This window comes from Castor canadensis, chromosome 16, assembly GCF_047511655.1.
Source record: "Castor canadensis chromosome 16, mCasCan1.hap1v2, whole genome shotgun sequence".
Classification (NCBI taxonomy): domain Eukaryota; kingdom Metazoa; phylum Chordata; class Mammalia; order Rodentia; family Castoridae; genus Castor; species Castor canadensis.
Window position 1 is genome coordinate 61,148,506 of NC_133401.1, and position 72,089 is coordinate 61,220,594.

General features: G+C 39.7%; 1 long non-coding RNA gene and 1 other non-coding gene across 3 annotated transcripts; both read right to left on the minus strand.

Moving 5' to 3' along the window:
• Positions 1-21,337: 21,337 nt before the first annotated feature.
• LOC109674251 (uncharacterized) lies at positions 21,338-58,111 on the minus strand. 2 transcript variants are annotated; one of them, XR_012442510.1, is made up of 14 exons: positions 57,871-58,111; positions 57,290-57,420; positions 56,872-56,961; positions 54,266-54,391; positions 53,671-53,750; positions 51,570-51,682; positions 49,822-49,937; positions 43,223-43,337; positions 42,168-42,326; positions 39,127-39,305; positions 32,899-33,035; positions 32,244-32,338; positions 24,953-25,083; positions 21,338-23,490 (listed from the first exon to the last, which is right to left on the minus strand). It is a non-coding gene; the product is annotated as an uncharacterized lncRNA (long non-coding RNA). The 2 variants fall into 2 exon arrangements; XR_012442511.1 differs by lacking the exon at positions 57,871-58,111 and adding an exon at positions 57,521-57,826.
• Positions 27,513-27,638, minus strand: LOC141418398 (U6atac minor spliceosomal RNA). Its single transcript, XR_012443037.1, has one exon. It is a non-coding gene; the product is annotated as a U6atac minor spliceosomal RNA (small nuclear RNA).
• Positions 58,112-72,089: the final 13,978 nt, after the last annotated feature.

A 72,089-nucleotide genomic window follows, 5' to 3' on the forward strand; every position in this document is an offset into this window, starting at 1 on the left:
TCTGCTCTTAGAGGTAGTTTTGGTCCCTTGTCATGAAGATATTGTGGGCCAGTGTCAAGGGTCCTTGCCTTCACTGGCCAATGAATTGGCTCGTGAGGCAGAAAATTGACTCATGGGATGACAAGGTCAGCACACAAGTAGGATTTATTAGAAAGGAAAGCTGCCCTTAGAGATGGACAGGGAGCCCAGAAAATTGGTAGCTCTGTTGTTTACAAAATGGGGGAGGTTATTTGCTCCTTTTTGTTTGGGAGGGGAGTTAGGAGTCAGGGGTGGAGTGGCCTTTTGACATGTCCCTGTAAGAACACTGTGTTGGGGAAGGGAGTCAGGAGTCAGGGATGGAGGGATCTCTTAACATATCTCTGCAGGAACACATACACAGTTTTGCGAAAGCCTCCTGTTTATCGGCCTTGTGGCATTTTGAGGCATCCCCAGGGCACCATGACTTGTGAAGTCACCTGTCCCTTTACAGGATATGGGTCCCACAGTGCTCTCATGGGGGACAGGGGCACTGGCTTACTTTTTCTTCTGATCCCCCAGGCCCAACAATGTTATCAATCATTCCTGTCCTTCCTTGATTCCAAAGTGGTTGCAGGGTGACTGTAGACAGAATGGCTCAGAGCAAAGAGATACAAAATGAAGGACAGATGCTCTGCTTTTCTCCTGCTTTTAGTTAATTCGTGGGCCCAAGTAAGGAGTCAGTGCTTTTCAGCAAAACCTGTTCGAGGGCTTCTTACACCACAACCATTGAGGCAGGCTGGAAGTTGGAAAAGTTGGGGGCTCGTGTAGGTTGCCCAGGAATAGCCCAGACCACCTTCACCTGGCTGTGAAATGCCCTTGCCCACTCATTCATATTGGGTAGGAATCTCCTGGGTCTGCCCTCCCCATGGGTTAGTTCAGGTTTTAAAAGCACCTGAAAAAGAAAAGCAGACTCCACCTGCGCTCACCATGCTCCCTTTTTATTTCCTTTCCTAACTTTTAAAAAACCCCATTTACACTCAAGTGCTCTACTTGGATTCTTCCACACTGGAACACAAGGACCAAGGTCTTCTGAAAATAACGTTTACCATTAACACCATGACTGGCTTATTATTTCAGGTCTTGCTTTTTCCCACAGGCTGCCCTCAAGCCTTCACTATCCTGATATCTGCCTCCCATGTGTCTGAGATATGACTCACCACACCCAGCTCAGAGTATTAATTTCTAATGACACTTTTCTATGTGTATTTAGTAAGCTACTTATGTTACTCTCTCTTATAATCACTTCATATTGATATACTCTTGTGTGTTGCATTACAATTACTTAGTATTGTTAGGAGCTGGCATGATTTTAGGCAGATAGGGCTGGGGGCCTTAAAGGAGTGATTAAAGTCAGCAAATGTGTGACTGGAAAAGTAGCATGGGTAAACACCTCAGTTCTTGCATCCAGCAGGAGACATATTCAAGTAGGATGCAAAGATTATAATAATAATAAGGTTCATTAGGAAAGTAATATACTTTTTACAGGCTGGGGCAGGTTGCTTGAAGGGAGAGAAGGACAGAATTAGGCTTTAAAGTTGGAAGTTTGTTGAAGAAGTTTTAGCTTTGGGTTTATTCAGCCCCTGAGATGATTTCCTGGGTTTGAGTCATTGTCTTGTTAAATGAGAAAGACATAGTCTGTGTAAACTACCAGTTCCTGCTCTAATTGATAGAGCCTTTCTGTTTGAAACTCCTAATCTCTGCTCTATGTCTGGATCTTTGTTTTGTTAAGTAACCCTGTGTAAACTTTCAGTGACAGGCCTAGCTGGTGTTTAAAATGTAGATTACTCTTAAGAGTGGTTTAAATTTTAGGTGAGTAGCTGATTTCAAAATAGGTCCAGGACAGGAAGAAAGATGAGGACAGTTAAAATTTAAAGACCAGTGGCAATTAGGGCTAAGGGGAGAAAAAGTGCACCAAAACCCTGTAAGGAGAAGGGGCCCACCCGTCAGAAAGCTGTATCCAGGAACTTGCAAAGTCTGTTTGAAAAGCACACCAAAAACCAGATTAAAAACTTTCATTCACACAGCTGCCCTGGCTCATTGTTACTGAGTCCCACTTGTGGGTATTCTTTCTTTATTTCAATAAACTTCTTTTCTGCTTACCACTCACTCATTGTCTGGGCTTACTATTCTTCACTTAGCCCTGGACAAGGACACAAAGAGCTCAAAGATATCAGTATCTTTTTTATAGTAACCTTTCCATTTTGTTTTCTTTGTTTCTTTACTGGCTTCTTTGTGTGTGTGCATGCGTGTGTATGTGTGTGTGCGTGCGTGCGTGCGTGAGAGAAAGAGAGATGTTCTTGCTATGCATCCAGATGGTCCTCAAACTTGCAAATATCTGCCACCAATGTGCTTTGATTATAGACATGTGCCACCACACTAGGCTTTATCTAACAGTTTTTCAGAAATTATTGGAATTGCTTCTTGTTTTATAGAACATGTGAGATTAGAACCATATTTTCTTTTCATACATGTAGACATCTGTCCTTCAAAGTATATGTCTTCGTGGTCACTGAATGGAAAGGGCAATTTTGTCATATATGCCTGGGGACAGATCTCTCATTATTATGCTAAAGTTATGTGGTTTTAATTCCTTTTGATTTAAATTAGGGAACATCTGAGAAACTGGGACCTATGAGCCTCAGGCTTCAATCAGATAACTTGTGCTCATGTCTGCTTCACAAACTTTGTGACCTTGTGAGGCAGACTAAATTAGGGACTCATAGAAAAATATTACATCTTTTCCCATTTCTGTCTAACTACTTTTTCTAATTTTAACTGACACAAAAACAACCTGAAATTTTCAATGATGTTTTGAAACCAAAAGAGATTACTAACTTGTTCTCATGTTTAAAAACTTGTATGAAAAAATAATTTCCAGTTTGCTTCACACCAGTTTTTTTGTATCTCAGTGAAGAATAAGCATTGGAAAAAACTTTGTTAGCCTGCATGTTTATTTTTAAAAACTCATTTTGAATAGGTAATTTATGGTTCAGAATTCAAAGGCTATAAAAAGTCCGAAAATCTCTTATTATTCTCTATTTCTTTTTTTATTTATTTTTATTTTTTATTGCTTTTTCTTTATTCATATATTCAAATGTGCGAACATTGTTTGGGTCATTTCTCCTCCCTGTCCCCCACCTCCTTCGTCTTCTCCCCACCCCTCTCGCTTCCAGGCAGAACCTGTTCAGCCCTTTTCTCCAATTTTGTTGAAGAGAAGACATAAGTGATAAGAAAGACAAAGCATTTTTGCTAGCTGAGATAAGAAAAGCTATACAGAGAGATTCCTAGCATTGCTTCCATGCACAAGTGTATAACAACCCGAATTGATTCATCTCTACCCAACCTCTTCGCTACTTTCCGGTCACCTTCCCATATTGACCTCTGTCACTTTAAGGTTACTGTATTAGCTCCTCTGCAGTGGGGACATCAAACGCTTTCAAGTTTTGGGTTTCCTACCTATCCCAATTCCTCCTGTATGTGCTCTCCCCTTAGCGTGTGACCCAAGTCCAACTTCATTACTGTCTTTGCCAGAGATCTAAAGTCCACATATGAGGGAGAACATATGATTTTTGGGCTTCTGAACCTGGCTAACCTCGCTCAGGATGATGTTCTCCAGTTCCATCCATTTACTTGTGAATGATAAGATTTCATTCTTCATGGCTGAGTAAAATTCCATTGTGTATAAATACATATTTTTTAATCCATTTGTCAGTAGTGGGGCATCTTGGCTGTTTCCATAACTTTGTTATTGTGAATAGCACTGCAATAAACATGGGTGTGCAGATGCCTCTGGAGTAACCTGAGTCGCATTCCTTTGGGTATATCCCTAGGAGTAGGATTGCTGGATCATATGGCAGATCTATGTTTAGTTTTTTAAGAAGCCTCCATATTGTTTCCCAGAGTGGTTGTACAAGCTTACATTACCACCAGCAGTGTACAAGCGTTCCTTTTTCCCTACATCCTCGCCAACACCTGTTGTTGGTGATGGTGTTTTTGATGATAGCTATTCTAACACGGGTGAGGTGGAATCTTAGCATGGTTTTGATTTACATTTCCTTTATGGCCAGAGATGGTGAGCATTTTTTCATGTTTTTTGACCATTTGAATTTCTTCTTTTGACAAAGTTCTATTTAGTTCATTTGCCCATTTCTTTATTGGTTCATTGATTTGGGTGGTGTTTAGTTTTTTGAGCTCCCTGTATATTCTGGTTACAGTCCATGTCTGATGTGTACCTGGAAAATGTTTTCTCCTACTCTGTGGGTGGTCTCTTCAGTTTAGAGACCATTTCTTTTGTTTATGCAGAAGCTTTTTAATTTTATGTAGTCCCATTTTTCCATCCTTTCTCTTAGTTGCTGAGCTGTTGGGATTCTGTTGAGGAAGTCCTTGCCTATATTTATTGCTTCAAGAGTATTCCATGCTCTTTTCTGTATAACTTCAGAGTTTTGGATCTGATATTAAGGTCCTTGATTCATTTTGAGTTGATACAAGTACAGGGTGATAAACATGGATCTAGTTTCAGTTTTTTACAAGCAGATAACCACTTTTCCCAGCAACATTTGTTGAAGAGGTGTCCTTTCTCCATCGTATGTCTTTGGTGCCTTTGTCAACATTAAGGTGGACATAGCTGTGTGGATTCACATCTGGGTCCTCTATTCTGTTCCACTGGTCTTCTTATCTGTTTTTGCACCGGTACCATGCTGTTTTTAATTGCTATTGCTTTGTAATACAGTTTGAAGTCAGGTATTGTGATATCTCAAGCATTGCTCTTTTTGCTGAGTATTGCCTTGGCTATTTGTGGTCTCTTGTGTTTCCAAATGAACTTTAGGGTGGATTTTTCAATCTCTGTGATAAGTGTCATTGGGATTTTGATGGGAATTGTATTAAACATGTAGATTGCTTTTGGTGGTATAACCATTTTTATTATGTTGATTCTACCAATCCATGAGCACAGGAGATCTCTCCACCTTCTGTAGTCTTCCTCAATCTCTTTCTTCAGGGGTTTGTAGTTCTCCCTGTAGAGGTCATTCACATTCTTTGTTAAGTTTACTCCTAGGTATTTTTTTTTTTGAGGATATTGTAAATGAAATTGTTTCCATATATTCTTTCTCAATTTGTTTGTTGTTGGTGTATAGAAAAGCTAATGATTTTTGTAAGTTGATTTTGTATCCTGCCATCTTGCTGTAGCTATTTATGGTGTCTAGGAGTTTTTGGGTAAAGTTTTTTGGGTCTTTAAATATACCATCATGTCATCTGCAAATAGGGATATTTTGATCTTTTCTTTACCTATTAGTATTCCTTTTATTTCTTCTTCTTGCCTAATTGCTCTGGCTAGGAATTCCAGGACTATGTTGAATAGGAGTGGGGAGAGTGGGCACCCTTGTCTCATTACTGATTTTAAGGGAAATGGTTTCAGTTTTTTACCATTAAGTATGATGTTGGCGATAGGTTTGTCATGTATAGCCTTTACAATGTTGAGGTACATTCCTTCTATTCCTAATTTTCTTAGCGCTTTTATCATGAAGTGGTATTGGATCTTATCAAAGGCTTTTTCTGTATCTATTGAGATGATCAAGTGGTTTTTGTCTTTCCTTCTATTAATGTGCTGTATTACATTTATAGATTTGCATATGTTGAACCACCCCTGCATCCCTGGTATGAAGCCAACTTGGACATGGTGAATGATCTTTCTGATATGTTGTTGGATTTAGTTTGCCATTATTTTATTGATGATTTTTGCATCAATGTTCATTAAGGAGATTAGTCTCTAGTTCTCCTTTTTGGAGGTGTCTTTGTCTGGTTTTGGAATGAGTGTAATACTAGCTTCATAAAATGAGTTAGGCAGTGTTCCTTCCCTTTTGTATTTTGTGGAAAAGTTTAAGGAGACCTGGTATTAGTTCTTCTTTAAAGGTCTGATAGAATTCAACTGAGAATCCATCAGGTTTTGGACTTTTCTCTTTTGGGAGACTTTATTGCTGCTTCAACTTCATTTTGCGTTATAGATCTATTCAGGTGATTAATTCCTCATGGTTCAATAATGGGTGGTTATAAGTTTCTAGAAATCTGTCTATTTCTTCAAAATTTTCAAATGTATTAGAGTATAGGCTCTCAAAGTAGTCTCTGATGAGTTCCTGGACTTCCATGGTGTTTGTTGTTATCTCCCCTTTTGCATCTCTGATTTTACTGATTTGGATTTTTCTTCTCCTCATTTTAGTCAGGTTTGCCAGGGGTCTATCAATCTTGTTTATTTTTTCAAAGAACCAGCTTTTTGTTTCATTGATTCTATGTTTTTTTTGTATGTTTCTATTTTAATAACATCAGCCCTTATTTTTCTTCTCTCCTTCTGCTTGATTTTGGGATTTTCTTGTTCTTGTTTCTCTAGGAGTTTAAGATGTAGCATTAAGTCATTGATTTGAGATCTTTCTGTCCTTTTACTATATACACCCATGGCTATAAACTTTCCTCTTAGGACTGCTTTTGCTGTTTCCCATAGGTTCTGGTAGATTTTGTTTTCATTTTCATTAACTTCCAGGAAACTTTTAATTTCCTCTTTTATTTCATCAATGACCCATTGATCATTAAGCAATGTGTTGTTCAGCTTCCAATTGTTTGCATGTTTTCTACTGTTGTTTTTGTTGTTGAGTTCTAGTTTTAATGGATTGTGATCAGATAGAATGATAGAATGCAGGGGATTCTTTCTATTTTCTTATATTTGCTGATGCTTCCCTTGTGCCCTAAGATATTATCAATTTTGGAGAAAGTTGCATGGACAGCTGAGAAGAATATATATTGTGCAGAGGTTGGATGAAATATTCTATTCTGTAGACATCAGCTAGGTCCATTTGATCTATGGTGTGATACAGTTCTAGAATTTCTTTATTGATTTTTTCTTTGGATGACCTATCTATTGGTGACAGGAGAGTAATAAAGTCTCCAACTACCACTGTGTTGTAGTCTATATATGCTTTTAGGTTCTTCAGAGTATGTTTGATAAAATAGGATGCACTGCATGATAAAAGCGAGAGCACACAAGGAAGGGGTGAGGATAGGTGAGACACCTAAAAAACTAGCTAGCATTTGTTGCCCTTAACGCAGAGAAACTAAAGCAGATACCTTAAAGCAACTGAGGCCAATAGGAAAAGGGGAACAGGTACTAGAGAAAAGGTTAGATCAAAAAGAATTAACCTAGAAGGTAACACCCACACACAGGAAATCAATGTGAGTCAATGCCCTGTATAGCTATCCTTATCTCAACCAGCAAAAACCCTTGTTCCTTCCTATTATTGCTTATACTCTCTCTACAACAAAATTAGAAATAAGGGCAAAATAGTTTCTGCTGGGTATTGAGGGTGGGGGGAGAGGGAGGAGGCGGAGTGGGTGGTAAGGGAGGGGGTGGGGGTAGGGGGGAGAAATGAACCAAGCCTTGTATGCACATATGAATAATAAAAGAAAAATTAAAAAAAAATAGGATGCACTGACTTTGGGTGCATATAGGTTGATAACTGTTATTTCCTTTTGGTGTATTTCACCTTTTATTAGTATGGAGTATCTTTCTTTATCTTGTTTGATCAATGTAAGTTTGAAGTCTACTTTGTCCAACATAAGTATTGCTACTCCTGCCTGTTTTGGGGGGCCATTGGCTTGGTAAATCTTCTTCCAGCCTATCACCCTAAGCCACTGCTTGTTTCTGTCAATGAGATGGATCTCCTGTAAACAACAGATTGTTGGAGCTTCCTTTTTAATCCAGTTTGCCAAATGGTGTCTTTGATGGGTGAGTTAAGTCCATTAACATTCAGTGTTAATATTGGTAGGTATGGGGTGATTCCTGTCATTTATTTGTTTTTGTTGTTTATGGTTTCATTGTGTGTAGCTGAATTAATGTTACTCTCTACTTGTGTGGTTTGGTGCTGCCTGTCCTCTCGTGGTTTTGTTTGCTGTCATTTTCTGTGTGTAGAATTCCTTGAAGAATCTTTTGTAGTGGTGGCTTGGTGGTCATATATTGTTTTAGTTTCTGTTTATCGTGGAAGACTTTTATTACTCTATCCATTTTAAATGATAGTTTTGCTGGGTAGAGTGTCCTAGGGTTGAAGTTGTTTTCATTCAGTGCTGAGAATACCTCATTCCATGCCCTTCTTGCTTTTAAGGTTTCTGTTGAGAAATCTGCCATGATTTTGATGGGTTTACCTTTGTATGTTATTTGTTTTTTCTCTCTTACAGCCTTCAATATTCTTTCTCTATTCTCTGTGCTTTTGTTTTAATGATAATATGTTGTGGGTAGTTCTTTTTTGGTCAAGTATGTTTGGTGTCCTGGAGGCTTCCTGTACCTGAATGGCCATAATTTTCTCTAGATTTGGGAAATTTTCAATTGTTATTTTGTGGAATATTTTACAAATCCCTTTTGCTTGCACCTCTTCTCCTTCTTCAATGCCCAGGATTCTCAGGTTTGGTCATTTGGTAGAGTCAGTGAGTTCTTGCATATTCCTTTCACAGGTCTTGAGTTGTTTGACTAATAGCTCTTCAGTTTTTCCTTTAATTTCCATTTTATCTTCAAGTTCTGAGATTCTGTCTTCTGCTTGTTCTAGTCTGGAGTGGCCTTCCATTGTGTTTTGTGTTTCTGTTTCATTCTTTTTTCTGAGGTTTTCCATATCATGGGTCACTTCCTCTTTAATATTGTGTATTTTCATCTTTAACTCATTTATCTATTTATAGTGTTCTCTGTTTCACTTTGATGTTTATTTAGGGCTCCTATGAGTTCATTTATTTGTTTCTGTGTCTTTTCATATTCTTTATTTTTTTGTCTTCAAACTTCTTGAGTGCCTCTTATATGTTTTGGTTAACCATGTCTAGTAACATCTCCATGAAATTCTCAGTGATTACTTGCAGAATTTCTTCTTTGAGGATGTTCTTGTGAGCATCATTAGGTTCCTTGGCATCATTTATCTTTGTTTTATTGGAGTTCAGAACTGGGTGTCCATTTTCTTCATTTCCCTCTGAATCCTGTATTAAATTATTTTGGGGGAAGACAGTTTCCCTTTTTTGTCTTCCCATTGCTCCACTTTGTACTGTGCAACTATGTTCTTGATAGGCTAGTTGGTGGTTTCAGTCACCTGTTTTCTTTCCCTTGGCTTAATTTTGTTTTGTGGCTGTATTGGGTTTGTAGCTAAGTGTGTGTGTGCTATTTCTGTCCCTGGTCTGGATATAATTTAGTATTAGCTAATTCACAATAGTAAAACTAACCCAAAAAAGAAAAAAAAAAAAAGAAATCAGTGTGGAGAGATGAACAAACAGACAAAGAAAGAAAGAAAAAAAAATTCCGGGTTCAGGAACAATAGAATTTCAGTCTTAGTTTGAGTTCTGGTGTTACTCATCCAGCATCCAATCCTGGCATTGGTATTTAAGCAGAAGCTCTGTCGTAGTCTTGCCAGGTGGTTGGGTAGTGTTTGGTTTTTTTGTTTTTTTGTTTTTCTTCTGTCAAGCAGCTGCTTGGTCAGCTCCTCCTTCAATGGGGTATGGCAGTTTAAGTTTGTATGTTGTCCTCAGGTTCCAGAGATCAGCTCTGTAGCCCACCAGCTGTCCTGCTTTGGAGTTGGGTTTTTGCTGTGTTGGATTACTGGGGTTTTGTTTCTTTGACTCACCCCCTTTCTGTGGGGCAAGGTCAGTGATCCATCAGCCAGCCCCATGTTGTCAGCATGTTGTGATGGTTTGCTGATTATTTTTCAATTTTGCAGTGTCCTTTGACTTTGGGTGTTGCTCACTGGCTCAGGAGATGAGCTTTGTTGACTGCTTCCTGGCTTATTTCAGGCAGCAGCTTATCACCCGCCCACTGTTGGCCCTTTGCCTTTCCAGCCTTTGTTTACTGAAAGTTCATGTGGAGATCAGCTCCTTGCCCCTAACCCCTTCTCAAGTGTGCTTTCGGCAACTCCACCCCTTTGTTGTGTGTTAGTTTTCAGTTCCTTGTTTGTTTTCAGTTGTTGTGTGTGTGTGTGTGTGTGTGTGTGGTAGTGGGGTCAGTCTGCCTAGGGTCTATGCTGGTTTATCCCAGGAGTGGCTGGGGGAGTACTGCATGACACTTGGTGCTCACCCATTTGGTCTGCCAAATGTCTTCCAAACAGGTTTGGAGCTGGCATCTGGGGGCGGCAGGAGCCCTCCTGTTTTCTCAGTGTAACATTGCATGGAGAAGCTTTCCATTGGCTAGGGGTTCAGGATGTCAAAGTTCTGATTCTCCTCAGTGCTTTATTTCCACCAAGCATGGCTCCAGTGTCTCAGCAAGGCTGCAGAGTCACGGAGCTCACGCTGCCTGCTTCCGCACCCTAGTCGCCATCTTGGATCTCCTTCTCTATTTCTTGACACCAAGTTACCTGCTCTAAAGGCATCCACTATTACCAGTTTCTTATGTCTTAGAGGTCTGCTATGCAAGGTTTCATGCACAGTCCTGTGCAAGTGTACGTGTGCTTTAAATACACACATGTAAATAGCAGTACTTAGTCTCTTTGACCATCTTTGTAGTTTGCAATCTTGCAAAATTCTGCCAAATTGTTCTTCTGTGGCCCTTCATCAAGATTATCCCATTTTCTGTTCCCACCCACTGGTAATGTTTAACATCTTTTTGCCCACAATCTTCCCAATATTGTGGTTATCAAACTACTTTGATTTTTGTAAAAGGAAAAAAATAATACTTCATAGTTTATAAAATTTGTATTTCTGTTAATTTTGCAATAACATAAAGTTGACATTGGGTATCTTCTTGAGAGGAATTTAAAATATTCTTTTCAGTTTAGCTTTTGATTTTGTTTCTATTTAGTGCCATGAAAACAATTTTAAAATGTGTATCAATTCAGCAGTCAATTCTCCTATGAGTTTCATATTTCTATCACTTAAAAAAGTCTTCCCCAAGAGGAAATATAAAACAAAACTTCTTTTAAACACTTAAGGTCTGATCTATATGGAATTGTAGGATAAATTTAGGAAGTATGCTGGTATTTTCTGACACATAAATGATGACATGTACCATATACATTGTCATTTGGGAAAATTGTCTTGTGACGTGCGAGCGAGCTCACCCTAGAAACCTAACTGGGAGTGATGGGAGATTAAGAAAGGACAAAAACCAGAAGACAAATTTGCAAAGAGCTGGGGTCAGGTGGGCTGGACACTCGGATGGAGACACACAACACATCCACCTCCAGTGGGTTTATTATATACAGTGGCAAACAAGGAAGTGGAACAATAGTTCTCAGTTGGGACGGGGCATGACATTGTAGTTATTGGGAACAGGAGGAACCTGCGATTGCTACTCTCTGAACATAAACATCTTAGGAAAAGCTGCTGTGCTGCATTTTGCCCTCACTCCCTTCTGGCTGGGGCTGTGCCAACTCAGCATGCAGATTATTGGGCATAGCTGTGCTTATGTCAAATTCTCATAGGCTTTTCATACTCCGCTCTCCACATCTCCCCCTTTTTTATTTCGTAAATGCTCCTAGTGAAGCCTGTCCCCCAATCCAAGAGTTGTCTTTGCACCATACAGCATTTAACTGAAAGAACAAGAAAACAGGTGAACAATCCTGCTAAATACCAGAAGGAGTGCTTTAGCAAGTTAAACCCTTGAATTCATCCAAGACAATTTTTGCAATATTAGCTACTGAAACATTATTAACATAGCATTTTGTATAGTCTGAGTTAAATGGAATATTTTCATGAAATCTCTGTTGCATGTGAGGGTTGTTAGGGTCCAATTTCTCAAGCACAGGGTAAAACCTCTTTTACTCTCTGCTGCCTGCAAGGCAGCCTGTAGGGAAATCTTCGTAAGAGCAGGAAGTCTCTTAGTCCATGGAGGTAACCCCAAATGCACAGTTCCCAGTACTTGATGGACCAAAGCATCCTTGCAAACCTCATCTGACACTGAATCAAAATCAGAATCTTTGGTCTGCATTTTAATTTTATGTGAAAACTTATCTTCATAAGTGGGGCAGAAGCTCCACTGCCCACAGCATCTTGTTACTGCCTCTTACACTCAGACTGGTTGTAAGGTGTGAGTACTACATCCCAGCTCGGCTACCAAGATGGAAAATCTTTGTTTATGTGAGGGAGTAGGCTCCCAACAATCTCTAATCATAGACCACAACCCAAAGGAAACATAGATCTATTACCTTACTTTGTTTTTCTATTACCTTACTTGTTCTCTCTGTTACCTTACTTCTTTTCTCTATTACCTTCTCTATTACCTTATGTCTACTTCTGTTACCTTACTTCTTATATTACCTTACTTTTTCTCTATCACCTTTGTTCTCTATTACCTTACTTCTTTTATCTATTACCTTCTCTGTTACCTTACTTCTACTTCTATTACCTTACTTCTTTTCTATTTACATGCCTGCTTCTAGGAGAATGTGTCCTCATCTCAGGCTTTAAGTTCCTGTACAAAATCTAAAAACTGCTTAAAGTCTCAGTACTAAGACTTGCACTGTCCCATGTTTTCTTTAGCATAGCTTTATTAAAGCCTATATAGAGTTCTCAGTCCATAGACCCATACTGTCCCACGTTTTTACACCTGACTCTATTTAATTAACTCTCCCCCTCACCTTATTTTTCTATTCCTTGCTTATTTTTCTATTCCTTACTCATTTTTCTGCTATGAGCATGCTTCTCAGAGAGTGTCTCCTGTCTCAGGCTTCAAGTTCCCCTGTAGTTAGGTCCCTGTTCAGGTGCCACCTCTTGTGACCTGTGTGAGCTCATCCTAGAAACCTAACTGGGAGTGATGGGAGATTAAGAAAGGACAAGAGACAGAAGACAAACATGCAGAAAGCTGGGATCAGGTGGGCTGTGTGCTTGGAATGAGACACACAACAGCCTCATCCACCTCCAGCAAGTTTATTATATACAGAGACAAACATGGAAGTGGAGCAACAGTTTGGGGGTGGCAAGCCATGACACTGTAGTTATTGGGAACAGGAGAAACCTGTGATTGCCACTCTTTGAACATAAACATCTTAGGAAAAGCAGCTGTGCTGCATTTTGCCCTTGCCCTCTTCTGCAGTTGAGTTGTGCCAACTCAGCCTGCAGATTATTGGGCATAGCTGTGCTCACTCCTTTCTGCCACTGGGGCTATGTCAACTCAGCCTACAGGTTATATGACATAGCTGTATTTATGTCAAGTTCTCATAGGCTTCTCATACTCCACTCTCCACAAATTGCTATTGCTTTATTTCTCTTTTTAGGAAGGTCACTGACAAACTTCACAGAATATTTACTTGCTTTTCTGTAGAAAACTTAGAAATGTATGGTTGCAAATGAAAACGATCCACAACTCCAGCAACTTTTTATGTATGACAAAACTGTGACCACACTCATACTGTATATTTTTTCACTTTACTAAAAAGTAAACATATGTTTAAAAAATATGTCGAATGGTTGCTGGGATGGAAATTCAAAATTTCAATTTTGAACTACCCTAATACCTTTAAAGGAACTCACCATGAATGTTTAGGCTTCCCTTAGACCTTGCATAATTCTGAAGATCCCTTTCAGTTAGAGAACAACACCCAAACAAGCACCTGCATGTTCTGTGGGTCTTAGCTGCATGTTGCCAAAAGGGCACAGGCAGCCTGTCTTCTGGCAGAGTGGATTAGGGTTCTGGTAGGTCCAGCCACTAGTGCCTCACCCTTCTTCTGCATATACTCCTTTTAATCATGAACACTTTGCCATGAAACCCCTTCAGCAGGGTGTCAGGCCTCTAATCCCTGGTGGCATCCCAACTCTGAGGGAAGAATTGGACTCAGAGCACTGAGGCAAATGGTCTTGAGACCTGACCTTCAAAATAACCACAGTAAAATGATCTGGAGGGGTGGCTCAGTCAGTAGAGTACCAGCTTTGCAAAAGCAGAGTCCTGAGTTCAAACCACAGACCTACAGGGGGTGGGAGGGAGAGGGAGGAAGAAAAGGAGGGAGGGAGAGTTACAGTAAACACATGTATGGGGCTATTGCCAGTCTAACATGGCCTATTGTTCTATATTAAATTTTTATAAATAGAAGAAAACTCTGAAATAATAAGAACAATATAGTAAACACATAAACCAGTAGCATAGTCATTGTCACGTTATGTGCTATACTATACATAACTGTATTGCTATACTTTCACATGACTGGCAGCATAGTCTGCTTACATCACTGGCACATCACTAGTGAATAGGAAACTTTCAGCTCTATATGATCCATGGGTCCACTGTGAGATAAGTGGTCCATGTTAACAGAAAAATTGTTATGAGGGCCTTACATTCATAATTAAATAATTAAATGGGAAGGTAGCTATGACCATGTAGTATGGGGGACACCCAGGCCATTATGGTTGTGGCAGAGGAAGAGTTTGGTGGCACAGAATGCAAAAGTACCACACACATCTGTCAGAATCTGACATTAATGCCAAGGTCACTCATCTTGATGTATCCTTGGGCATCCAACAGGATGTTATATTTCGTGTGTGTGTGTGTGTGTGTGTGTGTGTGTGTGTGATGCCTTTTTGTGGCAGTATTTGATGGCACACACAATCTGCTTGTGTACTCCATGGGCCTCATTCTCATGCAGGCAGTTGGTCTGTTGGATATACTACAGGAGCTCTGCCCTACGGTTGTGTTCCTTTATGATGTAGATGTGGTCCACTGTTTCCATCACCTGGAAATGCTTGTTCACATTTGGGTGGTACAGTGTCTGCTGCTGATCACATTTGGGTGATGCAGAGACTGCTGAGAGTAAGAGAATCTTCCTTTGCTGATGCTGAAACAAGGGTATAAACTGCCCACCCAGCTCTCTTGGGCACTGATGAAAAAGCATTTTCATGGCCTGGGAGCATGACTCAGTGGCACAGTGCTTGCCAGCAAGGATCAAGACCCTGGGTTGAATCCCTAGCACTGCAAGAAAGAAAAGAGCACTTTCATTTCTCATAACTTCTTCAGATGTTGGCAGTTTCTCCACGGATTCAGCCTGACATGTTGCAGCCATCTTGAGTGGTAACTGCCATGATGGCCTCAGAGAAAAGCCTGTCAGATTTTCCTCCACAGTTTTCCCAGCAGAGTGCAATTAGATAAAAACCATTAGAGCAGTGTACGGAGCTTTTCAACTAGACCCTGACTGGAATGTGCCTGACTCTTTGATATAGCTTAGGATACTGTAGATACATTCTGGTTTGGATAAAGTCACTTTGTCCTAACACTTCTACTGACCCAAACTGTGGGGATCTTCTTGGTCTTGCAGCTGCCCAGAATCACAATTCCATCACTAAGTCCCCCAATAAATTGTACACTGTGTCATTGTTGATCTGTTTCTCTTTCTTCAGTCTCATGGTGCCTTTGGGCTAGATTCTCATGTACTGAGGATAAACCCAGTTCAGTTTCAGTTAAAATTTTTTATAATGATTTTTTATTTTATAAACATGAAACATACGTGTATGGATGTATATGTAAAGTATAAGACATGCTCTTTTATACACCTACACACAGCTTAAGAAGTAGAGGGCAAGCCAGGAACCAGTGGCTCATGCCTATAATCCTACCTACTCAGGAGACAAAAATCAGGAGGATCATGGTTCGAAGCTAGCCCAGGCAAATAGTTAATGAGACCTTAACTTGAAAAAACCCATCACAAAAAAAGGATTGGTGGAGTTTCTCAAGTTGTAGGTCCTGAGTTCAAACCCCAGTTATTGAAAAAAAAAAAGAAGTAGAGGACAGGACTGGGGATATAGCTCAGTGGTAGAGCACTTGACTAGCATACATGAAGTCCTGGGTTCAGTCCCCATTGTAAGGGGTCCCTAGGAGGTGGATCCCTGTAGGAAATTCCATGTTGGGAGTGAAAACAGCTGCTACAAGAGCTCTGGCACCAGAAGAATGACCATCTCCCAGTTCTGGCAACAGGACCTACAGCTAAATCTAAACATGTGTACTTCCTGGCTTTTGTTTCAGCTTTTTGTAAGTTGTGACCTTTTCTGTAAGTTTGTGATCTTATTCTGGGCAAGGCAGAGGCAGACTGAGAAGTTCTCTGTCTCCAGTTTTGACCTAATCTGTAAATAAATTCATTTTCTGCTCTTATACTTATTATATGTTCTCTCTTAATGTAGGTGGATGTTCCAACCTAGAACCAGGTCTAATAGATGGGTGAACTGGGAAACTCTGGTTACAGAATTTACAAAACCACACAGGGATGGAATTGAGGCAGGAAATTTAGAGAAAGCACCCAAACCAGGTCATGGGGAACATGTGACCTCCTCAAAGCTAGACTTATGGTGGAACAGGTGATCTATTTCTACCCAGAACCACCCCCAAAATGCCCCTTTTGAAGCAGCATTTTCATCTGGACCCAACCTGAGGCACATGCACAAGGGCCCCTAGTTATAGCTCATTTAATTCACATGCATGGTCAATCATCAAAAGTCACTCCTAAGTACCACTCAAATCTCCTCCCCTTGCTCACCCCCTGCAGTGTATAAATACCCATCCAAACCAAGGCAGTGGTGCTCTTGAGCTACAAATGCTGTTCTTAAGTGAAGTCATTCAGACCCTGATTCTCCCTGCTTCCTGGGGGAGAGTATACTCTCCCTTGCTCTCAATAAAACTGTATTACTATTTGAAATTTGTGTGTCACCATCCAATTCTGTGCTTGGGTGCCAAGCAAAGATTATCTCGACCAGGGTCTTCTGACACCAGCCACCAGTAACATTTTGGAGAAATCAGCCAGGAAGTAAGCCCTCAGTCAAAATCCCATCCCCACACCCCATTTTCACTGAGCCAGATTTCTTTCTTTCCACTTTCACTTTCCTTATTTTTCCTGGTCCTCCATCACATATCTCTGGCCTTGGACCACCAAGGATACCTGATCCAGGCTGGATTACTACAGCAGAGGCATCCAGGGATCAGGCTAGTGGACATCGGACACTGCCATTGGAGGCAGCCAAAAAAATTATCCTGCTGATGCCCATCCTGAGTCAAAGATATCTGGCCATAGTTTGGTGGGAAAATTGGGGTCACTCCCCATCCTCCTCCACCAAGACTTGCAGGACCAATGGGGGATGCCCCCAAAGGTTCGTGGAGTCCCCATCTCCTCACCTCCTAAGAGTTGTGTTTCTTCTGACTTTTCTTTATTCTTTTTGTAGATCAAAATGAGGCAAAGTATATCTATTCCAACATTTCTCCACTTGGCTGTATCCTTAACCATCAGGATCATTTTGACCCTGATAATCTGAAAAAGTAACACCTTGTTTCCTACTGTAATGTATCCTGGCCCAACACCAACTGGGGAGTCAAGAAAAGTGGCCCAAGAATGGGAGCTTAAATTATAATCCCATTTTACAGTTAAACTTTTTTTTGGCAGTACTAGAGCTTGAACTCAGGGTCTTCACCTTGAGCCACTCCACCAGCCCAATTTTTTGTGATAGGGTTTTTCAAGATAGGATCTCATGAACTATTTGCCCAAGCTGGCTTCGAACCATGATCCTCCATATCTCTGCCTCCTGAGTAGCTAGGATTACAGCCATGAGCCACCTGCGCCTGGCCAGTTAAACTTCTTTTGCAAGAGAAAAGGCATATGGTGAAAACTGCCTTATGGACTTATATCAAGACCCTTCCCTTTGTAGGGAGACCTCCAGGCCCCAAGTGAGGAAACCAAATGATGAGGGTGTGGATGTCCTTGATCATCCTCTGCTACAGGGAGTGACATCTGTCTCTCAGGGAAAACACCCCCCTCCTTAACTGCAATCCTCCCTCTGCACCCCAGCCTCTCATGAGCCCCCTATATACTCAAAGTGAAACACTTTCCTTGGAGGCTTCCCAAGCCTCGTTCCTGCTGCAAGAGGTGGAGGGACTAGAGTGGCCAGTTTGGGTAAAAGTGTCTTTTTCCATAGCTGATATTGAACACTGCAAGAAAAAACTGGGGAGATAGTTTGAAGACCCAGATAAATTTGCAGAAATAGTTCATTGTTCTTGTCTTTTAAACTGTCCTGGAGAGAGATTCAATTCCCACTGGCCAATGGTTGCACCCTCGTAGAAAAAGAAAGAATACTCACTGCTGATTGTAGGGAGCCAGACATGATCCTTGGGATTGTCGGGCATGGGCTGATTCTGTCCCTGAAAATGAGCCCAACTGGGACTACCAGTCCAGAGAAATGAGGTAATGTGAAGGTGAGCTCACATGGTGGAGAGACTCTTCCAAAACAGGCAATCAGGAATTGCTAGACCAATTAATAAAGTTAGAGGAATTACTCAGGTAGAAAATGAAAATCCTCTATCATTTTATGACAGGCTGGAGGAAGTCTTTAGAAAATATGCCAATATTGATCCCTCCTCTAGATAGAGAGCAGCCCTTCAGGGGCCAGCATTTTATTACTCAGTCCACCCCAGACATCAGGCAGAAGCTTCAGAACTACAGCAGGGACCTCAGAAGAATAAGATCCAGTTGCTGGATGCTGCTTTCTGGTCTATAACAATCGTGAAGAAGAGGAGAGAAAAGGACAGAGTAACGAAAGGAGACAGGCCAAAGTTATGTCTGCCATGATTAGTGATCCCCTCAAGACTCACCCTGAAGACATTCTCAGGTAAGAAAGATAGCAATCCCAGGAAGTCAACCTGTGACAGATGAAAGAAGCCAGGGCATTTTGCCAGGGATTGTACAGAGCCATCTCCAGCCTTTGTTGCAACTGCCCTGAAAAAGAAGAGGATTTTCTGCAAGTGAGGTTTTGACTCCCTGCTCCCACAGAGGAACCCAACCAGTTAAGACTGTGGCATAAACCAATTGCACCTGAGGAGGCCCGGGGTGCTCTCTGCAGCCCCTGCCTGATATAATTACTCACAGGGAATTTTGGGTAGCCTTGAATGTCTTGGATAAGCAAATTCATTTCCTACTAGATAGGAGGTAACTTACTCTGTTCTTCTCACTATTTGGGAAAGCCTTCCTCCCAGTCCACGATTGTAGTACGGGTCAATGGAAAAATAGGGTTAGAATTTCACACAACCCCCTCTGTACTGTACTGAGACTCACACCTTCATACACAGATTTCACAGAGTCCCTGTACGCCCTGCACTGCTCTTGGGCCAGTACATGATGGGAACAACTTGATCAAGCACTTGCCAACCTGCACAACTGTGAAAAATAAAATTCTGTTGGCTGTAAGTGACCCTGTCTAAAGTATTTTGTTACACAGCACCAAGAGGCTGACCCACCCATAAATGCCCCCATTTCTCACTCCTTTCTCTGCTGTAATTCTTTTCCCTTTTTCATTTGGGATTTGAACTCAGGACCTTCTGGTTGCTAGGCAGACACTCTACCTCTTGAGCAATGATTCCTGCTGTTTTCTACTTTAGTTATTTTTTGAAAAGGGTCTTCCATTTTTGTCTGGCCTAGCTGGACATTGATGCTCTTATTTATGTGTCTTATATATAGCTGGGACCATGGGTGTGCCCATCAGGCTCTGCTTGTTGAGATGGGGTGTCAACATCAATTCTCCTGGGTTGGCCTCGAGGCCAGATCCTCTCAATATCTGCCTCCTGAACAGTTGGAATTACAGGCATGTACCATCACACCTGGCTTATTTTTCTAATTCTTGAGATGGTTACTCAGCTTATTATTTCCAACCTTTTCCTTTCTTGAATATATTAACAAAATATTTTAACTTTTTTCTTTAAGGATGTACATGTCTCTCTAGTCACTGCTATAGCTAATTCTCACAAATTTTCTTACATAATGTTCCACTGCCCTTCACTTTTATTTTGGTGGTGGGGTGGGGGAGCTGAGGTAAAAACCCACGACCTCCCACATACTAGCCAAGTGCTATACCTTCCAGTCCTAATTTCCAAATATTTTGTAATTTACTTTTTCTACAAATTTTTTAGACACACTTCAAAATATAATGGGGTCATTTTGTCCATCTCTTTGGGTTGATCTGTAATTTCTCTTATGAAAATAAGAGAAGATAGTATGATAGCTATTCATAACTTGCTTTATGTTCTGGTTCAGGTGTCACCAAAATTTTTCTGTAAAAGGCCAGGTAGTAAATGTTCTTCACTTTGAACAGTCGTTGCACCCATTCAACTCTGGTAGCCTATTTTGAGTACAGCTACAGACAGCACGTAACAAGTGGGGGGGGGTGTGTGCATTTTGTTTTTTTAGTTTTATTCCAACCTGATCATGAAGTGAGTCCACTCCATTTCTTTTGTGATTCATGCATTAGCTCAGCTGCTTTTGCAAAGACAGTAAATTTAAAATAGCTTAAACAAGATAGAAATTTTCTCTCCCACAAACATTCTAGCTATGGCAATCTCTCCCCACAAGAGGGGCCAAGTCTCCTTTCTAATTGCTGTCATCCTCCACGCACAGCTTGCAGTACAAGATGATGCTCTAGCTCCTGCCATTGCATCTAAATACCACGCAAGTAGAAGAGGAAAAGGAGGAAAAGAAGGGAATCTCCTCTCCTACTTCAGCCACTCCACCAGTCCTTTTCATATTGGTTATTTTTGAGATGGAGTCTCGCTTTATGTCTGATCTGGCCTGAACCAGCTCCCCTCGCCTCAGACGCTTTCATTATGGTCCAAAGGGAAAAACGAGTTGAGGTGCAGCATGGTGGTAGGCAGTTGGTTGTCCAGAAAATCTTGGTCCTGTGGGCAGTGTCAAGAGGTCCTGGGTTTTCAGGCCCAGCTGAAACATTTGACAGACAGCCTTGCCAGCCAGACCTCTGGACCTGTCCCCAGGGATGTCAGCTAGAGCACCCATCCCCCCAGCAGAGGAAGAGTCCAGGATAAATTTGTTTTGAATCTTGTCTTCCAAAGGTGGAATAACCCCTTTGGGTAAATGGAAACAGAGCAGGCAATACACAGAGGCAATAATTCTGTCAGATTCCTGTACCAGTGCCTAACCTGGAAACTTGCTAGAAATGCAGATTCTCAGACCTCACCCCAGAAACCTCAATCAAAGACTCCAGAGGTCTAGCCCTGCAATCCATAACCTTAAAAAGCTCTTCAGAGTCACACAAGGGCATATGTCTGCAATCTTAGCATTCTGGAGGCGGAGACAAAAGGATCCAGAGTTCCAGGCCAGACTGAGTGACATAGCAAGATCCTGTCGCAAAAAAAAAAAAATTGCTAGTCACTGTATGTAAGCTTTTAATTAACTTTATTGGAAGCCCAAATTCATAAGTTAGCACAGATCAAAGAATTGTTTGCATGGGTTACAAATGATTTTTTTTTATAGGAATAAAATAAAGGAAATTACAAACTGTAAAAACAAAGACAAACCTTATCGCTAACATTTCAGAGAAGCAAGATTTCACCCAGTACACTGAAGATCGATACATATTTTAATTTCAGAACAAGAATTTAATGTTATAGAATTACACACTACTTTACAAAATTAAAATTTCAACATAAGGATTGTATTTGTAATAGTTAACAAAATCTTGAAATCGTATTTGGTGGTTCTCTACATAATAGCTGTTATACATCCTTGATTAGAAGAAGTAAGTCTTTTAGTCTAATTATTGCAAAAACAGTCTATCAGACTTAATAGCTTAACGACAATGAAAATATATGCAAATTTAAAAAATGATAGCTATATTTTGATTTGAAAAATACAGTATTTCAGAGGTACATGTTTGATTGTCTGCAGTGGTCCTTTGTTTGCTATAGTTTGTTGAGATCACAGTGAAAACATCTCGATCACATTTAAGTCACAAACTTAAATAGAAAAGGAATCCTCACAAATTCTCCATTGTTGTGATTTCCTTAACAAGACCAAGTCCAATTTCATCATTTATTCACTTAATGAATATGCAAGAGGAATTCATAATATGACAAAGCAGATTCTGTTCTGTCTTCTACCATGTTTTGAAAGATGTTTGCTTTCATTGGACTCTAATCTCTTAGGAGTAAAATGGAATTTTATCCCTTGGATAAAACATAATGATAAAAGAAACAGTGGATCTGGGACTGGAGGTGTGGCTCAAGCAACAGAGTGCCTGCTGAGCAAACTCAAAGCACTGAGTTCAAACCTCAGCACTGCCAAAAAAAAGTAACAGTGGATTTGTCACAGATTTTTAACCTACTATGATAACTATCATATTTATCATACACATGGCTACTTCTGGAGGTTTTCTCTGAGAAGATTTGGTTGATTATGTAAAATTTATGTTGTTTAAGAAAAAGTGTACAGTAGAATTAGGAGAAACTATGAAGCTTTTTTGTAGCAACTAATTCTAGTTGTTTACAAAGCACAATTTTGCATTATCTATTGAGAATACTTACTTTTCTTCTTTTTTTTCCTATATTCACATAATTTGCTTAAGCATTAGTTCACATATATCTGATTCAAAACAGATCCTTGGCAAGACCAAACAAAGGTGTTACAAATGAAAAACCTGACTTAGCTTATTATATAAAGTACTGAGAAAAATGGTCTCTGCTCTCTAAGCCATGAGATAAAAACTACTGTTCTGGCAGACTCTGGTGCATCAAGTTCTGGAAGGTCTGTCTGTTACACAAAACCAACAATATCCAATTAGCTCTAAGTATGAGTCTACTAAACGGACTGTGACACTCCTCAAATTTTACTGTGCTTACGAATACATCACCTGCTGGTCTTGTTGGTCCAGACAGTGAAAACTTTAGGCTTGGAGGTTATTTCGTCTCTGTTGCAAAAACTCAACTCTGCCATTGTTACACTAAAGTGGCCATAGACGATATATAAGTGAATGGGCACAGTTGTGTTCCAAAAAAACCTGAATTACAAAACAGGTGGCGGGCCTCCTTGATCTAGGAGAACGTCCTATCTCTTCTCTACATTTTTATGACCTTTAGAATGAACTGATTCATTCAGGTGGTTATTAACAAATACGACACTTTATTTCCTCATTACTTAAAATACCTGGTCACTGAGTCCAGTAATTTTGCTCAAGGCTATAATCCTCCTAGCTATAATCTTGACACCATAAAAAGACTCATTAGTCTTTTTAAACAGTTGAATCTCTTAATGACTTCCAAGAATGCAGACACAGAACCCATCACTTGAAACCTGTCAATATGGAAAAGTGATGAAATAAAACACATATTCCAAAGGTGGATACAAACTGGCAAGAGGGACTGAAAAATAAAAATACTAAGTAAGATTGTCTATTATTGGTTTTAACTTTGTAATTCAGAACTATCCAAATGCTACAGATTCCTCAGGAACTATTTCAATTATTCCTTCATAAGCAAGAACATTCTTACTTTATAAGACTATTTGTAGTGAGTTGACCAAGACCACATGGCTAGTGATACACAAAGATCCATTCATTATTCCTTTCTTAAGTAACCAATGTTAGTCCAACTGACAGTGACCACCTGTCATTTATGTCGTTAAACCAGGGTGTCAAGTAGTTGAGTTCTTACTCCAAAACAGCCAAAGACTGAAGGTATCACTCAAGTACAGAGCCTCCTTTCCAAGTGTAAAGCCCTGAGTTCAAATGCTGGACCTACAAAAAAAAAAGGTTCTGGGTTCAATTTGCTGTCCCCACCCCACCCCAAAAGAAATGAGGGGAGAGGAGGAAAAGGCCTTCCAAAGAATAAGAAATTACTTATCAAAAACAAAAACAAAAAATGCCCCAACACCAGAATGGGGTTGTAGCTCAGTGGTAGACTGCTTCCCTACAATGTGTGAGGCATAGCACAAACACCATAAAAGAGAGACAGACAGAAAGAGACTCACAACACAAATATCATTTGTCATACCTCTTTTTTGGATCATTAACTAAATGCATTGCTTTCTCCTCCAAATAGAATACTGTCTTAAACACATAAGAAAAGATAGAAAAGTCAATAATGCAAAGTCAACTAAAGAATGCCATTCTCTCATTTTTTTTTGACAGTACTGGAGGATTTAAACTCAGCCCTCACCCTTGCTAGGCAGGCACTCTACCACTTGAACCACTCTGTCAATCATTTTTTTGTGTAGGGTATTTTTGAGATAGGGTCTCTCGAACTATTTGCCTTGGCTGGCTGTAAACTGTAAGCCTCCTGATCATGCCTCTGACCACTGCGTCCTGAGTAGCTAAAATTACAGGTGGCTAAGAATGCCTTCTTAGGTTAGGAAGAGAGTTAAGAGCACTGCAAGTTCCAGGCCAGCCTGGGATACATATGACGACACTGGCTCAAAGAAAAACAAAGGGAGAAAAAAAAAGAATGCCATTAAAATATAGTATCAGTTAGGCCTGGTGGCAAGCCCCTGTAGTCCCAGGTACTTGGGAGGCTGACATAGGAGGATCACTTAAGTAAATGAGGTCATACACCAGTTAACACAGCAAGATTCAGTGTGGAAACACACACACACAAAATGAGTTTTTTTCATTTGGAGGAGCAACATCTATGGCACATTTTCTTTTTGGGAGAAATCTGTAGTGTTGATTTCAGACTTCAAAATGTGATATTCATGTTTTCGCCACATTTGAAGTGTCCTTTAAAGTCTTCTATAATCACTGAAGTAAATGTCTCACTGTAGTCTGTGGAATTGATGCATAGTTTTGAACTCTTAGAACTTGGCGGAGAAAACCCTATGCATAGTTTTTTTCCCAACTCAAAGCATCAGTGCCTGTGAGTGGGACTAAAATTATTTTAGAGGACACCTCATACTAAGTGTTGGCACCTGACCTCTGGGAGAATTTTAAAAGGTCAGAAGGATGTGTGTATTTACAGAGATTGTACAATTGGAACAGGACTAAAAACAACTAGTATTTACCACAATGGAGATTGTGTGATTAGTATTTGCCACAATGACACCTGGCATGGAAAAAGGCAGTGGTGGGAGAAAATGGCTGACACAAATACATGTAGAGCAAAGAGTACAAATCTATTCAAGAAGAGAGATACCATGGGGAAGGAAACCTAATGCTAAAAAGGAACAGTGGTACAGTGAGGGGGTCAGGAAGTCAAACTACTCACAGAGCCTGCATCCAGGAGGAGAGCGCCATCTCTGCTCAGCTTCTCCACAGACAGCTGAAGAACAGGGGGCTGAGGGATGATTCTGTCATTGATGCTGAGGGCTCCCCGAGGAAGTGAGGAGGTGATTAAAGCTGCTAGACACAGGTGGGAGAGTCACAGGGAAGAAAAAAGCAAGTAAAGGACTGTTACCTCCAAGAGTTTGGGCCTTACTCACTTAGGCCAATCACAGCTATTCATAACATGAAAAAGATGAAGTTAAAACAAAGCTGCTGTAAATTCTAAGAAATCCAAATTAACTTCTGACCCTAAATACTATTTCAAAAGCAAATACAATACATATAATGTTGTATGGTGAACAAATGATATTAGTGAAGTCCAAATAACATCTGGAATTTAGTTAATAATAATACAGCAATCAAAATTGAGCAATTAATTTTACAAAAGTATCACGGGTGTGTAATTTTATTTTATTTTATTTTGATGTATTTCAGATAGTGCCTCACTATGTAGTCCACAATGGCTTTAATCTCACCATCCTCCTGCCTCAGCCACAATAACAATCTCAAAACAATTTTAAATTTTAATTTTTTTTTTTTTTGACATGGGGTTTCCCTGTGTTGCCTAGGCTGGTCTCAAGCTTGTGACTCAAGTGATCCTCTTGCCTCAGCTTCCCAAGTAGATGGGACGACAGGTGTGCGCCATCGTACACATTAGGGTAAAATGGGTGAGAAGGGTGTGAGAACTTTGTGTACTATATTTGTAACTGATCTTTAAATCTAAAATTCCAAATGAGGAGTAGGAGGAGAAAGAGAGAGAGAAATGAGAATCTCTTTCAAATGTCAAGCAGAAATCTCCCCTTTTGCTCCAACTGGACCTGGTTGCTTGATTTGGGCCATGTATACATCCTGAGAGGAGCACAATCAGCCAAATACAAATGAAATTTAATAGTGCTTTTCAACTTCACATTTATCAAATTTAGAAATGCAAGACTCTCATTTATAATTGACTAATGCTGTTATTTGAAAACATACACAGGCAAACCTTTCAGTATTCATACTCACCCATTTTGACCAAAAATATATTTACCTACTTAACCCACATAAATCAATCTTCTTCTTAGTGATGGTTAAAACTGGAAACAATGTTTATGTCTAAGCATAGAAATGGATTTAGAAGTCATGAAAACATATGCTTTAAGAGTGAATGCTTACATACATGGAAATACTGAGCCTCCGCCCCGCCCCCCCGCCAGGGCCTCATGCATGCCAGGTAAGCACTCTACCACTGAGCTACACCCCCAGCCCCTAAATATGCTTAATTATGATAACAGCCTGACAATGATGATGCTAATGGTGGTGATGGTGATAGCTATGTAGGCTAATATAGTGTTTCTTACAGCCAGGCATTGTTCTAAGAGTTTTGTATGTTAATACATATATGTATTATGTATTTATGTTAATACATATTCATTTAATGTTCAAAACCACAAAAACATCAGGATCCAAAAATCTAAAGAGAACAAAACTCAGGAGGAAAGTAGAGCTACCAAAAATATTTTCTGCTTGGTGTTTTCAGCTTCCCACTGTTTGGAAAAACTATTCTTTTCATTTCTGTAGTGAGTCTGGGCCTGTTAGTCACAGTGCTTCAAACCTCTGCCTTGGGGGGAATGGGGGAGAAGAAACAACCCAAATATAGCTGGTGAGGAATTTCCTCAGAACTGAAAAAGAGCTTTGTCTATCTCAGATGGTAAGAAAGGGAAGACAGCAGTGGCTGTTTTCTACTCTGACAGAGAAAGCTGATTAGAAAGAAGGAAACTGGTGGAGAATCTACTAGGTTCTGAGTATAGCCTGTCCTTGCTGCTCCTATGGTTTGTTTTATTGTGATCTTTTAAATTTATATTTTGTCAGTGCTGAGGATCACCTCAGGGGCCTCATGCACAAGGGTTCTGCCACTGAGCTACACTAACCCCTCAGCCCACTTGTGGTTTGTCTCTGAGAGCTATTTTTCCCCTTTCTTGTCTAAACTTCTTGGGAGCCAATTTGTCCTGATAAACTCATCACTTATGTGTTAATAGTGTTTATCTTAGAAAGTATTATGAGTGCTTTACTTCCTTTCTCCCTTTTTTTGGTGGTAAAGAACTGAGAGCTTCATGCCCTTATTAATCAGGCACTACTACTGCCTGAGCCACACCTCCAGCTCTCCTTTCTTTCTGATGGTTACTATATTATAGACATAAAGTAAGTTACATTTAAAATTTTGTATTAATTTGTTACGCTGCTATTTTTTAGTGGGAGAAGAAAATAAGACTAGGCCAGGTATGGTGGCACAGGCCTATAAATCTTAGCACTCAGAAGGCTGAGGAGGATCTAGAGTTCAAGGCCAGCCTGGATTGCATAGTTAGACCCAGTCTCAAAATAAGAAAAAGAGAAAGGTAAGTTAATTGAGCTTCTCAGTTTATTTTTGTAATACAAATTAATAATGTTAAACAGTTTTAATTTGCAAAAAATTACCTCTTATTTCTCCCGTACGTGACGGTTAATCTAAACTGTCAACTATTACAATTTAATGATGATCAGATGCCATGAAGTAGGTGGCCGTGTCTTAACCATGTGCGTGTTCTCAGGCCTGAGGGCCCCTTGCACCCTAGTCAAGGGGAGTGCTGACCTTCCCACCTGTCATACAACACCTTAAATGTCACCTTGACTGGATTGAGAAGCACACAGGAAACTAGTGAGTCACACCTCTGGGGTGTCTGAGATGGTGACTGCAGAGACGATTACATCATGAGCACTCTGAATGGATTAAAACTCCTTAATGAGGCTATTGTGAATGGAATTGTTTCCATATATTACTTCTCAGTTTATTCACTGTTGGTGTATAGAAAAGCTAATGAGTTTTGTAGATTGAGTTTGTATCCTGCCACCTTGCTGTAGCTGTTTATGGTGTCTAAGAGTTTTTGGGTAAAGTTTTTTTTGGGTCTTTAAGGTATAGGATCTATCATCTGCAAATAAGGATATTTTGACAGTTTCTTCACCTATTTGTATTCCTTTTATTTCTTCTTCTTGCCTAATTGCTCTGGCTAGAAATTCCAGTACTACGTTGAACAGGAGTGGGGATAGTGGGCACTCTTGCCTTGTTCCTGATTTTAGGGGAAATGGTTTCAGTTTTTCACCGTTAAGTATGATGTTGGCTATAGGTCTGTCATACACAGCCTTTACAATGTTGAGGTACATTCCTTCTATTCCTAGTTTTCTTAGAGCTTTTATCATGAAGTGGTGTTGGATCTTGTCAAAGGCTTTTTCTGCATCTATTGAGATGATCAAGTGGTTTTTGCCTTTGCTTCTATTGATGTGCTGTATTATGTTTATAGATTTGTGTATGTTGAACCATCCCTGCATCCCTGGGATGAAGCCAGCTTGGTCATGGTGTATGATCTTTCTGATGTGTTGTTGGATTCAGTTTGCCATTATTTTATTAAGGATTTTTGCGTCGATATTCATTAAGGAAATTGGCCTATAATTCTCCTTTTTGGAGGTGTCTTTGTCTGGTTTTGGGATGAGAGTAGTATTGGCTTCATAGAATGAGTCAGGCAGTGCTCCTTCCCTTTCTATTTCATGGAACAGTTTAAAGAGAGTTGATATTAGTTCTTCTTTAAACATCTGATAGAATTCAGCAGTGAATCCATCAGGTCCTGGACTTTTTGAGGGGAAGACTCTTGATTGCTGCTTCAATTTCTTTTCCTGTTATAGATCTATTCAGGTGATTAATATCCTCTTGGATCAGTTTTGGGTGGTTATAAGTTTCTAGAAATCTGTCTATTTCTTCAAGATTTTCAAATGTATTAGAGTATAGGCTATCAAAATACTCTCTGATGAGTTCCTGGATTTCCATGGTGTTTGTTGTTATAATCCCCTTTCACATTTCTGATTTTACTGATTTGGGTTTTTTCTCTCCTCATTTTAGTCAGGTTTGCCAGGGGTCTGTTGATCTTACTTATTTTTTCAAAGAACCAGCTTTTTGTTTCATTGATTCTTTGTATGGTTTTTTTGGTATCTATTTCATTGATTTCAGCCCTTCTTTTTATTATTTCTTTCCTTCTGCTTGTTTTGGGATTTGCTTGTTCTTGTTTTTCTAGAAGTTTGAGCTGTTAGGTCATTGATTTGAGATCTTTCTGTCCTTTTAATATATGCACTCATGGCTATAAACTTTCCTCTTAGGACTGCCTTTGCTGTATCCCATAGGTTCTGGTGGGTCGTGTTTTCATTTTCATTTACTTCCAGGAACCTTTTAATTTCCTCTTTTACTTCATCAGTGATCCATTCATCATTGAGCAATGTGTTGTTCAGCTTCCAATTGTTTGCATGTTTTTTAGTGCTGTTTTTGTTCTTGATTTCTAGTTTTAACGTATTGTGGTCAGATAGAATGCATGAGATTATTTCTATTTTCTTATATTTGCTGAGGTTTGCTTTGTGCCCTAAGATATTAATTTTGGAGAAGGTTCCATGGGGTGCTGAGAATAATGTATATTGTGCAGAAGTTGGATGAAATATTCTGTAGACTTCAGCTACATCCATTTGATCTATGGTGTGATTTAGTTCTAGGATTTATTGATTTTTTTGTTTGGATGACCTATGTATTGATAGAGGAGTATTAATGTATCCCACTATCACTGTGTTGGAGTTTATGTATGTTTTTACATCCTTCACAGTATGTGTGATGAAATTGGGTGCATTGACATTGGGTGCATATAGGTTGATAACTGTTATTTCCTTTTGGTGTATTTCCCCTTTTATTAGTATGGAGTGTCCTTCTTTATCTCATTTAATCAATGTAAGTTTGAAGTCTACTTTGTACGAGATAAGTATTGCTACTCCTGCCTGTTTTTGGGGACCATCGGTTTGGTAAATCTTCTTCCAGCTTTTCACTTTCAGCCAGTGCTTATTTCTGTCGATGAGGTGGGTCTCCTGTAGGCAGCAGGTTGTTGGATCTTCCTTTTTAATCCAGTTTGCCAGTCAGTGTCTTTTGATGGGGGAATTTAGTCCATTAACATTCAGTGTTAGTATTGATAAGTATGTGGTGATCCCTGTCATGCAGTTGTCTTTGTTGATTAAGAGCTTGATTATGTGTAGCTGAAACAATGTTACTCTTTACTTTCTTGCCTTTTCTTCTCCTGTGGTTTGGTATTGCCTGTCCTCTCATGGTTTTGTTTGCTTTCATTATCTGTATGCACAAGTCCTTGGAGAATCTTTTGTAGTGGTGGCTTGGTGGTCATATATTGTTTTAATTTCTGCTTATCATGGAAGACTTTTATTGTTCCATCTATTTTGAATGATAGTTTTGCTAAGTAAAGTATCCTAGGAAGGAAATTATTTTCATTCAGTGCTTAGAAGATCTCACCCCATGCTGTTCTTGCTTTTAATGTTTCTGTTGAGAAATCTGCTGTGATTTTGATGGGTTTACCTTTGTATGTTACTTGTTTTTTCTCTCTTACAGTCTTCAATATTCTTTCTCTAGTCTCTGTACTTGTTGTTTTAATGATAATATGTCATGGGGTAGATCTATTTTGGTCAGGTCTGTTCGGTGTTCTGGACGCTTCCTGTACCTGAATGGGCATAGTTTTCTCTAGATTTGGAAATTTTCTGTTATTATTTTGTTGAATATGTTACACATTCCTTTTGCTTGCACCTCTTCTCCTTCTTCAATGCCCATGATTCTCAGGTTTGGTCTTTTGATGGAGTCAGTGAGTTCCAGCATTTTCTTTTCACAGGTCTTGAATTGTTTAACAGTTCTTCAGTTTTTCCTTAATTGCCATTTCATCTTCAAGTTCTGAGATTCTGTCTTTTGTTTGTTCTAGTCTGCTGGAATGGCCTTCCATTTTGTTTTGTATTTCTGATTCATTCTTTTTTCTGAGGTTTTCCATATCATGGGTTACTTCTTCTTTAATATTGTCAATTGTTGCCCTTAATTCATTTATCTCTCTGCTTATGGTGATCTTTGTTTCAGTTTGGTGTTCGTTTAGGGCTTCTATGATTTATTTGTTTCTGTGTTTTCTCAGATTCTTTAGTTTTGTTGTCTTGGAATTTCTCGAGTGCCTCCTGTACGTTTTGGTTAACCATGTCTAGTAGAATCTCTATGAAATTCTCATTAATTACTTGTAGAACTTCTTCTTTCAGGGTGTTCTTGTGGTCTTCGTTGGGTTCCTTGGTATAGTTTATCTTTGTTTTGTTGGAGTCTGGATCTGGGTATCCATTTTCTTCATTTCACTCTACATCCTGTACTACTTTATTTTTGGGGGGAGAATGGTTTCCCTTTTTCTTCTTCCCATTTCTGTGCCTGGACTATGTATAATTTGGTATTAGCTGGGTTACAATATTAATACTAACAAAATCGTGAGAGAAGGATAAAAAAAGAGAAAGAGAAGGAAAGATGAAGAGAGAAGAGAGGAAAAAAAGAAAGAAAAAAAAAATGGGAGAGATGGTGGGTGATCAAACAGCAAACCAGGCTGTCAAACCCTTAAAGAAGGGAGAAAAAGAAAAAAAAAAAAATCACCAGTTCTGGAACAGTAGGATTGCAGGCTTAGTTGTTTTTAGTTCTTTAGTGTCCAGTCCAGTCTGTGAGTGTCTCTTAGGCACGCTTGGAGCCTTCTAGTGGCGGCCGGACCGGGACCCTGGTGGAGCCGTTAACTGGGAAGCCTATAGAGCTGGGGTCAGCTCCACCTGAGGGGCGGGGTTCCTGGTGTGCTGGTGGATACGGCTGTCTCATTCCAGGCTAGTGCCTGTCCCAGCAGGGCGGGGCTCCAGTCGTTCTACATGGAGCTGGCACCCTGCCGGGCCTGATGGGCAGGAGTCCAAGGGAGGGGGTTCCGGTTCTCCCATGCGTAGCTGGGGCTCATCAGGGCCCAAAGAACAGTGTGCTCCGGGTGAGGGTGGGGGACCGGGTATCCCAGTGAGCTGTGGGACTGGCTCCGGGCTGGGGTCCGGCACGGACAGGTGGCAGGGATCCCAGTGGTCGTGGATCCGGCGGCACGGCCAAGGGGCAGGTATCCCAGTGGCGCATGGATCAGGCATGGCCTGAGAGGCAGGGACCGCACTGTGCATGGGTCTAGTGCAGGGCTGTGGCCTGGTGTAGCCCAAGGGGCGTAGAGCCCAGCAGAAAAGAGCAGCAGCTCTGCAGACCTACCGGGTGGGGATTTGGCAGGCTGGCCGTTCTTTTATTAGATGGTGGCGTGGAGAAGCCTTCCCCGATCTAAGTGTTTACAGTGCCATGTTTTTGGCTTTCCCTGGTGCTTTACCTCAGCCAGGCATGTCTCCAGCTTCTTGGCAGGGTCTCTGGGTCAGGAGCTCATGACGTCTGCAGCTCTGTCTCTATCGCCATCTTGAATCTAATCTAAATTAAGTTTTTTTAATTTTGAAAGATTTTAACCAAAATATTGCTCCCCACCTGAATACATATTAATTTGATCACAATTTTAGAAAGATTATGATTTAACATTTTTATGCTTATGACTTTAATAAGTTTATGGTAATAAATAATAAATTATGGTAATGAATATGACTTCAATAAATTTCCTATCAAAAGCAAAATATTACAACTCGGATAAATATTTTTCCTTTAATTCAAAGACATATTACATTGAACATTGACCTAGGGTGTTCAGATGTGATTTCACTCTCACCATAAATCCCAGATCAATTTGTTTAAGTAAACAGGCTGCTTTGATCAACTTAACATTCTCTTTATTTCTTACATCTATTATAGAGACTTGACTTAGGAAACTTAAATAAAGATACTAGTTTTAGGAGCTTACCTGAACCAAAATTTCTCTACATATAACTAGCAGAAAGATAAAAATATAAAACACTAGATAACAAACAAACCTCTTCCCATTTCTCCACTGGAATGAGTATGGTTAAGGAAAAGCTATTAAAAAAAGAAATCAATCTTACCTCATCTGGGAGATTGTTAACTCTATACAAAGTGAGATGAGTTGTAAGCATAGGTGAACCAAGGGCTGGGTTTTCACTTGACACACAGTAAAAATGCGTTCATCTAGGCGCACATGTGTCCCAGTCTGGAATGATTTCTGTAATGAAAAACAAGCCCCATGCTTGCCAAAAGAAGACATTTAAAAAATACAAAATTTTGTAAATGTCAGACAGAAATACCAAATTTACTGTGAATTACTGTTTCAAAAAATATTCTAAGTAGTCATACACATGTATTAATGGTGGCTACAGCCTCACCTAAAAGTCTGGAGCGATTAATGAACTGACCATGGCAAAGGTATTTCCTCTCCCTGGTGTATGTTTCCTAATCAATAAAATAGGTCAACTATATACCATGACACACAGTTACAGCGATGGAACAATCTAAGCAGCATCCCAGGAAGGATATCAGTACATAGCAGATGACAAAGGCACATATGAAGGGCTATGGTATCCACTAAGTGTTCTAGGAAGAATGGTGGCTGTCACTGTTTCTTTCACAGATAGAGAAATTAAATATACTAAAGCTTGCAAACCAATGATTAAAAGTAGTAATACAAATGATGACTGCTCCCATGGAACCTTCTCCAAAATAGATCATATCCTAGGGCACAAAGCAAGCCTCAGCAAATATAAGAAAATAGAAATAATACCGTGCATACTATCTGACCACAATGCAGTAAAAGTAGAACTCAACAACAAAAGTAAAGACAAAAAACATGCAAACAGCTGGAAACTAAATAACTCATTACTTAATGAAGAATGGATCATCGATGCAATAAAAGAGGAAATTAAAAAGTTCCTGGAAGTCAATGAAAATGAAAACACAACCTACCGGAACCTATGGGACACAGCTAAGGCAGCCTTGAGAGGAAAGTTTATAGCCATGAGTGCATATATTAAAAAGATTGAAAGATCTCAAATCAATGACCTAATGATACATCTCAAACTCCTAGAAAAACAAGAACAAGCAAATCCCAAAACAAATAGAAGGAGAGAAATAATAAAAATAAGAGCTGAAATCAACGAAATAGAAACCAAAAAAACCATACAAAGAATTAATGAAACAAAAAGTTGGTTCTTTGAAAAAATAAACAAGATCGATAGACCCCTGGCAAACCTGACTAAAATGAGAAGAGAAAAAACCCAAATTAGTAGAATTAGGAATGCAAAAGGGGAGATAACAACAAACACCATGGAAGTCCAGGAAATCATCAGAGACTACTTTGAGAACCTATATTCAAATAAATTTGAAAATCTAAAAGAAATGGACAGATTTCTAGATATATATGATCATCCAAAACTGAACCAAGAGGAAATTAATCACCTGAATAGATCTATAACACAAAATGAAATTGAAGCAGCAATCAAGAGTCTCCCCAAAAAGAAAAGTCCAGGACCTGATGGAGTCTCTGCTGAATTCTATCAGACCTTTAAAGAAGAACTGATACCAACCCTCCTTAAACTGTTCCACGAAATAGAAAGGGAAGGAAAACTGCCAAACACATTTTATGAAGCCAGTATTACACTTATCCCAAAACCAGGCAAAGACACCTCCAAAAAGGAGAACTACAGGCCAATCTCCTTAATGAACATTGATGCAAAAATCCTCAACAAAATAATGGCAAACCGAATTCAGCAACACATCAAAAAGATTATTCACCACGACCAAGTAGGCTTCATCCCAGGGATGCAGGGGTGGTTCAACATATGAAAATCAATAAACGTAATAAACCACATTAACAGAAGCAAAGACAAAAACCACTTGATCATCTCAATAGATGCAGAAAAAGCCTTTGATAAGATCCAACATCATTTCATGATAAAAGCTCTAAGAAAACTAGGAATAGAAGGAAAGTTCCTCAACATTATAAAAGCTATATATGACAAACCTACAGCCAGCATTATACTTAATGGAGAAAAACTAAAACCATTCCCTCTAAAATCAGGAACCAGACAAGGATGCCCACTATCTCCACTCCTATTCAACATAGTACTGGAATTCCTAGCCAGAGCAATTAGGCAAGAAGAAGGAATAAAAGGAATTCAAATAGGTAAAGAAACTGTCAAAATATCCCTATTCGTAGACGACATGATCCTATACCTTAAAGACCCAAAAACCTCTACTCAGAAGCTTCTAGACATCATCAATAGCTATAGCAAGGTAGCAGGATATAAAATCAACATAGAAAAATCATTAGCATTTCTATACACTAACAATGAGCAAACAGAAAAAGAATGTATGAAAACAATTCCATTTACAATAGCCTCCAAAAAAATCAAATACCTAGGTGTAAACCTAACAAAAGATATGAAAGACCTCTACAAGGAAAACTATACACTTCTGAAGAAAGAGATTGAGGAAGACTATAGAAAGTGGAGAGATCTCCCATGCTCATGGATTGGTAGAATCAACATAGTAAAAATGTCGATACTCCCAAAAGTAATCTACATGTTTAATGCAATTCCCATCAAAATTCCAATGACATTCATTAGAGATTGAAAAATCTACTGTTAAATTTATATGGAAACACAAGAGGCCACGAATAGCCAAGGCAATACTCAGTCAAAAGAACAATGCAGGAGGTATCACAATACCTGACTTCAAACTATATTACAAAGCAATAACAATAAAAACAGCATGGTACTGGCACAAAAACAGACATGAAGACCAGTGGAACAGAATAGAGGACCCAGATATGAAGCCACACAACTATAAGCAACTTATCTTTGACAAAGGAGCTAAAAAATATACGATGGAGAAATAGCAGCCTCTTCAACAAAAACTGCTGGGAAAACTGGTTAGCAGTCTGCAAAAAACTGAAACTAGATCCATGTATATCACCCTATACCAAGATTAACTCAAAATGGATCAAGGATCTTAATATCAGACCCCAAACTCTTAAGTTGATACAAGAAAGAGTAGGAAATACTCTGGAGTTAATAGGTATAGGTAAGAACTTTCTCAATGAAACCCCAGCAGCACAGCAACTAAGAGATAGCATGGATAAATGGGACCTCATAAAACTAAAAAGCTTCCGTTCATCAAAAGAAATGGTCTCCAAACTGAAGAGAACACCCACAGAGTGGGAGAAAATATTTGCCAACTATACATCAGACAAAGGACTGATAACCAGAATAGACAGGGAACTTAAAAAACTAAATTCTCCCAAAACTAATGAACCAATAAAGAAATGGGCACGTGAACTAAACAGAACTTTCTCAAAAGAAGAAATTCAAATGGCCAGAAAACACATGAAAAAATGCTCACCATCTCTAGCAATAAAGGAAATGCAAATTAAAACCACGCTAAGATTCCACCTCACCCCTGTTAGAATAGCCATCATCAGCAACACCACCAACAACAGGTGTTGGCGAGGATGCGGGGAAAAAGGAACCCTCTTACATTGTTGGTGGGAATGTAGACTAGTACAACCACTCTGGAAAAAAATTTGGAGGCTACTTAAAAAGCTGGACATCGATCTACCATTTGATCCAGCAATACCACTCTTGGGGATATACCCAAAAGACTGTTACTCCAGAGGCACCTGCACATCCATGTTTATTGCGGCACTATTCACAATAGCCAAGTTATGGAAACAGCCAAGATGCCCCACCACTGACGAATGGATTAAGAAAATGTGGTATCTATACACAATGGAATTTTATGCAGCTATGAAGAAGAACAAAATGTTATCATTCGCTGGTAAATGGATGGAATTGGAGAACATCATTCTGAGTGAGGTCAGCCTGGTCCAAAAGACCAAAAATCATATGTTCTCCCTCATATGTGGACATTAGATCAAGGGCAAACACAACAAGGGGATTGGACTATGAGCACATGATAAAAGCGAGAGCACACAAGGAAGGGGTGAGGATAGGTAAGACACCTAAAAAATTAGCTAGCATTTGTTGCTCTTAACTCAGAGAAACTAAAGCAGATACCTTAAAACAACTGAGGCCAAGAGGAAAAGGGGAACAGGTACTAGAGAAAAGGTTAGATCAAAAAGAATTAACCTAGAAGGTAACACCCACGCACAGGAAATCAATGTGAGTCAATGCCCTGTATAGCTATCCTTATCTCAACCAGCAAAAACCCTTGTTCCTTCCTATTATTGCTTATACTCTCTCTACAACAAAATTAGAAATAAGGGCAAAATAGTTTCTGCTGGGTATTGGGGTGGGGGAGAGGAAGGGGGCGGAGTGGTTGGTAAGGGAGGGGGTGGGGGCAGGGGGGAGAAATGAACCAAGCCTTGTATGCACATATGAATAATAAAAGAAAAAAAAAAAAACAAATGATGACTGCTAGGTAGAAGAGAGTTCGTAAGTAACAGTGACATTTACCTGGTATATTAGCTTCATGGAAAATGATGAAGTAGCTTGGTAAAGTTTGAAGTATTCCAGTGCAAGGAAAGGGGTAAGAGAGGCAGAGAGAACAGGAATGAGACAGGCACTAAAGCAAGTGCACTGACTACATCATAAAAGATGAGAAAGCCCTAGGGGAAGTGCAGTTTGAGAGGGATAGGAGATCACTGCTTATGTGTCATAGTCACCTCAGCTTTAACCTCCACTCTGACCAACATGGACCTGTCACGTGTCCTGGCGGTGCCCTTGCTGGGTCACTGTCCTCAGAACCAGCGGGGCTTCTGATGCCCAGGAGCACCTGCACTGTGCAGCCGCCTACTTCCCAGGGCTGCAGAGCATCAGTGCTGTGGGGACAGGGCCTGGGCACTGAACTTCCTGTGTCCTGTTACACACTCTCTGCCTGACGAAACTTTCTTTTTTTCTCGTTTCCTTCCTTTTTTTACTTTCCTTTCCTCTTTTTCTTTCTTTCTTCCAAGTACTAGGGTTTTAACTCAGAGTCTTGCCCGTGCTAAGCAGGTGATTTACACTTGAGCTACACCATCAGTCCCTTTCTGCTTTACATGAGGTCTTGCACTGTTTTGCCCCAGCTGGCCTTGACACCAATCCTAACTATGCCTCAAGCACAATTGGGATCATAGGTGCACATCACCATGCCCAGCTTGTTTGTTGAGATTTGGGGGAGGGGGGGGTCGTCTCACTTTTTCCCACTTAGCCTCAAAACTTGATCTTCCTGATCTTTCCCTCTACCTTTGATAGCAGGTATGCATGACCATGCCCCAGCTTGCCCAACTAAACTCTCTCCTAGACCAATCTGTGCCTTTTCTTATAAAATCCAGTTTTAGTAAGAATCCTACTAAGTCAGTTTAACAAGAAACCTCCCCACCCTCAATATCAGATCACCCTCTACAACTCATCAGGTTCATCATTCTCCACCATCCCCCAGCTGATGTCTGATCATCCTCGTCTGTTTTCATAACAATCTTGTTAGCAAGAATCCCCTTTACTCTTTTTCTCTGTTCCTTTGAGACAGTGTCTCAATAGGTAGCCAAGGCTGGCCTTGAACTTATGATCCTCCTGCCTCAGCAGAATGCTGGGATTACAGGGGTGTGCCAACAGGCCTGGCTTAATCTTGATGGTACCTTTTAGTAATTTTCTATTCATCAACCTCACCCTGCTCTTTCTAAAATTCCCCATTGCCCATGATGCATTCAGAGTTGAATGCAATCTCTCCTACTGTGCTTCAGTAAGTATCATTGAATGAAAAAAGAAAAGGCCCATAAGATTTTTTAAATTAGGACATGGACAGTCACTAAGAAGGGGGCAATTACTACGGGAAATGAAAGAAGAAAAGCTCCATGTACACGTTTATATATATTTAATGAGTATCTATGATGTTTGTTTTGTTTACTCATTTGTTTTGGCAGTACTGGGGTTTGAACTCAGGCCCCTGCACTCTAATGCCAGGACTTGGGAGGGTGAGGCGGGAGGAACATGAGTTCAAGGCCAGCCTGGGCTATACAGTAAGACCCTGGTTCCAAAGAAAAGAATGTGTGAATAAGAAAAATGGTCTAGGAAAATAAAAACCCCATGGCTTTACCAAGAATAACAACAAAGCTCTTATGATCAAGAACACTCTTTTGGCTTAACAGGCCTTCCTAATTACTCCAAAGTGTTTCTCATAGGCCATACAAGACATTCCACATGAACAAACTTATCTTTACTACAATATTGTGTTACAAGTTCACACTGCTGTACTGTATACGCTTGTAGTACAGCTCATGTCGTGGATTTTGTGACAATAAAAGCAAACAAACAAAATCTTACCTTTGCTTGATGTACAAGAGAATTCTGACTGAAAAGAACCCAACTGCATGTCAGTAAGACTCTCTTCCACCAGCATGTACTGCGCAGACACCATCTAGGTTGACACTGGGCAGAGACAGGAAGTCTGTGGAAGTCTTTGCAGACAAAGAAGTTCCCATGGAAAGTGTGAATGGCAAGACCTAGGAGAAAAGAAATTTAAAAATGACTTCATATGACTGCCTCTGGATACATACACCTTATCCTAGTCACTTATGAGATAGTAAAAATAGGTAGATAACAGAGAGTACTTAGTGAGGTTGAGGGATAGGACACAAACCTTCAAGAGATTTTATCTTAGAGGATACATGGCCATATACATGAATATTTTAAATGGATATTTATTTGAACTTTAGCCATTTCTAATCTAAGAATTTATTTTACAGGTCCAAGTCCCACATTTCTTTGTGTAAAACTTTTTAAACAGGTTTGTCATAGTCAAAAATTAAAACTCACCATCAGTGATTATCAGTAGAAAAAAAAATCACTAATTCATGATTTGCTCATTTTAGTGAAATTAGGTAGAAGTTAAATAGAATGAGATAGATTTATAAAAGTAAAATGAGTGGATCTTCAAGATGTATTAGGTGAACGTGTCTTATTTATACAAATCCACCACACTATATATTTTGCATGGAGTTGTACCTAAGTATATAAATGTACAAAAATCACGCACACAAAAGTGGTTACAGTAAATACATTAGGATGTAGTTGGTGGGCATATATTCAAGCTGATCCAGGGTGCATTTAGTTTTTGCAATAATATGTATCACTATATCTATTATTAAAGAAAAGCAAATGCATATATTGTGAAATAAAACAGTAATCAGAAAGGAGAAAGAATAGCTCTGTATGCACAAAAATAGATGTCCAAGACATGGTTAGGAAAACAAACATGTGGTTATGAGTTCCTCAGTTGTTATTTCAAATTAAAGTTAAAATATATGCTTACCTGTGTCGGGGGAAACTTTTGAAGGGAATGTAAGCAGCCACAGAATGACAAACAATGCATTATTTGATTTCTTTTTTTTTACATGTTTTAGTAACATCCCCTGTGGTGCTGGGATTGAACCAGGGCCTCAGCCATGCCAAACGTGTGCTCGAATGAAATTTATCATAGAAAAAGAATGAACTAAGCAAGTTAACCACACAGTTTTGTGAGGTTATGCACTCTAGAGAGACGTTAAACACTGTTTGTTTGCATGTTCCCAAATTTACTTTTTTGGGCAATACTGAGATTTGAACTCAGTGTCTTGTACTTGCTAGGCAGGCACTTGAGCCACACCCTCAGCTTGTTCCCAGGCTTTTTTTTTTTTACTTTATCCAATCTTTTTTTCTTTTTTTTTTCCCTATTTATTAGCACATACTCATTGCACAGGGGGATTTATTATGACAATTCTGAATAGCCTTACATTGTACATTGGTTAGATGGTCCCAGGCTCTTTATGAAAAAATAGAAAAAGTCTTATGCACTTTTAAGATGTAAACTTCCCCTAATTAACAGCCAATATCTACAAAAAAAAAAAAACATTTTTGGAGTCTGCAAATCTTGAATAAATGAATGGGATCCAATATGCCCTTTAAAGTATAAATGCAGTGGGGCTTGGTGTGTAGCTCGGTGGTACAGCACACACTTAGTGTCTATGAGGCCTGGATTCAATCTCCAGTACCATCATTAGATTGAACAAATGAATTCAACGAGTTCACATTATTATAGTGAGGGGCAATAGAGAACAAATGTCATACAGGCAAATAGCTTGACCAACAGATTTTAAAATACATTCGCTACATTAGTAGATCCTTATCTTTTTTTTCTGTACATTTCATGTAATGTTTTACCTTAAAAATGACTGCCTCACACCCACTTATGGAGCAAAAACACTGTCATAGGAATTAAGACTTAGAACCAGGCTGACAATGTGGAAAAACAAAAACCAAGTAAAGCAGAAATTAAAAGATGCCCTTCTTTTGGAGATGGGAGATAATAATGAGGCCACTTGAGCTATGCAATTAAAAATGAATAGGAGGGCTGGAGGCATGGGTCACAAGCCTGTGTGACAAGCACAAGGCACTGAGTTCAAATCTTAGTACAACCAACAAAAAAGAAAAGGTTAAGGGGTAGAGGTGTAGCTCAGTGGTAGGCAGAGTGCCTGCCTGGTAAGTGCAAGGCCCTGACTTGAAACCCTCATACATTCAAAGGAAAAAGGAAAGTTAGAGGGCTGAGGTGTAGCTCAGTTGCAGACTGCATACAGGCATGTAGGTACTGGATTCAATTCCTACCATAGCAAAAAACAAAAAAAAATTTTTTTAAAGCATCCAGAATACTGAGGCAGTAGAATCACGAGTTTGAGGCTAGCCTGGGCTACATAGTGAGACCCTACTTCAAAAAACCAATTAACTAATTAATTTTAAAAGGTTTATATGACCAATTTATATTATGAATATTTTACCAGGATTTGAAAAAAAATAAATGTTTAATTAAAACAAAAAGAGGGCTAGAGGCATGGCTCAGGTGATACAGCAATTACCTAGCAAACACAAGGCCCTGGGTTCAAACATCCATGAGCAAAAAAAACAGCCAGGCATGGTGACACACAGCTGTAGTCCCAGCTCTTCTGGAGGGTGAGCAAGTTTGAGACTACAAAGACAACATACCATCACCTCCTATCAAAAATCAACTACTGTTCAATAAGTTGAATTAAAAAACATCAGTAACATAGTTTTATTTTCCTTTGAAACATGGTCTCCTTTGTTTAAAAAACAGATAATTCACTTATGATAAAATTCACCATTTTAAAGTGTATAGCTCAGTATTTTTTAATACAGTAACTCGGAGACAAATTGTTTCCTCTCACTTCTTAATTGCATATTCTGTAATTGCGTATTAGAGTCAGCAATGAATCTTAGCAGGATAAATCCTTTAAGATAAGACTATGTGAAAACATGTATACTTACTGGTATTAAAAAACAATATTTATTCCTATGTGGAAAAATAGTGTCCTCACCTTTAGTGCACCGAATCCTCATAACTGCCTCAAAGCCAATCTTCGGAGTGAGGTACCTCCGCAGTTCCTTCTGTAATTTCTGTACTTGGACTGGACTGTGCTGATGATGGTAAGATGGATAGTAACAGACGCTACCTGCTGAGTACTAAAAAAGACAACCTGCAAAACAACACACACTACTTACATATTTTTAAAATTTTTAATATTCTTCTGAGACAGTGTCTTGCTTCATAGCTCAGGCTAGCCTTGAACTTGTGATCCAGCTGCCTCAGGCTCTAGGCACAGAGGCTTTTGTTTTAATTTCTCTCTGTATTTCTGTATTTATTTCTATCCAGGCTTGTACTGGCTGCTTACTGTATGAATGTGCAATGCTGTCTCACCAGCTGAGATGTTAAGCGTAATAAACCAGCATTTTTCTTTTTTTTCCTGCCTTTTTTCTAGCTTATACAATTATACAAGGGGTTTTGCTGTGATATTTCCAAACATCCATATAATGTATTTTTGATCAGTTTGCCCCCACTATTACTCCTTCTTGCCCCCTTTCCCAACTTTTAAACAATTTTTAAAGGGTCTCATTATTCTACTTTCAGACATGAAATTACTCTCAAATAATGCTGTTAACTACTATTACTACACCAAAGCAACTGCAGGCATTTCACTCAGTTTTCCTCTAACTTCTCAAGGCCCTTTCAAAAATAATAACACATTCCTTTCTTTACACAGTGATATAGAAACATTTCTATTTCTCTCCTACTAAATTAGAGTAGACAACTATAGGTTTGTAATAGATTAAAGTGATTAGCAGGAGGCGATGGCACACATTTGTAGCCCCCAGCTACAGGACAGTGGTGGGCACAGAGTCCAAGAATTTGAGACCAGCATGAGCAACATAGCTAGATTCTGTTTCACAAAATGAAAACAAAGACTAAACAAAACCTGACTGATTAACTCTCCCAAGGAAATAAATCCTTTTATATTGCCTTCTACTTAGAATAATATCATATAAATGTCATTTTGCCATTGACTAAGAAAAGAAAAAATCATGAAGAACTTACCCAGAGAAGTGGAATACTGTCCACTGAGAAGGAATAAATCAACAGCTACCTGATGACCAGAAGAATCAAAGGCTAATTTCTTACAGAAATCAGGAAATGGAATCAGGTGTATTTCCTATGAATAATAAAAAAATAGAGAAAATGTAAATCATTAAATTATCAAAAAAGGTAAAAACATGCATATATGCATAACAATTATAACGTAAAATCTGCCATTAAATATGCTAATAGCAATTATGCCTAGGCCATTCTATGCAATCCTTTTGCTTTGTTACACTATTTGATTTTTTACATTAAGAAGCATGTACTGGCCAGGCATGGTGACCTATACCTGTAGGTCCAGCAATTGGGAGGCTAAGGAAGGAGGACAGTGAGTTGAAGGCTAAACTGGGCCACATAAACAGATGCTGTCTCAAAAGAACTTTTTAGGGCTAAGGATATGACTTGCCTGGCATGAGCGAAGCTTGGGTTTGATTCCCAGAAGCACTGAAAACAATAAATAAAAGAAAGATACAAAGAAAATGATTTTCTATGATATCTACGTATGTTCCTTTCAGTTTGGGTTTTTGTTTTGTTTTTTTGTGGCATTATTGGGGTTTCCACTCAGGGCTTCACCCCTGCTAGGTAGTCCTTCTGCAACTCGAAAAACACACCCAGGCCTACATATGTTAAGAATAATTATCTCTGGGTATTCTACTCAATCCTTTTGCATTTTTATGCTATTTGACTTTTTTACTAAGAAGCATGTGTAGGCCAGGTGTGGTGCTACATACTTATAGGCCCAGCAACTGGGAGGCTAAGGAAGGAGAACAGGGAGTTCAAGGCCAGCCTGGGCTACTTAATGAGTCCCTGTCTCAACAGACCAAAAAAGATGCATGTACTTCATAAGAATGAAAAATAAGACCTGCTGAAACTATTCTAGGGATGGGGGTGGGGATGGGATAAAGGAGAATGATAGAAGGCATGAATTCAACTATGATATATTATAAGAACTTTTGTAAATGTCACAATGTACCCCCAGTACAACAACAACAAAATTTTTTTTTAAATTTTAATGTGCTGCTTAAGAATTTTCTATGAACTTCCTAGGGCTATTGCGGCAATAAAGTCAGAGGAGAAACCAAGCGACACTAGGAAAAGTGGAGAACTCAGATTTCATTTTTACACCAGTGGGCTCAGACGTGTACCTGTGTCTGAGCACTAAACAAAGGAGTCACAGGATATTTAAAAGACAGTGCAGGGCATCAGGTTACAAGGAATGCGCTCTCCCATCAATTAGGGGCTAGTAGTGGATTAGAGACCTAAAGTTTAGATAAGAACAGCAAGAGAGTCCTGCTTTGGAAAGTTTATTTACAAATGGAGACAAAGGAATGGGGGAATGAGTGTTTACTCTGTGCATGGTGCCCTTTACCTCGATCTTGAACTTTTTGCATGGCTCTAATGGGCAATTCCTCATGTTTTACAGCTCTGCCTGAGGTTACAGCTTTTAATTGACAGCTTACCATGTTTTACAACCCTGTTTCAAGGCTATCTTCCTCTTCAGGGCTAGAGATATAACTCAATGGTAGAACCATTGCCTAGCATGAACAAGCCTTTGGGTTTGATCCCAGTAGCACTGAAAATTTTTAAAAAGGAAAAAAAAAAAAGAAACAAAAGTATTTTCTATGAGCACTTTTTACTATCAAAAAATAAATGTCAGCCAGGCGCTAGTGGCTCACACCTGTAATCCTAGCTACTCAAGAGGCAGAGATCAGGAGCATCATGGTTCAAAGCCAGCCCAGGCAAATAGTTTTAGAGACTGTATCCAAAAAAAACCCACCACAAAAATAGTGGCTCACAGTTTAGGCCCTGAATTCAAGCCCAGGTATTACCAAAAAAAAAATTGTTCATCTAGGGAACTTAAAGAGCAGATATAAAATGCTATATATCCTAGAAATGTCAAGGAAAGAGGCAAAATTAACTATGCTTTTAATATTTAAATGAACCATGGCAGATAGACATATGTGCCTTACCTCTTTACTAGTAAGTTCTCTAGCATAGGTATATAAATATCTGAAAGAATAAGGAAATATTTTCAACAAAATTTCCTTGTTAAATATATAGCAAACACACTGACAATAACACAATTAACTTAAAGCTATCTTTCCACTATTGCAGCACTACCTACAAAGGTCCAGAGAGCCACCAAAGGAACACTGACTCAGGTACATTTGCATCTGCTTCTTGTCTGCTGTATTGTAAAAAATATGCAGCCTTCCAGGTAGAAAATACTGATCTGTAAAGCACTACAGAATGGTTTGTACACTGCTCTGCTTCTTAATGTAAAGACAGCAATTTGGCACCTTGCTCTACCTTTCCTTTTATGGCTGGCCCTGCAAGTCAGCCAAAGACTCACTATTGGCATTTAAAAAGGCAAACAGAGAAAGGAAGGAGGAAAGGGAGAAGGAGGGACATGAATAAAGATTTTAAAAGGCAATTAACACGACACACACAAATGGCTTTATCGAGATTTAATTCATATATCAGAAAGCTTATCCTCATAAAGAGTACAGTTCTGGGCTGGGGATGTAGTTCAGTGACAGAGCACAAGTCTAGCATGCACAAAGGCATGGGATGGGCTTTGTTTTGTTGCAGAAACAACAAAAAACACTTCTCAGATTTGTGACATATTCCCAAAGTTGTACAACCACCATCTCATGTAATTACAGATCTTTTTCACTGCCTGAACAAGAAACACTGTAACCACTCACAGTTACTCCCAGTTCCCTTCCCCCAGGTTCTTGGTAGCTAATCTGGTTTCTGTCCCTGTGGAGTTGTATGTTCTGACATTTCACATAAAGAGGACAACGCTCTATGTGGTCGTCTGTGATTGACTCCATTCTGTCAGCAAATGTTTAAGATTCATCTGAATCACATCCCATTGAAGGACGAGACCACATTTTGTTTATCTATTCATAAGATGACAATTGAGTAGTTTCCACTTTTTGGTTCCTACTATGCACGTTCACATATTAATTTTTACAGACATGCTGTCAACGTTCTTGCATATGTATCTACTGAGTGGAACTGCTGGATCACATGGTAACTCTGTTTACTGTGAGGAACTGCCAGACTGTTTTCCACCATGGCTGCTCCATTTCACGTTCTCCTAGCAGTGTATGAGGATCCCAATGTCTCCACATCCTCGCCAGTACTTGCTACTGTCCCCCTCTTGAATCTTAGCCACCCTACTTGCAATGAGGCCACATTTCATCGTATTTGCCTGGTAGTCAGGATGTAGAGTATTTGTCAAGTATGTCTGTGGATATTTTTGGAAGTGCTGGGGAATGAACCACAGAGCCTTGTACAAGCTAGGTACATGCTCTACCACTGAGCTACATCTCCAGTCCTAAGCATACTGACTATCACACATTGTGTATTCAAATCCTTTACCCAAGCATTGATTGGGCTATTTTTTTATTGTTAAACTGTAGAAACTATTTAGGAAATCTAGGTATCAGATATGATTTGCAAATATCTTCTCCCATTCTGTGGGCTGTCTTTCCACTTTATTTTTTGTGGCACTTGGGATTAAATCTGGGGCCTTGCACATGCCAGGCAAATGCTCTACCACTGACCTACACTCCCAGTGTGTTTTCTCACTTTCTTGATTTTATTTTTGTTTGTTTTCTTGAGAGAGGGTCTCACTGCGTAGGCCAAGTCGTCATTGAATGTGTGATCTTCCTGTCTCCACCTGAGTACTGGGACTTCAGGCTACACCACCACACCTGGCTTCTTGATGGTGTTCTATGAGCACAAACCTCTTTAATTTTGAAGAAGCCCAATTTATATACTTTTTTCCTTTTGCTAACAATACTTTTAATGCTGTATCAGGAATCCAAGATTCATTCCTATGTTTTCCCCTAAAACTTTTAAACTTTTAGTCTAACACTAGGCTCTATGATCCAGTTTCAGTAACTATTAAATCTTTTACTTTTTGGAGTGCAAAGTATTAAACCCATGGCCTCATGCAAGATAGGTAAGTGCTGAACCTCTGAACTAAATCCTAAGCCCAAGTTAATTTTTTTATGTGATAAAATATACACAATATATAAAATTCATCATCTTAACTATTTTTAAGTGTACAATTCAGTGGCATTTGATGTATCACAATGCTGTATAATCATCATTATCTATTTTCAGAAACCGTTCATCATTCCATACAGAAACTCTGTACCCACTCACAATACCATTGTTCCCTTTCCCTCCAGCTCCTAGTAATCTCCACCTTATTTTCTGTCTCTCATGAATTTGTTCCTTCTGCATACCTCATATAAGTAGAATCATAGGTTACATTTTTCCTTTTATGTCAGGCTTACTTCACTTAGTATAAACTCTTTCAGCTTCATCCGTGTTGTATCATGTTATCAGAAATTTATTCCTTTTTAAGGCTGAATAATATTCTATTACATGTTTGCACCATATTTTGCTTATTCATTCACTTATTGATGGCTACATGGAGTGCTTCCAGCTTTTGACTATTCTGAATAATGTTGCTATGGATGAAGAATGGTCTCTGCTTTATTTTTTTCAGGTACAAAATAAGAAGTGGAATTAGGAAATTATACTCTAATTTTATGATAACTCTAAGGAACTGTTTTCCATTTTCTACTCCCATCATCAATGCACAGGGATTGCACCATTGCCACACTTTGCCAATACTTGTTTTGTTTTGTTTTTTTCCCATTCTTAAAAACTAGACATCCTTCTGATGATGTGAAGTTAACACATTGTGAGTTTTGGATTTAAAAAAAAAAATCTTTTGGTGACAAATGATACATAGGAAGATTTTTGTTTTGTTTTTTGTTGTGAGGATTGAAGTCAGAGCTTCTAAGATGCAAATAAGCACTCTTAACACTGAGCTACATCCCAGCTCTCAATGTGATTTTGACTTACATTTCCCTAATGATTAAAGATGTTGATCATTTTTCATGTCCTTATTGTCCATTTGTATATCTTTTATGGAAAAACGTCTAGTCCAGTTGTCTACCCAGTTTTCAATAATTTTTTTGTTTTGAGACACAGTTCTTTATGTGTTGTGCATATCAAATTCCATATTAAATATATCATTTGCAAAGTTTTCTCCCATTCTGTGGGCTGCTTTCTCTCTCTCTAAATAGTGTCTTCTGATGTACAAAAGCTTGTGCTGTTCTGTTTTTCTTTTGCAATACTGGGCATGGACCCCAAGGCTCTGTGCATGCTGGCATGCTCTCTAATACTGAGCCACATCTCAAGCAACAAAAGGCTGTTGTTTTTAGGTACTCAGGACCGAACCAAGAGCCTTGCACATGCCAGGCAAAGTGCCGTACCACATGAATTTTATTTTGAGTTAGGCCTCACTAACTTTGCCCAGGCTGGCCTCAAACTCATGATCTTTCTGCTTCTTCTTTCCACATAGCTAGGAGGACAGGTGTAATGCATCATTACACCCTGTGCACAAAAGTTTCTAATACTGATAAAATCCAAGTAGGTGTCTTTCTCCTCTACTGCTTATGCTTTTGGTGTCATCTCTAGGATGTCATGAAGACTTCCCCTATGTTTTATATTTTAAGCTCTTAAGTTCAGTCTCTAATCCATTTTTAATTTTCTTTAAATGGTACAAGGTATGCATCCAACGTCACTCTTTTGCATGTCTAGTTTCCACAATCATTTGTTGAAAAGACCATCATTTCCCCCATGAATGGTCTTGACACTGCTGTCAAAAATCAACTGAACAATGTGAGGGAAAAAACCACAATCGATTGGCATATACATTGTTTATTTCTAAGTTTACTATACAACTTTAGCAACTCCATGTGCATCCTCAAATGCTTATGTTGTTGGCTTTGCTTCTTTGCCACTGGGATTGAACTCAGTCTCTTTTTTTTGGTGGCACGAGGGTTTGAACTTGGGGCCTAATGCTTGCTAGGCAAGTGCTGTACTCCTCAAGCCATACTCCCATTATAAACTCAAGGCTTTGTACTTGCAAGGCTGCAAGGCAGATCCTCTACCACTTGAGAAATGCCTCCAGCCCTTTTTGCTCTGGTTACTTTGGAGATAGGGTCTCAATCTTTGCCCAGGCTGGTAGGACAGCTGTCATCCTATTTAGGGTTCCCACTGTTGCTGGGATGACAGGTGTGTATCACTGAGTCCAGCTATATGTTGAGATGTGGTCTGGCAAACTATGTGCCTGGGATAGCCTCCCAAGTAGCTAGGATTAAAGGCGTGAACCTGGTGCCAGGCTGAACACAAAAAAGAGTCTTGTATGTGCTCGGCAAGTGCTCTACATTCCCAGCCCTCAACACACTTCGTAAATGAATGAGAAGGAAAAAAGAGTCCTAAATTTAATCTGAATTCTAACATTAACTTGTTTTTGTTTCCTCTTTTCTAAAGAGAGAGAGATTGCACTGAAAGACTCTTATAACTGCAACAATCTAGTGACTTTATAGTCAAAATTTCCCTTCATAGAATAGACTCATACCATATACACTAATTTGCCAAATGATCATGAAATAATTCAAATATTTCTAAAATGGAAAATTCCTGAGACAGTTTAATAAATGTAAGTATAAAACACATACCTTCAATGCCTGAAACTATCAACATCTTCATTTGGGAGAGACTTTGAAGGCTACAGAAATGAAGTCTGCTGGCAAATGTTATGAAGTTAATTCTTGTTCTAGTATTGCCAGGAAGCCTACACAAATTGAGAAGCATGTTTTGTCAAGTTTTTCCATATACATACATATGAAATATCTGCTAAGCTTACAAGCAAACATCTAATTTAGTGTTATGGAAAGTGGCCCAACAAACGAATCTGTAAGCCAGCCAATGTTCCTCTACCATGAAAGCATATCCTCCCCAAGGGAAGACACTACACATAAGCTAAATAGTCAATGAAAGACTAAAACAATATAGAAATTCAAAAACTATTACTTCCATATAACGTAAGTTGTATGTAATTACTTAGGAAGTAGCATGTAAAAAACTAAAAATATGTACAAAACTTTTCAGGCAATTTGAAGTGATTTTCTAAAGAATGCATCCGGAAATAGGGATGTAACTCACTGGTAAAGCACTTGTTCAGCAGGTGCAAGGCCCTGGGTTCAATCCCTAACACCACAAACAAAAACTATCACATATCATCTCTAAAATGTAGCATAAATTTAGGTAGTGCATCTTTTAAAAAATGTGTACAAACCTTTTTATATTACTTAAAGTAATTCCTTAAGAACAAAGAAGACCAAAAGCACTCCTTTAAAGAACACAAATGTGAAAACATGGTTGCTTAAAGGGGAAAGCAACTAGCTTTTCATCTTACTGATCATGCTTGGGTTGAATCAATGGGCCAGCTCATCAACATCAACCCCCATGCAATCTACAACATGAGAAATACAAGTGTTGGCAGGAATGAGGATGTCTTATTCCCCAGGTGAGGGAGTCACTCTACTTGTGATGAGATTTGGTCTACACCTTCCTCTGTATCATACAAGAGCACTGTACTTCCTTACATTGAACAGTCACACTACTTCACATGGATTATACTAAGAGTCCAAACAACATTTAAAACAGTTATTTTAAGAGACTTAAAGAGTTATAACAACCAAATGCAATGTGTGCACACTATTTGGAACTTTATTCCAAAGGGCTATGGTAAAATGAGGCTATCGTAAAATGATTTTTTTTTGAGACAACTAGGAACCAAAAAAGTAAAACGGGTATTAAACATGATGGAATTATTGCTACTTTTTGCCTAGTGTGATACTAGTTTTGAAGTTAGGATTAAATGTATTGAAGCATGTATAGGTAAAGTGATAATGATGTCTGAGACGTGCTTTAAAATACTCAGAGCCAGAGGAAGTGTGTGTAGAGAGGGAGAGTGAGATGAAGCAAAAACAGCAAAATGCAGGATTCCAGTGGCTAATCCTAGACACTTGGGAGGGTGACATTAGGGAGGATCACAGTTTGAGAGACTCCATCTCCAAAATAACCAGAGAAAAATGCACTGGATGTGTGGCTCAAGAGGTAGAGCATTTGCCTTGCAAGCTTGAAGCCCCGGATGCAAACTGCAGTTACACCCCCAATAATCCACCTCCCCCCCAAAAAAAAAAGCAGAATGCTGAAGATGGAGGGTAAATACCTAGAGGTTCACTACATTATTTTTCCTATTTATCACAGACTTGAAAATAATGTTTCTAAGAAAAGCAAGATCTAAGATTTCACTGATTTAAGTGGACTTTTAGAACATAATTATAGTTTTCTTTGTACCTGAAAGTTAATTATTCATTTTGCAAACAGTTTCACATTTAAGTTGAATTGAGTCACTTACAAATCCAGATTGTCTGACAAACTCTGGCAAATTGAATTCAAGTATCCAGTTTCAACTGCAGTGTGAGACACATCAAATAGGAAGAGGTACCCTGGAGGTTGTGGTGGTCCCAACTGAACAAAGAAAAAGACCTCATTAAATACATTTAACAGGATTGAGTTTAAATTTACTTACTGGGTCCATACACACCAAAACCATAAGATAAGCATTATTCACAGACTGGGTGTAGGTAACATGTAAGTTATCTTACACTGTTTACACATTAAAAGAAAAATGAGGCTGTGCCTGCCATAACTAAGAAGAGTGTTTTCTCCAGGACAGGAAAGGTTGGAAATTGGATGAGAAGGGTTCCTGGCAGTATCGATTTCTTGACCTAAGCAGTACTGACTAAGGTGTTTCTTTATAATTATTTGATAACCTACATATTTGTGTTTTATTGACTTTTCTATATGAAGATTGTATTTCACAACTTAGGGAAAACATTTTTCTGAAAGTGACAAATTAAGTTAGCCCTAGCGGACTATTTAACTAAAACTTTTCAACCAAATTCTATTAAAATGTGAGATGCTATTTTATAAACTTCTTTTATAAAGATAGGCTTTCAATTCAGTAAAAAGCATGTAACACTTGCCAAATTCAAAAAACCTGCAACTCAGGAGGTAAGCCAGAGGGGCTGGAGGGATGGCTTAAGTGGTAAGAGCACCTGCAAGTGTGGGGTCCTGATTCAAACCCCAGTACTGCCATAAAAAAAAAAAAAAAGAGGTGAGACTGGAAGGAGCAAAGCCTTTGTAATAGGCAAGTCTCCAACTTAAAGAAGACTTCAAAAGACATTAAAAGCTACAAGATTAAAGGAACTCAGAAAGGCCACTTCAAAAGAACAGATGTTTTTTGCTTTTAATTCAACAGAGAGACGGCTACACTGCAGAAAACTACCAACCACTTAAAAGCCACAAAATGTTGTCTCCATTGCAACTTTGGGGTGAAAGAGAGTAAGCCCTCATAAGTTCCACAGCAACAGGAACCGCCTACAGACTATGCCAGAAAAATACACCAACATACAAGCTCTTAAAGGTTGGCATTAAATCTTATCTTCTTGTTCCCTTTTCCCTGGAGGCAGTGATGGCCCAGTGAAAGAATAACCATATCAAAGGCCTGGGTTTTATGCAAGCATTACCACTCACTTAGTGGTGTTTGTGAAGTCACTCAGCTTACATTTGTCTTCATATCTGTAAAATGGGAATAACAGTATTTCTTTGGATGACCTCTCTCTTAGTGTTATTTGTGATGATAAAAAATGTATATGCTCTCTGAAATGTAAGGGCTAAACAGCAGGCATAATTATTATCATTTTTTGATACAGGATCTCACTATGCAGCTCAGGCTAGCCTTGAACCCAAGATCCTCGTGCCTCAGTCTCCTGAGTGATAGATTACAGGCGTGTGTCATCACACCCAGTTCAATAAAAATGGTTTTCAAAAAACCGTTCTATTTCTCTGTTTTTCAACTCTTAATGATATTTCCTTACAGACACTGAGTTTTCAATGTGAAAACTGGCATACCCATTTTATTCTCTAATCTTAAAAAGATGTTGGTCGTATGGTATTCTTCAAACAGACTCCAAAATACTTACTGAGAAAGATCTCCTCTTTAACTACATTTGCATAGCATGAATGAAGCACTTTCTCTAACACTTCCACAAGAAATCAATAAATGCAATAAGATCCTACCACCAAAAGGAAGTTTGCTTTTGTCAACTATCAGGAATTATATAATGCTTTAATAAAAAATTCTCAAATATTTCCAGCCATCCATAGGATTATTCAACACTCTTAGAACTGCACTGAAGCCCTTACGATATGACCCTTATATAGTCTTCCAATCTCATTTCCTTTCTAGTATCATTTTCCTATACATACCCTGAGCTTCAGCCAGAATGAATTACTTGCAATCCCTTAAATACACCATGTTTCTTGGTAGCAGGCATGTACCACCACACTCATGTCCCTGGACACTTCTGGAGCACTAACAAATCTGAAGAAGTTTCCCCACCAACACACTAAATCACACACTTTTAGCCAGGCTGGTGCACCCACTCACTCACCAAGAGCAGAATCTCCAAACCTTTCCTTCTCTGCCTTCCAGTGATCTTCACCTTGCTCCAACAGGGAGATCACCTTTGGTCTGGTAAATGGGAGTTTTATTCACAGACAAATAAATAAAACATTTAAAAACCATAAAGACTAAGAGAAATAAGTCACAGAGATCGCATGTGCCCTGCAAAGCCTAAAATATTTATTACCTGGCCCTTTATAGAAAAAGTTTGCTAACTTCTTAAAAAGACGAGTGGGAAACCTAAGTCCAGAGGCTAAATGCAGTTCTCTGCTGAGAGATGAAAAAACAAACCACAGAACAATTACAGCCAGGGTAATGATGCCTGAACCATGAAGAAACTTCTAATGTGTAATCTTATGGAGGAAAGGGGACGACTATCAACATCACCTCCTCCATTTCTATACATGTCAATTCCATGACTATACATTGCATGCTTTCAGTATTTATTTACACAGCTCTGATTGATATAACCAGAAGGCAACACTCAGCAAAACTCTTATGATGACCCACAGCTTTTCTTCAGGGAAGGAGGTGCTGACAGCTCCCATTTCTGAATTCTGTATCTACAGGGGTAATTTCCTTACCCAGTGTGGCCAGGAACTATAGTTCTACAGCATCATCTCCCAGTAAAAGCTTCTCTGAAAAGCATCCAGCTTTCTCCACTCATTCCGAGTAAAGCACGCAGCTATGTCCTCAAATGTCACTGACACCTGCAAAGACAAGCCATTCCAGCTCACCCAGAACCAACCATCACACAGTAGGGGAGGTGGACAGGGTACCATGAAATGGTGCTCATGACTTTCAAGGTGCTAATGGGTCTAGGTCATTTGTTTAATGAATATTTGACCAATGACAAATACACACTGTGCAGCATAAGTATGAAACAGCTGTTATAGTTTGGATATAGAATATCCCCCAAAGTTCTGTGCATTAAAGGTTTGGTCCCCAGCCTATGGCACTACTGGGCCTGGGTGGTGATGGAACCTTTAGAGGTAGAACCTAGTGGAAGAAGTTAGGGTGTATGCCCATGAGGAAGATAGAGCCTAAGCTCCTTTAGTTCCTGCACATTGCTTCCTGGTCACCTTAAGGTGAGCAGCTTGCTATGCTGCACGCTATCTGCCAAGAGCAGTGCCTTGGCATAGGCCAAAAGGCAATAAAACCAAAAAACTCTGGACTGAAACCATGAACCAAAATGAACATTTTCCCCTAAGTTGATTATCTCAGATATTTTGTCACAGTGATGGAATGTTAACTAATACAGTGGCCTTGTGCTAGTCACCATGACATATTTGTAAGGGGTTAAGGTGACTAGTGTGTTAATTAGAATAATCCTTCTAATGAAGATTTGTAATACGTATTAAAAGGCTTAGAAGTGTGTGTATTCTTTGATTCACAAATCATTGCATAAATGGTAACCAACAATGCATAAAATTGTTATGTAGCAGTGAAAAAAAAAAAGGAAGTCACCTAAATACTCACTGGTAAAGACTACGTTGAATAAATCAAGACACTGTCTGCTTCCTTAAGCTTGAGGACAGAAATTATGAACATTAAAATAGAAATCAGTTATTGAATGCTAATCTTTTGAGTACAATCTGTTTAGTCTTCACCATAATCCTATGTAGGTGTTACTATGGTCTACATTTACACAGAAAAAACAAAGTTACACAGAAGATTAGAACTCCGCCCAAGTCACACAGCTGGCTCAGTTTTGGAGGTTTCAGCTCATGACTGGTTGGCCCTGTTGCTTCTGGGCTATAGCAGCACAAAACAGTGGCTGTGTGAGGCAGAGGAAGTCTGTTCACCTCAAGGCTGGGAAGCTAAAGAAGATAAGGCCAACATCCCCTTCAAGGACATAGACCCCAATGACCTAACCTCCTCCCACCTGGCCCCACCAACTTCCTATAATGCCATGGGCTCAAAAACCAAGCCTTTAACACACTGGCCTGTGGAGGAAATTTAAGATCCAACCATAGCAGGGACACTGCCATGCTGTTGTGAGAATAAGCAGTAACAAATACAAAGCCGTCAGTGCATTCCGTGCATGCTGGAGGCTCACTAAACACTCAGCGTCAGTGTGAGATGAAGAGGAGTAGAGACAGGACAAGTATTTTCTGGGTCCGTGAAACAGTGTAAAGCAGTTTCTGTTTTGTTGTTGGTTGGTTTTATTGCCGGGGATCAAATTCAGGGCCTTGCACATGCTAGGCAAGCACTCTACCATTGAGTGACACCTGCAGCCCTTAGCAGTATCCACAAAATTAAGATTATTAGCACAGTATCCTTTAACCATGTGCTGAATGGTTACTACAGGCCTGGCCCTGAGCTACACATTTTCCATGCACTAACTCATGTCATTCTCTCATCTACCCTAGGAGGTAGGCACTGATTTTATAGTTGAGGGAGCTAATGCGCAAAGAATGGAGTCATGTGCCCAAAGCCCACACACAGCAACAGAGGAGAGGAATTAGAACCACCTGTTTGATTTCAGAGTTCTACTTCCTGACCACTGTGTGCACTACTTCTCTCCCACTGACAGCTCATGAAACCCGCCTGGGCCTCCCTGAGGTGTCTTCTCTTTGCTCCTTGAATAAGACACCTCTCCTACTGGGTCCCCTGCTATCCTAGGTTTACTCATCGTCTCACCTGGATGCAGGGTTGGGAGAGACACCCAGTCCCCCAACATAAAGATGAAAATGGCAGGTCAAAGTTATTTTTCACGAGAGTGGTAGAGGCAAAGCACATGATCCATAAGTGAAGTGGAGAAAAAACTAAACACTAGGGTCTGCGAAGCCTGGGGGAGGCATCACAAGGATGCTCAGTGGGGAGGAGAAAAAGAAAAGCATTCTTGCCAGGGGCAGGGAGAGACATGGATGAGTGAAGATGGCAGAGCCAGAGAAGAATTTTCCCAGGTGTGCATGTTTGTCTGTCCATAATGATAAAAAAAACACCTGTGTCCTACATGTCAAATTAGTAGTAACACAGCAGATTGAGATTAGTGAACAAGAGTGAATACTAGACATGGGAGTGAGTATCCCCTACAGAATACCCCATCCATGAGGGTGGACCAACTCCTTCTACATAAAAAGACAGCCTCCAAATCCTAGTGAAGGTTATATTGGATAGAGAACTCCAAACAGGCAGGAAAAACTCCATCTCCATCCACTAAGAACCAAGATGGAAATGAGCTCACCCGAGACTGTGATTTCCTTTGCTCAGGAGCCATGTCCTCTATGTGAGCTCTTCCCCCAAGAATGGTTGCAGTGTCTCTCAGGGGTTGGATCTGAGAGAAGAAAAAGGAACCAGAAAGAAGTCCTTTCTGCTTTAGGCCCTTCAGAATTGGCAGCTGTCAAATCCTTTTCATCACCCCAGAATGACCCCAGGGACCTTCAGAGAGGGAAGTCAGAAGCTAGGAGTGGACAGGACCAAGGCAGGGCTGGGCCCATGCTGACCCAGGCTCCCACTCTTCTTGGCTCAGGGAATCTCCAGGAGCAAGAGTAGAAGCAGACCCTGGACTCTCCATCACTGAGCCTCACCCCATGCCAGGCACTGCCTTACACTGCTTGGCGCCCCCACTTTAAAGATCAGGGAACTGAAAAGAGTGGGGTCACCTGAACCCATTGGCACAGCCAGTGAGATGTCACAGGACTTCAATCCTGCACTCTGAGCAGGGGCTCTAGTCTGTCTTCTCTGTCACAATTTTCCTCGGCCTCAAGCTTAGTCCACCCAATTTCTCTGCCTCCTGCAAAGGAATGAATTGCCAGGGCTTCAGAAAAACCGTCCCAAAAAGTAAACGGTGGTTTCCGCATGCCCGGCGGGGACCGGCCGCAGAAAAGGAAGACCTGGTTCTGGTTCTGGTCCTCGCTCTGGCGTGGGGGGCGGGCGCCTGGCTCCCCGGGGAGGACCGCGTTTCCCACGCGTGACCGCGGCCGCGGCCGCTCCAAGCCGGCAGCGCGGGCAGGGAACGCGCCGGGACGGAGCTCAGGAGGCGGGAGGCTGCGCTGGGGCGAACCGGGACCGAGCGCCGACCGCACACGTCCAGGCGGCGTCGCGGACGGCCGGCGGGGCAGTCGAGAGCCCGCGGGGCCACCGCGCCTGCAAACGCCTCTCAGCTGGTCCCGGCCGCTTCCCCGCCCGCATCCTCCCGAGGCCCGCGCCCGCCTCCCGCAATCCCCGCCCCTGCGCCGCTCACCTCCCCAGGCTCGGGGATCTCCAGGGCCCGGCCTCCGACGCCGCGCTCCACAACCGCGAGACTCCGGAAATCCGCCGCAGGAAAGCAGCCTGGCTTCCGCGCTCCGCCCGCGCGACTTCGGCACTATACCCGCGCTCCGGCAGGACACCTGGCGGCGATAAATATATGCATGGGGCACGAGGAGCGGGGCTAGGGCCCGGGGGTTCGCGCGGCCGCTACATCCTCTGGGAAATGTAGTCCACGTGAGGATCAAAGCCTTCTGGGACATGTAGTGTCCCGCGTTTGTTCCCCAGAGGGAGGAGCGATCATGTCGTCAGCAAGGCTCCTGAAGCACTCTTGAGTTGCTCCCCCTCCCCTTCTGAGCTGGGGTTCCAGTCACTGAAGGTAGGTTGGCCAAGGCCAATGTCATTGCTATGCGCTCAGGTGACTGAAGGTGAGGCCAGCAGATGGTGACTCAGGGTACACTCACGTCCCCTGCAGTTATCATCAAAGGGCTGTTCAGCACCTACTAGCTGCAGGCACCATGGAAATCCGTTCTAAATAAGTTAATGGACAAAACAAACACCATTGCTTTAGGTGGAGTAGGTTTTATGAGGCAGGGAGGAAACAAGAAATCACAAACATAATTGCACAGCACTTTAGAGGATTCCTGTTACCGGGAAAAGCAAAGGAAGAGCAGGATTGGGGTTTCTGGGAACAATTTGGGAATGTAAGCTGGGTGGCCTGTCAGGTGAGAAGGAGCAAAGGTTCCCAGGCAGGTCGGGAAATCGGGGCCTGGGGAGGCGCATTCCAGGTACCGGGAACCAAAAGACAATTATACTTTCAGTTACAAGAAAAACAGAAGGTTTGACAAATACCAAGGAGGTAAAAGAAAATGGTGCCATTAAACAGAAAATTAGTGATAAATTTTTATTAACTCTTTGTAACAGTTCTTTGAGTTCTACATTAATTTCAGTCACTGTCACTCTCATTTTAACATAATAGAATATTGCAGATAGCTTTTGTCACCTATCCTGTTTTCCACCCCCTGAAAAATATGCCTTGGACATTATGTAGCGTTTTAAAAGTATTTAACTAAAGCTTATTCAATACATGTTACTAACCCCCTTTTGCTAGTTGTTTACATTAAGATTCTTTTTTGTACCATTAATATCCTTGCACCTATATTTTTGAAGATTATTTTCTCTCTTTGTACTTTGAATCCTGGATCAAGTATTGGTAGAACTCTAACACATTTGAGTACACTGCCGCATTTTCTTTCTGAAATGTTTTATAATTTATGTCTCCATGAGCACCTGCTGACATGTGCCTTGTGCTCCCACCCACTCTATATTTTCTTTTATTGCTTTTATGTAATGGAGCAAATCTTGTTTGAACATGTAAATTGAATATTTGTGAAACTGGATGTAATAAAGAGTTATCTTGTTTGATATACAGTTTTAGTTACTTGTAAAACTAAATGTCTTATATATTTCTTCATCATTTAAGTACTTTCTGATTTTTTAATTATATCATTGTTGTATAGGGGTATATTGTGACATTTACAAAAATGTTTACAATATACCTGATGTTTAATTGCCTATATAAGTACCATGTTAGCATTCCATCACTGTAACAAATACTTCTGATAATTAACTTACAAGAGAAGAGGTTTATTTTTAGGCCTCATAGTTTTGGAGGTTCCTGTCTAGACCAGCTGTCCCCATTGCTCTTGGGCCTGTCGCAAGGCAACACAAGATGGTAGGGAGCTTGTGATAGAAGAAGCTGCTCAATTTGTGCCTGGGATGCAAGAGAGAGAGACCCAGAGACCTTCTTTCCTCTTCCGGAGCCCACTCTCAATGATGGGAAGACCTCCCACTAGGCTCCATCCATTAAAATTGTCACCACCTTCCAGTAGTGCCTAAAGCCGAGGACCAGGTCTTTAACACAGGGACTTTGGTTCAATTTTGGATGGTCATGTGTCTAGAAATTTCTCCACTTCTTCTAGATTTTCCAATTTATTTGAATATAGGTTTTCTAAGTAATCCCTAATGATTCCTTGGTGTTTGTTGTGATCTCCCCTTTTTTGTTTCTCATTTGATTAATTTGAATATTTTTCCTCCTCATTTTAGTCAGATTTGCTAGGGGTTTCTCAATCTTATTTATCTTTTTAAAGAACCAGCTTTTTATTTTACTGATTCTTTGTATTTTTTTTTTTGGTCTCTTTTTTTTCTTTTTATTTCAGCCCTCATTTTTATTATTCCTCTGCTGCTAGTTTTCTGTTTAGCTTGTTTTTGTTTTTATAGGAGTTTGAGATCCAGCATTCAGTTGTTTATTTGAGATTGTTCTGTGTTTTTAATATATGCATTCATGGCTATCAGCTTTTCCCTTAGCACTATCTTAGAACCATAGGTTCTGACAGATTGTACTTTAATTCTCATTAAGTTATAAGGACTTTTTGACTTCTTCCTTTATTTCTTTGATGACCCAGTGATCATAGAGCAAAGTATTGTTAAGTCTCCAGGTATTTGAGTATTTTCTGCTGTTTTTTTTGTTGAATTCTAGTTCTATTCTGTTGCAGTCAGACAATAGACAAGGGGTTATTTCAGTTTTCTTATATTTATTAAAACTTTCTTTGTGAACTGCCCAGGAACGGCTCCTCCTAACCCCTTATGGGCTCTGATCTGAGGCCTCTGGATAGATCCTGGGTTACCTGGAGCACAGTATTAGGTCCTGGACAACTCAGGTGCTTTCAGAACTCATTCTACAGTTCACTGCATTGAGTTTTTACCCTTTGGATAGAGGAAAAAAATAAGGAAATAAAAAAGGAGAAGCTGCTCTTCAGCAGGCACAATGCCTGGATTTCTAGGACTGTTAAAAGCTATAAAAAGTTAATTTAAATGTCGATCATTATATATTATGTACCCTCCATGTATTGGTGGTATCTTACCTGGCAAAAAAAGACAGGTTCCTTGCTACCACGAATCTGAAGTTTTCTTTGAGACTGCTAGTTTGTTTTTTCACAGAGGGTCTCACGCTGACTTTGCCAAGACTGGCCTCAAACTTGTGATCCTCCTGACTGCCTCTCAAGCAGCCGGAATTTTAGGTGTGAACCACCATGCTTAGCTGTACCCCCTCTCTTAAAAGTTGTACCATGTCAACACTACCACACTGAGGACCAAGCCCCCAGCACATGAACCCTTGGGGACAAACTACATCCAAACCATAGCACCCCACATGGACTGGCCAGATACACCCCAGTGACCACCTCTCAGTGAGGACATGACTCCACAGAACTTGAGTCTGCTGGCTCTAAGACCACCAACTAGAACTTGCCAAGGGAAACACGCTTGGGTAGTGCCCTGACCCCCAATAAAGATTTTGGTTCAAAGGTATTATGTCATAGCAAGAAAAAACAAATTTTTTGTATTTTTATACTATTTGATTTTTCATTAAGAAACATGTACTGGCCAGATATGTGGCACAAGCCCGTATGACCAGCTGAGGAAGGAGGACAGCAAGTTCGAGGCCAGCCTGGGCTGCTTAATGAGACCCTGTCTCAGCAGACCAAAAAAAAAAAAGCATGTGCTGCTTAAGAATGGAAAAATGAGACCTGGTGGGTGAAACTATTCCAGGAATACAGGGCGGGGGGCGGGGTGGGGGGGCGGCATGTACAAAGGAAAATGACAGTAGAGGTGAATTCAACCATGACATATTATAAGAACTTTTGTAAATGTCACAATGTACCCCCAGTACAATAATAAAAAAAATTTTTAAAAAAATGTGCTGCTTAAAAATTTTCTATGAACTTTTTAGGGCTAGGGGTGTAGCACAATGGTAGAAACATTACCTAGCATGAATAAGGTTTTGAGTTTGAGCCCCAGAAGCATTGGAAATTTTTTTTTAAAAAGAAAAGAAAAAGCAACAAAAGAAAAGGATTTTCTATGAGGGTTTTGTACTGTCAAAAATAAATATCACTAATTTGGTAATAGGTAAAGATAATTTTTTTAATTTTTATTTTATTCATATGTGCATATATTGTTTGGGTCATTTCTTCCTCCTTCCTCCCACCCCTTCCCTTCCCTCACCACTCCCTCCGTTACCCCCTCTTACCCCTCACTACCAGGCAGAAACTATTCTGCCCTTATCTCTAATTTTGTTGTAGAGAGAGTATAAGCAATAATAGGAAGGAACAAGGGTTTTTGCTGGTTGAGATAAGGATAGCTATACAGGGAGTTGACTTGCATTGATTTCCTGTGTATGTGTGTTACCTTCTAGGTTAATTCTTTTTGATCTCACCTTTTCTCTAGTTCCTGGTCCCCTTCTCCTATTGGCCTCAGTTGCTTTATTTTTTTTTTTTTTTTTTTTTTTTATTATTCATATGTGCATACAAGGCTTGGTTCATTTCTGGCCTCAGTTGCTTTAAAGTATCTGCTTTAGTTTCTCTGCGTTGAGGGCAACAAATGCTACCTAGTTTTTTGGGTGTCTTACCTATCCTCATACCTTCCTTGTGTGCTCTCGCTTTAAAGATAATTATTTTTGTAACTAAAATCTATCAGATGCTCAGTATGCTGGTACCTATCCTAAACAATCCACAGATAACATCTACTTAGTCCCTTCAACAACCCTAAGAGATGAGTACTTTCATATTTCTGCTTCACATGGAAACAGAGGAGCTAATAAGTACTCAAGTGTCCACATCTAATAAGCAGTAGAACATTAGGCAGTCTGTCTCTAGGAGTCACATAATTAGCAGAATAAGATACTGGCTTCTCTCCCATCTTTTGGGAAATGTGTCTCAAATTCTTAAGGTCATAACACAAGTTGCTCAAAACCAATTGCCAGTATAGCAAATCATGGCCACTGCTAACTGGTTATCCAGGTTCTACCTTGTCCCTAGAAAGTATATTTCTTTAGTTTCCCAGACTTTCTCGTCAAAACTGGTTGGATTATAGTGGCTTGCTAAAGATATTAGAAACAAGGCAGGGGGACATCAGGTAGAGACAACTGTAATCAAATAGGTATGTCTACAGAAGAGTGAAACCCTTTACCCATTTCCTTATAACCCTCCTCCCCACAACTGAAAAATACATTAAAACAAACAAAAAAGTTCTGTGGCCAAAGGGACAAGGGCTCCAGCATAAATCACAGACTTCATGTTTTCCTAACCTTAGCAGATGACCTGTGGTTGGGTTCCTCTCTTGGCTTAAGAGCTCCCACACCAAGAGTCGAGAGTTACGTTTGAAAGACAGACATTTGACCACCAGTTGAGGACATCAGCTTAAAGCTAGCCTGATGCCGGGCACCAGTGGCTTACACGTATAATCCTAGCTATTCAGGAGGCAGAGATCAGGAGGATCAAGGTTCGAAGCCAGCCTGCATGACCCTATCTCAAAAAGTCCTTCACAAAAAATAAGGCTGGTGGAGTGGCTCAAGGTGAAGGCCCTGAGTTCAAGCCCCAGTACCACAAAAAACAAAGCAAAACAAAAGCTAGCCTGAAGGGCAGGACCCAAGGCACTCTGGGTCTACAGACTCTTGTTAACATCTGTGGCAAAGTTTTCAGTAAATTCTGCACAAGCTTGTGAAATAAAACAAGAAAATTCAAGAGTGCTAGAATAATAAGAAACACTGCAATAATGCAAACATGGCTACCTCCAATAAAAGAGCCAGAGAAAAACAACACATATAGCTGGCTGCCCAGCCCAATGACCTTCCTGCTAATGTCCAGCACTTTCCCCCATTCCCCCTTTGCAGTCATTTTTCCTAATGCCCCTCCAACCTCCCTTTTCCCACCACAGGGGCCTTAAAAACCCCAGCCTGTAAGAGAGGCGTGCTTTGTCCCTCTCAGAGTGTTACTCTGATGGTGAGGGTCCCTCTCAGGTCTCCTCTCCCTAATAAAGACCTGCTCTTGTAAAGGTCACAGACTCTTTCTCGCTCTCTCGCTCTCTCGCTCTCTCTCTCTCTCTCTCTCTCTCTCTCTCTCGCTTCTTCATTTTCCTTTCAAAGAGTGTTACAATTCAAATCTTTTTCACACCAAGTCAGTATCTAATACAACAGACGAGACATTGAGTCATGATGACTGTCAGAGAATCTGCAGACACTACAGTGAACAATGAAGTTGGTCAAACGACAAGAAAGCCATTTTAAATCAAATTGTAAATCAGCAAGCAAGACATCAAAATTGGGGACTTACAGTTCTCATACATGCAATAATGCAGCAAGACTGTAAGTCCAAAATATAATATCCAAAAGAACCATCCCTGTGTAGAAATTTGATCTATTTTAGCCATAAGAAATATGGCTTTCTCTATTACCTCTATATACTTTATTCCTTTAAATTCCAAAGTAAGTTTAACTCTTCCCTGTTGCAAAATCTAAGATATTTACTAACTTGCCAAGTAGTAATCAAAACCAATTACTTCAAAATAAAGAGAATTGATGGAGAAAAAATACTTCACACTATGGCACAATGACCACTGCCAAGAGCAGAGCTCATAGACTTGCTAGTGAAAATGTCACCCCTATGGCATATATGCATGTACAACATCCCCCTTCAGAAACATTCTGTTCACCTCTCATTGTATTTTGTCATGGTAATTTCCAGGAAGGTAGTAATTCTTCTGAACTGACCCCAATGACACTCTGTGAATCAGAAAAGAAGAGGGCACTGAGAACCACCTGGCTAATGTGCTTCCCCACAGTAACCAGCAGCATCTCTTAGCAAACCTCCCACCTCCCTAGAGGCAGGCTGGCAGGACAGGTCTTCAGGCAGTCTCCCTTCTAGAAGAGGCTTATCTTCTACTCTGCTATAAAAACCTTGCTGCAATAGAATCAAAAATGATTGGCACAAGGTTGAACTCAAGAAATGATTCATCATCATCCTGAGTGAGGTTAGCCAGGCCCAGAAGACCAAAAATCGTATGTTCTCTAGATAAAAGGTTAGTTCGAGAAGAACTAATTTAGAAGGTAACACACATACACAGGAAAGCAATGCAAGTCAACTCCCTGTATAGCTATCCTTATCTCAACTAGCAAAAACCTTGGTCCTTCCTATTATTGCTTATACTCGCTCTTCAACAAAATTATAGGTAAGGGCAAAACAGTTTCTGCCTGGTAGCGAGAGGGTTGGGGGGGAGAGAGAGAGGGTAGGGGGAAAGGGAGGGGAGGGGGGAAGGGGGGAGAAATGACCCAAACATTGTATGCACATATGAATAAAAGAAATTAAAAAAAGAGAAAGAAATGGTTCGTGTAGTGAAATTAAAGTAAGAGTAGATATAAAATGCTATATATCCTAGAAATGTCAAGGAAAGAAGCAAAACTTTACTTAATGACCATTTCAAAAATATGCCTTTAATATGTTATTCCCCAGGAATTAAATTAAATTTCTTTCTTAGATGGAAACAAAATATGAAGAGAACACAGATGGTGAATTAAAAGGAAAATCACTTTTTACAAAAAATAACAATTATTAAGAAGCTTATAAAAATAATACCAATAAATGATTTGAAAGTTTCAATGCTTCAGGCTTTCTTTTTTCTATTTTATAGCCAGGCATGGTGATACATACATACCTGCCTTTGCACTCAGGAGGCAGAGGCAGGTAGATCATAAATTCTAGACAAACCTGGGCCACCCAACAAGACCCTGTTTCAGAAAACAAACAAATAATAAACAAATAAAAACAAAATGTTTTAACAGATTTATCAAGATATAATTCATATAACATAAAGTACATATACATAAAGAGTACAGTTCTGTGGCACAAAAACAGACATGAAGACCAGTGGAACAGAATAGAGGATCCAGATATGAAGCCACACAACTATAAGCAACTTATCTTTGACAAAGGAGCTAAAAATATATGATGGAGAAATAGCAGCCTCTTCAACAAAAACTGCTGGGAAAACTGGTTAGCAGTCTGCAAAAAACTGAAACTAGATCCATGTATATCACCCTATACCAAGATTAACTCAAAATGGATCAAGGATCTTAATATCAGACCCCAAACTCTTAAGTTGATACAAGAAAGAGTAGGAAATACTCTGGAGTTAGTAGGTATAGGTAAGAACTTTCTCAATGAAACCCCAGCAGCACAGCAACTAAGAGATAGCATAGATAAATGGGACCTCATAAAACTAAAAAGCTTCTGTTCATCAAAAGAAATTGTCTCTAAACTGAAGAGAACACCCACAGAGTGGGAGAAAATATTTGCCAACTATACATCAGACAAAGGCCTGATAACCAGAATATACAGGAAACTTAAAAAACTAAATTCTCCCAAAACTAATGAACCAATAAAGAAATGGGCACGTGAACTAAACAGAACTTTCTCAAAAGAAGAAATTCAAATGGCCAGAAAACACATGAAAAAATGCTCACCATCTCTAGCAATAAAGGAAATGCAAATTAAAACCACGCTAAGATTCCACCTCACCCGTTAGAATAGCCATCATCAGCAACACCAACAACAACAGGTGTTGGCGAGGATGCAGGGAAAAAGGAACCCTCTTACACTGTTGGTGGGAATGTAGACTAGTACAACCACTCTGGAAAAAAATTTGGAGGCTACTTAAAAAGCTGGACATCGATCTACCATTTGATCCAGCAATACCACTCTTGGGGATATACCCAAAAGACTGTTACTCCAGAGGCACCTGCACATCCATGTTTATTGCGGCACTATTCACAATAGCCAAGTTATGGAAACAGCCAAGATGCCCCACCACTGACGAATGGATTAAGAAAATGTGGTATCTATACACAATGGAATTTTATGCAGCCATGAAGAACGAAATGTTATCATTCGCTGGTAAATGGATGGAATTGGAGAACATCATTCTGAGTGAGGTTAGCCTGGCCCAAAAGACCAAAAATCGTATGTGCTCCCTCATATGTGGACATTAGATCAAAGGTAAACACAACAAGGGGATTGGACTATGAGCACATGATAAAAGCAAGAGCACACAAGGGAGGGGTGAGGATAGGTAAGACACCTAAAAAATTAGCTAGCATTTGTTGTCCTTAACGCAGAGAAACTAAAGCAGATACCTTAAAGCAACTGAGGCCAATAGGAAAAGGGGACCAGGAACTAGAGAAAAGGTTAGATCAAAAAGAATTAACCTAGAAGGTAACACCCACGCACAGGAAATCAATGTGAGTCAATGCCCTGTATAGCTATCCTTATCTCAACCAGCAAAAACCCTTGTTCCTTCCTATTATTGCCTATACTCTCTCTACAACAAAATTAGAAATAAGGGCAAAATAGTTTCTGCTGGGTATTGGAGGGGGGGAGAGGGAGGGGGCGGAGTGGGTGGTAAGGGAGGGGGTGGGGGCAGGGGGGAGAAATGAACCAAGCCTTGTATGCACATATGAATAATAAAAGAAAAATGAAAAAAAAATAATAATGTGCTGTCTAGCAACAATCTAATAATGATGTAGAATGATTTGTCTGAGTCTCTGCTCTAATTCTTTCAAGTATAAAATGAGAAGTGGAACTATGAAATCATATGCTAATTTCACAATAACTCTGAGGAACTACCACTGTTTTCCACAGCAGTTGTACCATTTTCCACTCCCACCATCAATGCTGAGAGGTTACACTGTTGCCACGTCCTGCCAACAATTATTACTTTCCATTTTTAAAAAACTAGCCATTCTCCTAATGGATGTGAAGTAGTTAACTTATTGTGATTTTTGGATTTTTGTTTTCTTTTGTTTTTGGTACTTAGGATTGAGCCCAAAGCCTTGAACATGCAAAGCAAGCACTCTACCACTGAGCTACATCCCCAGCTATCATTGTCATTTTGACTCACATTTCCCTAATGATTAAAGATGCTGAATATTTTTTAATGTCCTATTGTCCATTTGTATATCTTTTATGGAAAAATGTCTAGTCCAATTCTATGCCCATTTTTAAATCATGTTGTTGTTGTTTTATTATTTTTGAGGCATAGTTTTTTATGCAGATTAAATTCCTTATCAGGTATATAATTTCTAAATATTTTCTCCCATTCTGTGGGCTGATTTTTCACTCTCCGGGTAGTGTCCTAAGATGAACAAAAGCTGTTCTGTTTTTCCTTTGTAGTACTGGGGCTGGACCCCAAGGCTTTGTGCATGCTAGGCACGCCCTTATTGCGGAGCTACATCTCTAGCCAAAAACGTTTTATTTGCTTTTAGGTACTGGGATAGAACCCAGGGCTTCATACATGCTAGGAAAGCATTGGACCATATGAACTTGAATACAGGCCCAACTATTTGAGTTTGGCTTTGAAATAGGTCTAACTTTGCCCAGCTGGCCTTGAACTCATGATCCTCCTCCCTCTGATACTTACAGGCAGGTATCATTACATCCAATCAAGTTTTTAAAATTGATGAAATCTATTTGTTTTTCTCCTCTACTACCTGTGTTTTTGATGTTCTCTAGGATGTCATGTAATTTTTCCCGTTTTTATACTTTTAGCTCTTAAGTTCAGTCTTTAATCCATTTTTATTTCCATTAAATGGTATAAGGTATGCATCCAACTTCACTCTTTTGCATGTCTAGTTTTCCCATAACCATTTGCTGAAAAGTCTATCTTTTGTCCCATGAATAGTCTTGGCACCACTGTCAAAAATCAATTGACCAATGTGGGGTAGGAGTGTAGAAAAAGGAAAAAAGAAAAAAAAAACTGGCCACATACAGTAGGTTTATTTCTACGCTCACTATACAAATTTTGAGTCCACATGTGTACCCTCAAATGCTTATGTTGCTATCTTTACTGCTGTGGCACTGGGGAATGAACCTACCAATTCATTCCCCACCAGTGGTACTGGTGTTTGAATTCAGGGCTTTGCACTTGTGAAAGAGATGCTCTACCTCTTGAGAAATGCCACCAGCACATTTTGCTCTGTTTACGTTGGAAATAGCGTCTTGATCTTTGTTATTATTGTTGTTGTTGTTGTCTTTTCATTTTTATTAGCATATATTCATTATACAAGGGGGGCATCTGTTGTAACGATTCTGAATAGCTTTACACTGTACACAGATTAGATCACCCACTCCATCTCCCTCCCACTCTCCTCCCCATCACACTTAAAGCAATTACAAGAGGTTTCATTTTTCTAGTTCTTTCATCTTCATCTCCTGTTCACTCTCCCCCTTCCCACAAGTACCCCACACACACACTGTACCTATTTTACAGTCTTGTCTTTCATTATTAATTCCACAATCAATGTTTCAGTGTATCCCAGCTATGAATATACTTTACTTTGGTCAGTTCAATTCACTCTGTTACTCTCCCGTACAAACCCTTCCTGACCCCCATTATTTGGTAGCTTTCGGTGCATATCATTATGTACTCCAGAGTCTCGATTTTTTTGCCCAGGGTGGTCTGGACCACAATCATCCTATTTAGTGTTCCCCCTATCCTTGGGAGGACAGGTGAGCACCACTGAGTCCAGCTACTGGTTGAAATGTGGTCTGGCAAACTATTTGCCTGGGCTAGCCTCCCAAGTAGCTAGGATTAAAGATGTGAGCCACTTTAATGTGTTTAGCCACTGGTTCCCAGCTAAACACAGAGTCTTCTGCATGTTAATCAAGCATTCTATATCGACAGCCCTCAAATAATTTTTGAGTGAATGAACGAATGGGAAGAACAGGAAAGAGATTCTAAATTTAATCCAAATTCTAACATTAGCTCGATTTTGTTTTGTTATTCAGAATTCACTTTACCTCCAAACCTGTTACCTCTTTTCCAAAACAGAGATTGGGTTGAAGGACTCTTACAACTCCAACAAACTAATGACTTTGTAGTCAAGATTTTCCTTCATAGACTCATACCATACACTGCTAATTTGGCAAATGGTCATGAACTATTTCTAAAATAGAAAATTCCTAAGGCAGATCAATAAATGTAAGAGTGAAACACATACCTTCAATGTCTGAAACTATTAGCATCTGTGGTTGGGAGAGACCTTCTTGAAGACTGTAGAAATGAATTCTGCTGTCAAATGTTATAAAGCCAACTTTTGTTCTAGTGTGGCCAGGAAGCCTAAATAAATTCAGAAGGGTGTTTTGTCAAGTTTTCCTGTATATATGCACATGAAATATCTGCTGAGCTTATAAGCAAACATGTAATTCAGTATTACAGGAAGTGGCCCAACATAAACAACTCTTTAAACCAGCCAATGTTCCCCTACCGTGAAAACATATCCATGAAACACTAGTTAAGCTAAATAGTCTAAAGAAAGCAACAATACAGAAATTCAAAAAACTACTACTCCTTTATAATATAAAGTTATATGTAATTACTTAGGATATAGCATTTAAAAATACTAGAAATACATATAAAACTTTGCCGGCAATTTGAAGTGTTTCTTCCAAACAATGCTTCAGAAACTGGGGATGTAGCTCAATGGAAGAGCACTTGTCTGGCAGGTGCAAGACCCTGAGTTCAATCCCCAATTCATGGGGGGAAAAAAAGAATGCTCCCAAAAATTAGCATATACTAGCTCTAAAATGTAATTTTTTTTAAATGCACAAGCCTCTTTATATTGTTTAAGCATTTCTCTTAAGAAAAAAAGAGGACCAAATGCTTCTGTTCTGAAAAACACAAAACCATAGTCAAAAAGAAACTTAGCTTTTCATCGTATTGATCACGCTCAGTTAAATCCATAGGCTAGTTCATCAACACATAACCCCCATGCACAATCTACAACATGAGAAATACAAGTGATGGCAGGAATGAGGCTGTCTTTTCCCAGAGGTGAGGGAGTCACTCCATTTGTGATGAGATTTGGTCTACACATTCCTCCACATCATACAAGAGCACTGCACTTCCTTAAATTGAAAGGTCACACAGTTTTCATGGGTTACACTAAAAGTCTATGCAACATTTAAAATATAGTTATTTTAACAGACTTAAGAGATAGAATAACCAAATGCCATGTGTACACGTTATTTGAAATTTTATTTCAACAAGCTTATGGTAAAAAGATTATTTGAGACAAGTAAGAAAAGAAATGAACTAGGTATTAAATATAATGGAATTATTGCTATTTTTGCTTAGTAGCAAAAGTTAGGGTTGAAGTTGGGGTTAAAGATCTTGAAGTATTTATAGGTAAAGTGATATGATGGCTAAGATTTGTTTTAAAATACTCAAGAGGGGGTAAGTGTGTGTAAAGGGGAGCCGGTGAGATGAAGCAAAAACAGCAGAATTCAGGGTACCAGTGGCTCACACCTATAATCCTAGATACTTGGGAGGCTGAGATTGGGAGGATCACAGGTTGAGGCTAGCCCAGGTAAATAGCTCTCAATACCCCATCTCCAAAGTAACCATGGAGGTGTGGCTCAAATGGTTGAGCACCGGCTTTGCCCTCTCAAATCTCAGTCCCACCAAAAAAACAAACAAAAAACCTAGCAGAATGCTGATGATGATGAAATTAGGAGATAAGCTGGAGGTTCATTTTTCCTATTTACAACAGGTTTGTAAATGTTTCTTAGAAAAAATGGGGCCTGAGTTCACTGATTTAAGTGGACTTTCAGAACATAATTCCATAGCTTTGTTTGTATTTTTAAACGAGTTATTCATTTTGCAAAAACTGTTAGTCTCAGATTTAAGCTGAATTGAGACACTTATAAATCCAGATTGTCTAACAAACTCTACCAAACTGAATTCAAGTATCCAATTTCAACTGCATCGTTAGACACATCAAGCAGAAAGAGGTACACTGGAGGTTGTGGTGGTCCTAACTGAATGAAAAAAAAACTCACTAAATACATTTAACGAGATTGAATTTAACGTTTCTTGCTGGATCCACAGAGAAACCATAAAAAGAGCGTTATTTATAGACTGAGTGGAGGTAACCATTACCATTACCATTACCGACGCGTAATAAAAAGAAGAGCGTTGTGACTCAAGAGTTCTTTATCCAGGACAGGAAAGGGAGGGAATGTGCTGAGAAGAGTTCCTGGCAGAGCTGGCAAGGTTCAATTTCTTGACCTATGAACTACAAACAAAGGTGTTTCTTTATAATTATTTGATAACCTACATATTTGTGTTTTATTGACTTTTCTATATGAATATTATATTTCTAAACATAGGAAAAGCTTCTCCTGAAAGTGACAAATCAAGTTAGCCTCAGCTGGTATTTAACTTAACTAACACATTTCAGTCAAATTCCATAAAAATGTGAGACTGTATTTTATAAACTCCTTTAATAAAGATTTGCTTTCAATTCAGTAAAAAGCATCAAATAACCAC